The sequence below is a fragment of the Harpegnathos saltator genome, unplaced genomic scaffold, assembly GCF_003227715.2.
Source record: "Harpegnathos saltator strain DR-91 unplaced genomic scaffold, Hsal_v8.6 scaffold41, whole genome shotgun sequence".
Lineage (NCBI taxonomy): Eukaryota > Metazoa > Arthropoda > Insecta > Hymenoptera > Formicidae > Harpegnathos > Harpegnathos saltator.
The window spans coordinates 1202782-1263729 of record NW_020230217.1 but is presented as its reverse complement, the minus strand read 5'-3'; the positions used below and the strand labels follow the sequence as shown (position 1 = coordinate 1263729).

At 44.8% G+C, this 60948-nt stretch overlaps 2 protein-coding genes and 1 long non-coding RNA gene across 12 annotated transcripts; 1 reads left to right on the top strand and 2 right to left on the bottom strand.

Annotated features, from left to right (window-relative positions):
• Positions 1 to 279: 279 nt before the first annotated feature.
• Positions 280 to 6323, top strand: NUCB1 (Nucleobindin 1). 5 transcript variants are annotated; one of them, XM_011147452.3, is made up of 11 exons: positions 281 to 484; positions 2633 to 2765; positions 2851 to 2958; positions 3214 to 3435; positions 3532 to 3628; positions 3778 to 3854; positions 3930 to 4032; positions 4128 to 4308; positions 4419 to 4575; positions 5042 to 5089; positions 5209 to 6323. In XM_011147452.3, exons 2-11 carry the CDS (start codon positions 2637 to 2639, stop codon positions 5725 to 5727), a joined length of 1641 nt encoding a protein of 546 aa, XP_011145754.1. In that variant the 5' UTR covers positions 281 to 484; positions 2633 to 2636; the 3' UTR covers positions 5728 to 6323. The 5 variants fall into 5 exon arrangements, with proteins under 5 accessions (XP_025157085.1, XP_011145754.1, XP_011145751.1 ...); XM_011147449.3 differs by having other exon boundaries at positions 3532 to 3637; XM_011147450.3 differs by having other exon boundaries at positions 285 to 657; positions 3532 to 3637.
• Positions 6324 to 6777: 454 nt separating this feature from the next.
• LOC109504178 (uncharacterized) lies at positions 6778 to 8564 on the bottom strand. 4 transcript variants are annotated; one of them, XR_003113317.1, is made up of 6 exons: positions 8499 to 8564; positions 8309 to 8430; positions 7725 to 8238; positions 7492 to 7649; positions 7243 to 7401; positions 6778 to 6883 (listed from the first exon to the last, which is right to left on the bottom strand). It is a non-coding gene; the product is annotated as an uncharacterized LOC109504178 (long non-coding RNA). The 4 variants fall into 4 exon arrangements; XR_003113320.1 differs by having other exon boundaries at positions 7339 to 7401; XR_003113318.1 differs by having other exon boundaries at positions 8309 to 8447; positions 8499 to 8519.
• Positions 8565 to 21386: 12822 nt separating this feature from the next.
• On the bottom strand, positions 21387 to 40503 carry LOC105186925 (protein bric-a-brac 1). Of its 3 annotated transcripts, none has more exons than XM_025301297.1 (5): positions 40398 to 40503; positions 27504 to 27684; positions 25218 to 25309; positions 22945 to 23184; positions 21387 to 22008 (listed from the first exon to the last, which is right to left on the bottom strand). In XM_025301297.1, exons 1-5 carry the CDS (start codon positions 40486 to 40488, stop codon positions 21485 to 21487), a joined length of 1128 nt encoding a protein of 375 aa, XP_025157082.1. In that variant the 5' UTR covers positions 40489 to 40503; the 3' UTR covers positions 21387 to 21484. The 3 variants fall into 3 exon arrangements, with proteins under 3 accessions (XP_025157082.1, XP_025157084.1, XP_025157083.1); XM_025301299.1 differs by having other exon boundaries at positions 25224 to 25309; XM_025301298.1 differs by having other exon boundaries at positions 27504 to 27681.
• Positions 40504 to 60948: the final 20445 nt, after the last annotated feature.

Here is a 60948-nt window from a genome sequence, read left to right as displayed (position 1 = left end):
CCTTTTATTCGGCACGTGCTGCAAGAGTGATCGGTGCCGTGTAGTAGCACTCCGTGCGCCGCGCGACCAATCACGTCCCACCGAGAACTGTCATTTCGATGGATGGGGTATCTGGCGTCATCTAGCGTGCGCGCGACGTGCGTCTCCATTCTCTCGCGCCGCCGGCATTCATTCATTTGCTCTCTTTAATCATATACGTGTCCATTCAGGTTGAAGGAGCGCGGAATAAACGTGGTCGTCGTTCACTGGAGGGCGCTACGTGCCACACACACGCTCTCTTCTCTCCGTTTCACCGATCACACTGTCCATCTGCGGGTCTCATTTGGTCGCGTCTACGCTTAGGTCGTGTGTGTCGTTTGTCTGTGTCGTCAGCGTCTGCGTCAACAGCAGATCAGTCTTATCGCTCCGATGTGCAACCGGTTATTCCACGGCCACGACATCGTTTTTTAAATACTGGATTCGCGACGTCCGATAGTGTTTCGACGTAAGTTCTTAACTTTTGAGTTTATCACGACTACCGCTACTTTCTTCGCGAAAATCTCAGCAAAGAGTGTGTCTTCTGTCACGAGAGAACGGTATCGCGATTCCGGGCAAACCGCGAGGATAAGAAAGTGAAAGATTAAACGTTGTATTAATAATAGCGGTATAAGATATAAGGTACGTATTTGACTCGAAAATGTCGAGTTTCAAAAATGTCGAGGACACATTCGGATAGCTGAGTGTGCGAGTCTGCCACGCAAGCTCGGTATCCTCGGGAATTCCCAGTCTGCTCCGAAATTCATTTGCTCGTCGATTAATCTGAGCCGAGCTGCTCTCACGCGGAGCTTTCACTTTCTCACTTTTCCACTCTGCTCGTCACACGACCTTGACTTTTTTTTGCATGCTTTTACTGTCTTCGCATTTCCATTTCTTGTCGTGTTGTCAATTCCGTTTGAGTGCTGCATAAGATCGTGGCGTTACTCTCTTTTGGATACGTATACATTAACAATGCGGGTGTCGCAATGAAGTTCCGTTTGTCGTATAAGTAGAATAAAAAATGAATATGGAGTAGCACTTGTTCGATAAGATATAATTTACACTCTGATCTATTATATATGTAAATATAGCCAAACGCGATCTGGAACATATATTATATAACAATTAGTCAAATACTGTTGTATAGATAATAAAAATATCACATATGGTTTTGTTCTGTTGTTACTTTGTATTTGCAAGACCACTTTTATTCGCATACTGCATTATGTAAACGCTATATTGCATACATTGCATGAAACAGATGTTTTTATTGTAAGAAGTTAACAAAGGTATGTGGAGGTAACTTAATGATTCGTAATTCTTCTTAAGCATCACTACCTAAATAGTACAAAATAGAATCATCCAGAAAATACAGCTCCAAGAATATTTTAAAAAATGTTTTAGAATGTCATGACCCAATAAGAAATATACTAACGATATATTCATAAATTGTTCAGATCCATAATTTTCAGCTTCTATATTAAACTTATAATTTATCAACAGAGTCTGCTGATAGAAACTGACAATGGATTGAGAGCAGAGTATGAGCAAAAAGAATCAGATTTAAATACATTTAAATAATTATAGAACAAATCTTGTTTGGTTACTGTTGTCAGTTTACCATTGTACTTTGTTAATAAATTTATATTATATTTCTATTGGCAAGCTATTGTCAAAAATTCATAGCAGATATTGCATAAAATTTGTTTCTGTTTGTTTAACTGTCTGAAATGGTACGTACAGTATGATATTGCACCCTGTGCTATTTAGGTACATTTTACAATATTATGTTGATATTGTTATGAGGAACTTATTAAATATTTACTTGATAGAAAAGAATTGTTAACATAGCATTATCAAAGTGTTACGATACAAGTTATAGTGTTCATTATACTTTTTATTACTCTTGTTCCTGAAATGTACTTATGTTTATCATGTTTTTGCTGTTGAGCTTAACAGTCAGTTCTTTTATTCTTTTATTCAGTCATCATTTGTTCAGCTCATTCAGTCGTTCGTTTATTCAGTTCGTTCCTGCTCACCTGTTTTGACAATTGCATCTGGATAAAATTATACATATGTCATAGTTTTGTAGAATTATTATTTATGATCGGACATAAGTTGACAGTTATTTGCGTGTCATTTGTAGTGTCTTGCAGTTTTTTACTGTCGGATGCAATTAGTTTGTGGCCTTCTCGGTGTAACATGTATCGGCGTAATTGCATGACGCCATTCATGCACATTCATATGTGGTTGAATTCCGTTTGGTTACTTGAAGGATATAAATAGATAACGTCGAACGTTCTAATCTTTAGCCAACGCTTTGATAACGACACGTCAGTAAGACGTTAGTAAGTCAGAAGACATCTTAACGATCTTGTGATAATTTTATATATGATTATAATGCTCAGTCCAGATACTTAATTGAGTAAAATATTTTACGATAATAGTCGGAACAAAGATGACATATATTTAAACAAAGGTAAATAATATCACTATATACATATATACACGTGACACGTATACGACGTTTTGCTTCCGTTTTACATCGACAAATCTCTCCCAAGAATTCTTTATTATTTTTCTCATCGCTCACGATTTTTTTTCTTTTCGATTGCAGGAAGATGCAGCACCTTCTACCGTTGCTTTTGGTGATTCTAATAATACAAACGTCGTTCGCACCACCCGTTTCACAGAACAAGAATGAAGATCACAAGGACAAGGAAAATAAGGTTGATGACTCGGATGATATGGTAAGATATTTTTAGATAGACTATATCTTTATATGAATATATATTTCCCTGTTGTATTGTAGTTAAAACTCGTTTTTATTTGTAGGCGAAAATCATGGAATATCACAGGTACCTGAAGGAAGTGATTCAAACTCTGGAGAGTGATGTGGAATTTCGCGAAAAGTTGGAGAAAGCTGATGAAGCTGATATACGCGTAAGTATAGTTTTAAAAGTAGTTTTTATTTATAAATGCCTTGAGATAACACCGGATGTGTTCAAAACGTCTTAACACTCCGTAAAACATTTTGGATATATCCGGAGTGATTCTGAGACATTTTGTATTATCTGGAATACAACGTATTTGTAAGACACTTCTCTTTGTAGCAACATTTTTAAATATTATAAAATCGAGTATCTATTCTGGACTTGAGCGTAATCTGCAATTTTCAGTAGATATTTTCATACGCAGACAGGCAAGATAGCGCACGAGTTGCAGTTTGTGAATCACAAAATCAGAACAAAGTTAGATGAATTAAAACGAGAGGAATTGGAAAGACTGAGACATCTCGCCACTAAGGAACATAATCTGATGAACGGCCTGGATCTCAATCATTTGAAGATAGCAGAGCATTTGGACCACTCCAACACGCACACGTTTGAAATAGACGATCTGAAGAAACTGATTGCAAAGGTAGGACACTCGGGCGTTTAGAAATGCTTAAAAGATTTTGCATCGGCGGCTCTGTTTAGCAGATATATATTTTAAGTTCTCATGAAAATGTTGCAGACCACACAAGACTTGGCAGAAGCTGATAAACGAAGACGCGAAGAGTTTAAGGAGTATGAGATGAAGAAGAAATTCGAGGAAGAGCAAAAGATGAAGGGTAATACTGGTAACAGAACGTGATACTTCTAGGCTTGCTTACTTATTAATGGTGGTGGTGAGGTGACATTTATCATATAAAGTGAATAATTCAAATGTTTACGTTAATCGCTGGTTCTCGGTTTTTAAGTTGAGTTTTACTCTTGGAAGGTATGAAGGAGGAGGAAAGGAAGAAATATGAGGAGCAGTTGGTAGCGATGAAGAAAAAGCACATGGAACATCAACCTGTAAGTTCGTAGATGGATGTGCAAAGATAATTTTTTTCTTTACTTTACCTCGCAACAAATAATATGTGTTTACAGCTACATCACCCCGGTAGTAAGCAACAACTGGAAGAGGTATGGGAGAAGCAAGATCACATGGAGAATCAAGAATTTAATCCCAAGACATTCTTTTACCTCCATGGTACGTGAAAAGTCGTTATTATTACTATCTTTATTATATTATATTATTATTGTAAAAGTTGATTTTCCATACGCATGCAATTTGAATTGTTCCAGATCTGGATGGCAATGGGTTCTGGGATCAAGATGAGGTAAAAGCTCTGTTCTTAAAGGAATTAGACAAAATTTACAGTGAAGGCTCCCCTGAAGATGATATCTATGAAAGGCGCGAAGAAATGGAAAGAATGAGGGAACATGTGTTTAACGAAGCTGATCTCAATCACGACGGTCTTATCAGGTATATGCTTCAACAAATTGCTAGAATTTCCATTCAGTATTTATGTTCATCGATCCCTAACATTGCGTGCAAGAAAAAAGTATATTATTAATATTTTATTCTTATTGCAGTTATCAAGAGTTTCTAGAACAGACGAAGAAACCTGATTTCCAACGAGATGAAGGATGGCGAGCATTGGAAGAACAAGAGATTTACTCTCAGCAAGAATACGAGGCTTACGAGAGACGCAGGCAAGAGGAGGTGCAGAAAATGATCGCTAAAGGAATGGTGAGTACTTGTGATCATGTATTATAGGTGTACTTATAGACGAGTAGATAAGTCATAAATGTAGTTGTATGTCTCAGTAAATAGTCACAACATTAAATTCCTGCATATTTATATAACGAGTGATTTAATTTTGTACGTTACTACTTATAGTATCGACTTGTACTCGAACGATTTTACTTTTTGCTTTCGTACATATTCATTCGACAGCATGCTCGAGATGAATTTAGAATGAATGTCCCATCTTATTCTTTTTCTTTTCAGTCAAAAGTCGACTGTTTTATCTCAATATATATCTCAATATGTGCCCGACTGTAATTGCGTACAACATACATACGCCTCTTAACGAGAAGACTCTATAGTTGCGTTATTGCTCTCACTATTGCTATCGGTCGTTTAAGGCGAACGACATGTTCGTAGTGATTAGGATGATTAACATAGCTTGTGCACTTTTTGTTGTTGTTGTTAGTTACCACCACTCCCTGACAATGCACATCTACCCGTTCAGCATGAACAGGTGAGTAAAGGCAAATTTCTAAAGCCGCAAGTTATGTATTTTGAGAAAAATTTGAGTTTTCTATCGAATCCACGATTTCACCTATTCTTGACGCTCTAATTTAATCGCTTTTTTCACAGTTCCCACCGCAATACCAGCAGTATCCGGGAGCGGCGCAACCACCGATAGGTCACGCACCACCGCCGCAATACCAGGGTCAAGTTCCACCCTATCAGGCTCAGATTCCGCAACAACAACATTATCAGGGTCAAGTTCCGCAGCAACAATCACAGTATCAACAAGCACAGCTGCCTCAGTATCAAGCGCAAATGCCACATCAACAACAATTCCAAGCTCAACAGGCTCAACAACAGTACCACCAGGCCCAACCTCAGCAAATTCCACAACAATACCAGGGTCAGCCTCATCAGGTACAAGCGCAACATCAACAACAACAGGCGCAACATGAACAACAAACGCAACAACAGCAACAACAGATGCAGAACAAAATAGCGCAGAACATTCAGGATAACGTCTTGTCGAACAATCCAGGAGTTGCAGCAGGTAGCCAACAACAGAATCTACAGAGCGCATCGAGTTCCCCTCAGCAACAGCAACAACTAAACCCAAATAGTATACCGAATGTACAGAAAGTGTAGAAATATGCTACCAGATCAATGGTAAAAATATCTTTTAATTCACTTCTTTGTGAAGTGTGTTTCGATCCTGATCTGAGATCGAACCGATAAGTTCGATGGCTCAATTTAAGGAAGTTAAATTATTTCCTTAGAAACTTAAATTTGGATTTCAGATTTTTTGTTTGATTCGAAATTCATATTTAAATTTTACATTTGAGAAATATATGCATCTATATGCTATTATTTTCAATATAAAATATACGAAATATATATATATATATCAAACGCTTTTGTAACATATTTGATTGTTCTTGAAATGAGCTATCGAGTTCACTTTACCAATTTGTTCCTAACGTCAATAGGGATGAAGTCTAACGACGATAAATTAGTATTTGATTCCGTCAAGTTAGATAATCTATTATACTCCCATATTTTCAAATTTTATTAAATTCTATGACAATTCTTTATTTGATGTTATCAAATTGCAATGCCACAATGCCAACTACGTAAAATAAAATGACGGAATAACAGATTAGCTATGATTATTTATGATAAAAGAATAGTGATCATTACTTTTATTACAATAAACTTTATTGAGCATATGGCTCTTGTGTTTACATACCTTATTAAAATTATTTTAAGATTTCATACATATTTTAAAATATCCTGCTCGCACCTTTGCAATAGTACACTGGGGTGCATCATATCGTGCCGCGTCAGAGGAAATACTTCTCCGGCGGTCCTCACTTACTGCCTACTTTCTCCGCGCTTCTTTCTCTAGGGAATCCGCTAGAGAAGGAAGCGCGGAGAAAGTGGGCAATAAATGAGGACCACTGGAGGAGAAGTATTTCCTCTGACGCGGCATGATATGATGCACCTCAGTGTATATATGTTTTTAAAAAAATTGAAGAGCGATCTCCCTAGACGAGTCAATAAGCACCTCTCTCTCACTCTCTCTCGCTCTCTTGCTCACTTGCTCGCATTCGCTGCTATGTGCTTCTTCAGCGTTCTCGTAGCGATGCACGCATAGCCTCACTCCTTTGCGTCCGACGTTTCTTTCTTATCTTATTAAGTGACTGAGTCGAAATTTTCCTTTGTTAATATATCGGGTCATGATTAGGGGCAGGAGTTGAATATGTACTCTCGAATCTCAATAAACTCAGTAATTATCATCACACTAAAATTAAATAATATCTTATCGATCATTATAAGTTCGCGTTTCACATAATTGTGAAAAATTCATTACGATCAAATGTACAACAAAGTAAATATCAAATGGTATCAAGGCGAAATATAGTTGGAACTTTTTGAGATATATTCAAATCGATGTTATTTGAAATCATTTTATTTATCCACAACATGTACACGTATATTTTTACTTAGATATTTTTATGTTTCGAGATGTCCATAAAAAACTTGAACATATTTCAAAAAATTCTTTTACCTACATGTGCAAAAAGTCTCTATTACTACAATTTTACAAAATTGGGCAGACAAATGAAAATGTAAAATTTAATTAAAAATAGAGAGGCATACAAGTCTGGCAGTGTTTATTTCCTTTCTAATATTTCAGCTGTATGTATTTGCTTGATGCACCATTTATACGTGTAAAAGTCCATATAATATATATACATATAGAGAAACTCCATTTCTCGCTCGATACCGACGAATTTTAATTGTTCCGTTGGTCTATATCTGAAAATTATCGCATGATTTTAATTGTTTGCAATTAATAAATTAAACAAAACATTACAGCGACATATCTATAGTCAAAAAATAATTCACCAGGTTGAATTCTTCACCAGGTTGAATCGCTCTCTTAACAAAAATACCTATTCTATGATCACCGTTCACCATCATCACTTTCGCATAACAATTTGGATTTATCAAGTGATTAGCGAACTTTATTTTATTCCCTTTCCGTGTCGCGTCTACAATAAAATCTGAAACCGACCAAAAACTTTTAATTTTTATTATTTTTCAACATTTAATTAACCACTATATCTATCTCTACTTACCATTGTTAAGATTAAAAAAGAAACTACACATATATTTATCATATACTTTTCCCCTCCTTCCCCAGCTTTGTCTTGACTGATAATTTCGCCACAATATTCTGAGATGAATTCATTCTTCGTTGCTGATTTTTCAAATTATATAAAGTATATTTCAAATTAAAAATTCTACTCATTGAGATTATACTGATTTTCACTCTAATGAATTAAATTTTTCGAAACTTATGAAGACCACGTTGCACGCTGACATTTTTGCAAGATTTAGAATTGATTTGGAAATTATCTGCACCATATGTTTGGCAAAGATCCGGATCACATTCCCTGACAGCCAGATAACAAGGACACTGCTTTGTATTGCATTGCGCCTTGCACCTACACTCAGGAAATCTGTTCTGGCATTCGTTGCTGCACTGATAAAACTTCTCGCAGAAGTTTTGTGCTTGTATACATGGGCATGAATTATCACACTGACGGCCAGGATGATCACAAGGTGCAAAATTGTGCACGTGATTAGCACCTATTCATTCAAATGAAACGTACGAATTAGAGGCAAATAAAATGAGCGGATAGTATAAAATTTAACATACCCGAATCCTTCTTAAGTTGTATTTTCCGGCAATGCATAGACCACAACCGATGCTTTTTTCTTTTTTCGCGGCGGTGTGAAGTCCTTGAGATTTTTTATAGCAGGAATGTCCGAAGCTTCTTTCTGCGCAAATTCGTAAACTTCCTTGCATGTTTTTGTTAATAATCATTTTTGTTAATAATCATACTTACTTCTTAATTAATCAATGATGTTTAATCAAAAAAATCCTAATCAATCACTAATTATCCACTGATGATACATACACGATTTCTACTTAATGTATGTATATTTAATCAATCAATGATGTTTAATCAAAAAAATCCTAATCAATCACTAATGTATATCCCACTGATGACGATGCACCGATGTTGCTTACTTAACCCACCATTTCTTTCCAATGTTGCGTATACGCAACACGAAATTTAACTTCACAAAACGCAGTCAAAATGAACCTATTTCACAATTAGTCTAACACTTCGTGAAAAAAAATAATTACTGACGTCAGTAATTAATTATATAAACTTCGTGTTACGTATACGCAACATTGAGAAGAAATAGGTTAATGTGTGTATACTAGGTTATAAAAAAAATTGAAAAGCAATCTCCCTAGACACAGTCAGGTCAGTTCTTTTCCTCTGCACCGCTGCACTAGTGCAGTAAGTTCGAGTGAGACAAGTATATATTTGTCTCACTTTAACTTATTGCACCAGTGCAGCGGTGCAGAAGAAAGAACAGACCGAAAGAGTCAATAAGCATCTCTCTCTCACTCTCTCTCGCTTGCTCGCTTGCTCGCATTCGCTGCTGTCTGCTCTTCAGCGCTCTCGTAGCGCCCCAGCAGTACCGCGATTTTGTAACTCGTTATTGGAGTTAACGACAGTTTCGTTATTGTTGCGCATCTTTTCTACCGTAGACAAAAGCTGCGCAACGATAACGAAAGTGTCGTTAACTCCAATAACGAGTTACAGAATCGCGGTACAGGTGTCGAGAAAGTAATGTGCACGTTTTGCCCCACTCCGTCGCGTCCGACGTTTCTTAAGCCAGCGGCACACGGTGCTTGTTTTCGTGCTGAGTTGCTTGCTGGATGAAAATACTGCGTTCTGATTGGTACTTTTCCGAAGATGGATGGAAATGCACCAATCAGAACGCAGTATTTTCATCCAGCAAGCAATCCAGCACGAAAACAAGCATCGTGTGCCGCTGGCTTTACTGATGAATCGAAATTTTCCGTGATTCAGAATTTATCTTAATATATCTCCACTTAGACAAGACACTTAGAGACAACGTACACAAAAAGCACAAGAACACTTTTCTTCCTATTTTTGAAGACCGAATCGATTGGGACTAAAAAAACCTCGATCGGTTTAGCCATTGCTGAGATATGAAAATCTCACCTCGTTTCAACTCGTTTTGCGTATAATAGGCACGGTGTGCCTCTTGATTTATCCTTAGATAAAAATAGATTTCTTGAATTTTGAATTTTATAAATTAAAGGTTTCAATTTCTCGATCATAAAAAATACATATAAATATATTCTAACGTACACCAAAGTAATGTTAATAAAATAATTTGAAAAGTATCTTATACATCTTTTCGATATAAAAGCTTAATTGAAAAATAAGGATAAAAATTGGAGGATTGTTCCTTAATTAATTTTACATATCTTTGCAACAAATAACGGCAATTTTAATATATTTACTAGAGATTTTAAGCTCTAAAATATTTGTCGAATCATAATTCTTATTAGAATTATACTTCATTGAAGTTTACTTCTTTGTCACGATCAAGAAGTGATTATTTCTTCGGCTGCTCTCTTTTAATTTATTTATTAATTTAATTTAATATGCAGTATAGAAATTGCATTTGAATTGACGTTGAATACCACAATTGGTAAATAATAAGATCTTTTATTTTATTGTTTAGTCCAACAACTTGAAAATAAAAAGACATCAGACTAACTATTGAATTGCTCTACTCGAGAGATAAGAATACGTTTGATTTGTCATTGAGTTGTTGTACCATCTTGATATCAATATCTTGTTGAAGATAGTGCTGGTTCATAACAGGAACTTTTGCAACTAACGAAATTTAAGACTCAAACATTTTTAGTCGAAACTCAAACCATTTAGCTGAGATTCATACCTTACCGAGTCCTAAAGAAATTAATTATACTACCACTAGAGGACGCCAGGTAGGCCATGAGTAAATTCTGACTTGCTTTAGCAGTTTCTGTTAGTTCCAAAGATTCCGTTATGAGCCACCACTATCTGCGAAGAAGATTCGAGATTCGAGGTTGTAGTACGATTCGGCGACAAAAGGTAAACGTATTTTTCATTGTAAGTTTTATAATTCGACAGCAAGTTAGAAGAGTTTTTTATTTCTGAATGGTATGAATTAACAGCATGTCAAATAGCTCTTATTTTTAAGTTGGATTGAATGATATAACAAGTTAGATTTTATTCTCAAGTTGAATGATTCAACTGTGAAACGGAAGATATTACTCTCAACAATAGGTTAGATGTATTTGTATATTTTCACGTTAAGTTATTATATGTGACTAAGTTAAATTGACAGAATGAAAGATCAGATCTCCATTATAAAAAATAGACAACTTCAGCTTCAAGATAATGAGATAATTTGGAAAGCATTTTAAAATCTGAAGTTTTTAGTTTTCAAATGTATTAGGGGTCATAAAGCTGTCGCTCTTCGCAAAGATATATCGAATCAAATAAAAAACTGCGATCGTACCGAATTTTCATTCTGAGTTCCCAATTGAGTTTTTACATCGGAAATTTATTTTTATGAAGGTGATTGATGAATTTTTTAAAATGAACACTTTCAACTTTCTTTTTTCATTCATTGTGTAACAACGTATACCGATTTGTTCATTCTGTATGAATGATTAAAGTCAGAAGAATTTTCTTTCTTGAACGTTGAATAATTCAACGAAGAAAAATCATACGACAACCTGTTGTATGCAAATTGAAATTCACGCTTTGAAGCGATGCAAATGCTATTTTGATACGCAATTTAATGTTTACGCGATATAACTTTACAAGTTTCTATAAGTTTTAACATTCGATAAATATTGAATTATACCTGTAGTGTTAAAAAAAAATACTCTGCGCTGTAAAATACTACTTGAATCATTTCATTATAATGGTTTCTGCCGAAATTATAGTCCATTAAATTTTAAATCTGAATAAAGTAAAATCTATTTAAAGTTAATAAATAAAAGTTAATAAAATTAAAAAAAAACATTTTGTCCATTTATGATCGAGAAAATTGAGTTTTAGTTACGTTTTAGTTATATGTGATTATACATTAATTTGTTTATTATACCACCGTTTTCATTAATATATAAGATTAACTATTGTTATTGTTTATACTATTTATCGTCAGGTCAAAATATTTTTCCTTCTTTACGTAATATAACCTAATGTTAGTCCTAATAGCACAGATGTCCAGAGGACGTCCAGAGTACGTCTTGAGGACGTTTCCTGGGGATGGGGTTTCTTCATCCTCAGGACGTCCTTAAAACGTCCCCAGGAGAACATGTGCTATCAGGGAGGTCAGATAATCTTTATTTTCAAACGTTATGATTTCTCGGTCCATTTTTATTTTTCATTATCATTTATCCCATCGATTTGACATAAGAAATCTAGGTTTTTTCTTTCATTAGATATCCGATAATACAATTATATGTTTTTCAAAAATATTCAGTGTGTTAAGAAGATACGTTCGCCGAGAACAATTGTCGATTCAACGAGTCTTCGTGATTGTGAAAGCGGCACACTAACCCAATCAGTGTCTAGTTGAAGATAAAATTCTCTTCTTACGTGTGAGTATAATATTTCTCAATCTTGTCGATTTATTTCTCATCATAAAATGAGGCATTAAGATGCCTCCTTGCAAAAAGATTATACAGTTTGAAAATATCCAATTCTTAACATCTGTTTGCGATTTTGCCAAAGAGATATGTCAGATCATTAAGAACGTTTTCGCGAGCAAAGGTAGAGCATGAATAAACAAAGTAGTCTCAGCTGAAATTCCTCTTCAGATCTTCTCGAAGAAGATCGTACATAATTTAACGAGAGTTTAACATTGTACAATATTTTCTTTCGTCACTTATCGTGAAACTTACATTTCTCTCGAGTTATGCGCATTCTTCTTGCAAGATGCGACATCCCGAGTCGTCGAGGTCAAGAGACTTGTGGAAATGGATGGAAGGGTTGAAAAGACAGGAGACACAAAAAGAGACTCTCCCCTTCGTTTCTCATATTTATTTGTTATTGCATACTGTTTATGTTAGTATATTACTTAGGTATACGTGCCAAGTAGCAACTTAAATGTATGATTGCGTGTTTCTTCTGTTTGTTCCACCCGTCAAGCGCGGATAGGTAGGTAGGTAGGTAGGTAATGTAACTTGCTTACTCCACTATATATAGGGTGTATTTATAAGTATAGCATACCTCGGTAGAACGTCATCTTACGAGCTAATCGGTAATAAATAAAAGTGAGGCTCGTGGCCGGGGGGTTTCTTTTGAATGGGGGAATGGAGGAAGGAGGCGGGTTTTTGGGTTAAGAGGACGAATGGAATCCGGGGGAATAGGAGCCAGGTTAATTTACGGGGACAGAGAGGTGGGCGGATGGCTGGGTGGATGGTTGTGCGGGTGGGAAACGCGTTTTATTTAAATGGGTGAACGATTTCTCTCTGCGTTTGCGTCTGTGACTAAAGCAAACCGCGCGCGCGCGGAGGCATATATCATCCACCACACACGTTCTCTGCCGCGCTCATCAAGTAAAATCGGGGAACGAACGTCGTTTCACGAGTCGTCACGGCTACATCGTCCGCGCGCGCTTTTTATCGCGCGATATACAACTATATCGGGTACGGGCGACTTATCCAAACAACAAATTGGGCTACCTACACTGAAAAAAAAAAGAAATACTTGCCTCTCTCTCTCTCTCTCTCTCTCTCTCTCTCTCTCTCTCTCTCTCTCTCTCTCTCTCTCTCTCTCTCTCTCTCTCTCTCTCTCTCTCCCCCTCTGTGTGTGTGTGTGTGTGTTATTTTTTTCTTGTTTTGTGGCTTGCTCTTTTTTTTCTTTCTCGGCTCTCCTGCTCTCTCGAAAAGGCGCGGGAATATATAATAAAAACGATAGTAACTATAAAATATTGCCGTTTCTCGCCGCCGAGCACGTACGACGAGCGCGCTGCTTGCGATCGCGACGATTCCGCCCGGCCGGCCGCGCGCACCGTCTCGACACGCGACATCCCGCCGTCCGTCGAAGAACCGTCTCCTCGTCGACATTCACGCGCGCGCGCGCGCGCGCGCGCACGCACAATTCGCACGAGCGGAGAAAACAATTCCCCGAATCGTTAACGCAACAACAACGATCGTTCGCTGCGGAACTACGCCGCTGCCCTGATAAACTTCTAAATTGCGTAATCGATCGACGAGACGATCCGTTAGAAGTTCGTCAGTCCGAGTAAATTTCTAAACTATAATTATCGATATATTTATATATCGCGGTTCTCTCTCGCCGTGCGCGTGGACTCCCGTCGTCTCTAAATATAAATCTGTAAACCGTAATCGTAAATGCTCGCTTAAATACCTTAAACTTTTAAATAGCGTACGGGGTTTCTCTCTTGTATTTATCTCGTGCGGATAATGGAGACGGCGGTCGCGGATTGAGAGCAACGTTTGCCGAAACACGCGACGCTGACGACGTGCGCGACGACGACGCGGGAAAAACGCAGTCTCGTTCGGAAGAAAATTGGCGGAAATCGACCTCACGAACGCGTCGACCGAATCTCGTACGACGCTCGAGCAATTCTTTCATTCTTAATCGTCAACAAAATGAATTCCCGCCACTCGCGGACGTCGCGTGTCTCACCCTCGCGGTCGATCGAGACGATGTCAAGGCGGAGGCCTCAGGGCTCACCGGCGACTCGCACACGGCGTGAAAACACTTTCGGAAAGAGAAACGAATCTCTCTCTCTCTCTCTCTCTCTCTCTCTCTTTCTCTCTTTCCCTTCTGAAAGATGCCTCTCCCTCTCTATCTCTCTTTCTCTTCTCTCTCGGCGGATCTTGCCCTGCGCCTTTGACCGACAGGGCGGAAAGATCGAAACAAAATCCGGCTCTTAGGCTACTTAAACGGAATCTCAACGAGAACTCCTCGAAATAAATATGTTACATGTTACAGTGATAACGATGAATCTTGCCGTACATGCTGCTCCTTCCTATTTACAGTAAAGACAAACAATCTCGTGTGTCCCCACGTTCTCTCGACTTCTCCGAGTGTAAATGTATGACGTATGTGGCGAGTAAGTGTGGCTGTATCGTCTGTGTGTGTGTGTGTGTGTGTTTCTCGTTTCCATGTGTGCGTGTACACATGTGTCAGAGTACGAGTGTATGTGTGTGATTTTTTACTCGGGTTCGTGTGCGATTAAATAACCGGGCTCTGAAAAGTGTGCGGTCCTATTGCACGACTAATAGTCTTCGCAAATGAAAGATGCCACATCTAAACTGTCCCTTAAACATTAACTATCGTAGAGAAAACGGAAACGCGGCGTGTATCGTCGCGCGGCCGCGCGCGATGCGCGCGCTAACCGCGAGGGAGGAACGAAGTCTCGCGCGGAAGCGATCGGGGTGTGTCCACCCTCGCGGGGAGCGCGCGTCGTCGTCGTCGTCAGCACGCGTTCTGTAAACTAGTCGTAAATCGTGTGGTACGGAGACTACTATGCTTCTGTTATAGTCGGCTGTCGTTCGCTGTGCAACTCGCTCGCTCGCTCGTTCGTTCGTTCGTTCGTACGCTCGTTCGTTCGTTCGTTCGTTCGTTCGTTCGTTCGTTCGTTCGCTCACTCGCTCGCTCGTTCATTCTCGCTCATTCTCTCTTTCTTTTCTCTCTCTCTCTCTCTCTCTCTCTCTCTCTCTCTCTCTCTCGCGTTCTCTCTCATTCTCTTTCGCTCCCTATTTCTCCTATTCCCGCTTTAATTTTACTTTTCTTTTCCAACATTCACCGCGGCAATGACGATATTAATCAAAAGAAAGATTTCTCACGTGTGTGAAAACGAAAGCGATGGATCTCTGTATGTTTGTGATCGGAACTCCTGGACGAGCGGTCCCGTATATCGACGGTCCATCCGTCGCCTCTCGCGGCCCGTTGAGTCGAAAATGTCGCGCTGTTCGCGAACAACGTTTCCCGGACGATATTTTCCGTACGTGGCTGGGATCAACCCGCGCGATTAATTTGTATCTCAACGAGTCGGGCGTTGCGTCGTGTGTTTCGGGAATAAAACATATTACACGAAACTCGCGAAACTTTGGTGTATCGCGGCCGATGATATCGCGATTTCATGATTTTATAACAAGGGAGAAGAGGGATGTATCGTCCCGTGGAGGGTGCGTGATGTCGATAAACGGAACGCGCGCGTCCGCGAGTAGAACTGAATTGGCTCTCTTTTATCTTTCTCTCTCCTTCTCTTTCCTTCTTTCTAAGCTAACGCTAGAATCACGCACATTCCGTCTTGTCGGCCCGATAAAAACCCTACGAGCTACTTTGTCTTTCTCGATTTTAAAGTCTCCAGCGTCGCTTACAGCGCAAAACTCTCATCGTGAACTTTTGTTTCGTCCTCGACGACGTTCGGAAAAGAACCGCGGTCTCTCTTTCTCTCTCTCTCTCTCTCTCTCTCTCTCTCTCTCTCTCGCTTTCTCTCTTTCATTCTCGCTTTCTTTCTCTTACGTTCTCACTCGCTCATACTCTCTTTCTAATGCAATTAAACGCACTCAGCCAGTATAACCCTACAGCATCAATATATCAATTTTTTATATTTATATATATATATTTATATTTATATATATATATAATATACTTTTTTCTCATATATATATTCACTTTGTGTTCTATATCAATAATAGCGTATTAGATGCTTTTTTGTTCACTTACGTCTTAGGTATGTAATATAGGTATTTCTTTTTTTTATCATCTGTTCACAGATACATATATGTATATATCAAAACGTGGAAACGAAAAGGTCCTCTCGAAATAGCCGTTCTCCTGTGTCGGTCAGCTGTGTTCCTCTTTCATCTTTTTATTTTCTTTTTTCTTATTCTCCTACGCGCGTTCTCTCTCTCTCTCTCTCTCTCTCTCTCTCCCTCTCGTTCGCTCGCTCGTTCGCTCACTCGCTCTTTTTCTCTTTCTCTCGTTCTCTGTCTCTCCCTCACTTTCTCTCCTCATATCTACTAGTTCGTCGACTCTGTTTGCTCTGCCGGGAAATCAAGAAGGAAAACATCTCGAGAATATGCCATTCAGGGTATTACCTGTGTGGATTGATCCAAAACACAAATTTTGTCGGGTAGTTTGTTGCTTCGGACACTCTCACTCAGACACGCACACAGACAGTTCGTAGACACATTGCGTATTCGACACTCGTAGGGGAGAGTTCGTCGGGTTAATCGAATATTTCACTCGTCGCGCGCGGTAGTCTCTTCTTTTTCTCGCTCTCTTGTGTTTTTCCTTCTTTTTTCTTTCTTTTAGTGAAACGATTGGACAATTGGAGAATCTCGGGAAGGGAATCCTTCCCGGGAATGATTTGGAAACAATCGAGAAGATACCCATTCAAAAATTACGATCGCGAATTCGAATACCGAATTTCGATCTTCCAGGATGAAACAAATATTTCGCGCAACATTTATATCGTATCGCGCGTAATTAAAAGTTAAGCGCGCTCTGGCGAATGCGCGACTCGAATGAAAATTAACGAAGAATCCGAATCGCAGAAATATATGAGGAGAAGTTTCCTTCTCCAAAAGTCATCAATTCAAATTTGTTCACATCGGACGTTTAATCGAGAAAAGCCGGACGTTTATCGCGAGTGCGTCGTAGGGATCGCCGAAGATATCGAGAGGGAAGGAACGACATGTCGATTTTACGCAACGTATTTACAAACGTAATCTCACGAATAATGCATTCAGCAGAATTTCGAATGACTTCGTCGCTTAGTCAAGTGGTCACGGTCTACGGGATACTTAAATTTTTTTTTTTTTTGGAAGGCACTTACTACTTTTTTCTTTTTATACAATATTTAATTTTAAATTTCTTCCGCATTCGCTCTCTTTTCCACGCTCTCGCGACCTCGTATTCTCACGCTTTCTCTCTCTCTCTCTCTCTCTCTCTCTCTCTCTCTCTCTCTCTCTCTCTCTCTCTTTCTCTCTCTCTCTCTCTCTCTCTTTCTCTCTCTCTCTCTTTCTCACTCTCTCTCATTCTCTCTTTCTCTCTTTCTTTCTCCCTTCCTTTTTCTCTCGTAATTTTTCGCGAATCAGCTCGCACTTCTTTTGCTTCCACTAAATTTCAACCCATCCCGTACTCGCATGAAACTTCCCTCTTTCTTACCCCCTTCTTTTCTCCTTCTGCCGCCGCACGTCTCGCGCGAATTTACCTTTTTCTCCGTTGAACACATTATGCCTAAATGGTAATTAGAACTCGCGCTTTCCGATTTTCCGCCGAAATGAAAAACGTGGTCGATCGAGTTTTATATTGCAACGCGTATACTAATAAATCGCCGTCTAAGGTCGCCTCGCGACCACCGTCGCGTTTTCGCACAAAAGTCGCTTGTATCAAGAATAACGTATTATTTTTTTCTCCTTTTTTTCATTTTCTCTTTACCGTTTTTTGACTTGTCCGATATTTCGTTTTCCTAATCGCCCCGATACGTGCTACCAACGCGCGATCCACCCTTCCTTCCTTCCTTCCTTCCTTCCTCTTCTCTCCTGCTCTCTGCTATGCTGTCCTCTCTCCCATCGTTACCAGAGATGTTCTGGCTGCATGAGCGTGGCGCGAGAATCAATTTTTCCCTCCTGCGTTTTCTTGTTTCTTTTCTTTCTTGTTCTTTTTTAAACCCACTCTCCCGTAAAGTTTCCCAGACAAACGGATAACACGGATGGCTCGTTACGCAAAAGCCTCGTACGAGCAAAAGCGAAAAGCGATGATCTTTCCCTTTCACCGAAGGCCACTTCGAAAAATTTTTTTGTTTACTTTTTACACTTACAAGGAGTCTCTTTCTCTCTGTCTCTCGCACACATGCACGCACTCGTATTCTCTCCCCTCGCATTTTCTCCCGAACCCGAGCGTGCCGACGTTTGCGACGAATAAATCAAATTGGCCGATAAAATCGTCGTTTTAGCACCTACGCAAAAGGATATCCTTGCGTTACATTGAATCCGGAGATTAGTCGAAGTCAGGATCGATTACAAACGACAACGAATCTCGATGAAATTTTCCGGTGAAAATAAAATTTGTCGGTTTTGCGGGTCTTGGCGAAAATTCAACGATATTTGTTGTTTAACATCGGTCGGCACTCGGATCGTTCTTCGATTGTCGAGGACTCGGAGTCCCTTTGCGAAATCACGCGCGACGTGTAAAATTTTGAAAAATAGCACGATATTTCGAAAGAAGAACATACACGCATAAGTCTCACTCGCACGTTCATTCGTTCTTTTCATTTTCGCTCTGTAGCTTTCTCTCTCTCTCTCTCTCTCTCTCTCGCTCTCTCTCTCTCTCTCTCTCTCTCTCTCTCGCTCGCTCTCTCGCTCTCTCACACATTCATCGACATTTGCGCGCTCAAGCTCGCGTTCAGACTCACATATTCAGGCTCGTATTCAGGTTCACAGTCTCGCACCGATGCACACTTCGTGGTCGCCGAACTCACCGAAATTTCGACACGGTCTCGTGTCGCCACAGTTTCTCGTCTCCTAATCCCTAAACCTTATAATTTTTATACTTGGCATACCCCAAATATGGCAGGAAGGCAATCATTATACTTAATAACGTACAGCGATCATCTCGGCCTAGAGTGTGCTCGCTTTTATAAGCCGTTGAATTTGTTTCCACCGTCTTATACTTTGTCGTAATTTCTTTCCTCTTTCGCTCCCTTTTTCTCTGTCTCTCTATGTCTCTGTCTCTCTATGTCTCTCTCTCTCTCTCTCTCTCTCTCTCTCTCTCTCTCTCTCTCTCTCTCTCTCTCTTGCTTTCTCTCTCTTGCTCTCTCTATCTCTCTCTCTCTCTCTCTCTCTCTCTCTCTCTCTCTCTCTCTCCTTTTCTTTCTTGCTCTCGCTCTCGCTCTCTCTAATCTTCTTTTTGCTTGTTTGTTTCTTGGTAGACAGTCATAATGAATTTTGTACATCTCCCTTATTTATCGAGCTTAGATCGGTGACGTCGCTTACTGCCTCACGTTAGAAGGATCGCGCTCTTACGCAAAGTGCCGTGTGTGGAGTTGAGATTTTATACCGTGTTGGGACTGGCGGCGAAATTTACGACACTTGAAACTTATTCACCGTAAGATATGTTCGACGAGAGAAAATGGAAACGAGATATTTCTATCGTCGAAGCAACTGAAATTTGTCTCCGCGAAGCGATTTAACGAGAAAGAAAATCAGCGTGACATTTTTCAGAATAAAATTGAGAATCAAGACCATTTCTTACCAGGAACCAGAACTCATGTTCCAAGAGGTATTATGCCGGGAGATCAAAATTATCTTGCGACGTGCAGAAATTTCGCAAGCACTCTCGTAACCACCAACGAAGAAGAAAGGAAAAATGTTTCTTACCTGGTTTAGAGCGAGTCCCCGTGACGTCCGAAAATTGGGACATGTGACGAAGCGATTCATACGGCACGTTGCGTAAGGACTCGAAAGCACGGGCGAATAGCTTTGCTCGTGGCGGGCCTTGCTTTTTCGTCAGCGCCCGTTCCGAGTAATCGATCGCTAGTCGGCAGTAGGCGACCCCTTACGAGTTATTATACATTTGGCATTAAAAGTACAGTTATCGTATATGCGTAGGTATAAATTTCTTTCGAGTTGTGTGTATCCTGTGTATGTGTGTATGTGTGTCCTATGTATGTATGTATGTAGCGCGCTCGTATACGCATGCATATGTGGCGTGGCTGTACGTATGACTGTATATGTGTCTTTGTATGCCCGTGTACATACGTGCGCTCGTGAGTGGCGTGTGGGTTTTACCTTTATTACATGTACATAGTCCGTACGACACGACGATGACACAACTATCTAGATTGGAAAAAGGTAGCGGCGCTCGCGAGGCGCCGGCGACCCAATAGCTATATTACGTTTGCTAGAAGAAGGTTTTACTCTTTCTCTCTCTCTCTCTCTATCTCTCTCTCTCTCTCTTTCTTATCTGCCTGTCTCCTTTCCCTTTCTTCCTTCTTCCCTACCGAAGGGTCGACCGAGCGATCTTCGTCTAAAACGATCCACGATCGCTCGCTCGAACATCCTTGAAGTTCTGAGCCAGGCGAGACGAGCTTGAAACGCTCTCGGCACTCGCTTGTCTCATCCCCATTCTCTCTTTCATTCTCTCTTTCTGTTTCTCCTCCTTCCTCTCTCTCTCTCTCTCTCTCTCTCTCTCTCTCTCTCTCTCTCTCTCTCCTCTCTCTCTCTCTCTCTCTCTCTCTCTCTCTCTCTTTCTATTTCTCCCTGCGTGTGTATGTCTCCTTTAAGTTTTTTGATTGTAAGCCTCTCTATATCTCTCTTTCTCTCCCTCTCTTTCGCGCTTTCTCTCTAACATCCCTCTTAACATACTCGTATGCACAGTACATCGCGCTCGCGTACAACGTTTGGAGTCGCGTGTATATATACTATAAACTCCCACGAGGAGGTGTCGGCGAGTGAGCGACCGGGGCTCGATACTTCTGCGGGAAGAAGCATCGAGCCGCCTCTCTATATTTCTCGCTCTCACCTTCACCTTCTCTTCTTTCTCTCTTTATATCTCTATATTTCTCCCTCTCCCCGCCTAACGACGGTCTTCGGCCGCCGACGACGACCTCGAAAAGAGGGAGGGCTTCCTCGGGGTCATCGAGCGTCGGGATGTCGACGCTCACATGTCGTCGGCCGGCGATTCTCCCACGGCGACAGCGACGCCGAAGGACGTACGGTCTTCATCGTCCTTGTTGTCGTCGTCGACGTTGTCATCGTCGTCGTCATCATTGTCATTGTTGTCGTCGTCGTCATCGTCGTCGTCGTCGTCGTCGTCGTCGTCGTCGTCGTCATCGTCGTCGTCGTCGTCGTCGTCGTCGTCGTCGTCGTCGTCGTCGTCGTCGTCGTCGTCGTCGTCGTCGTCGTCGTCATCGTCGTTTTTTCTGCACCTATCGCCACCGTGATGGCTTACTATTCGCAACGCGAGTCCGTGAGCGGCTCGAGCTTCACCGGGATCTTGTCCTTGTCCTTGAGACCGTGCGGACTCTTCACCAGGTCGGCGATGTCCTCCTGGAAGAGATTCTCTGGCCGGGGGCTGACGAAGCTCCGCGCCGGCTTGTACGTCATACCGCTCACGCCAATGCCGACCTCCACGCTGCTCGGTATGTGACCCGGGTCCATCAGCGGGCCCAGCGGGCTCGCCAGTGGGCTCTCCATCGGGCTTTCCGGTGGCCCGCCCGAACCCGGGCTCGCCAGGCCGAGATTCAATGGGGAGTTGCCGTTGTTGTTGCCGGCGCCGCCGTTGTTACTGCCGCCGATGCCGCCCGTGTTGCTGCCGCCGTTGTTATTGTTATTGTGGTGTTGGCTGGCTTGCATCGCCGCCTGCAGGTTTGACGATAGGCTGGTGGACAGGCTCGTCGACAGGTTCGTCGCCATCATGTCGTGTTGCTGCGAGTGCGCTGCCGCCACCATGCTGCACATCTGATGTCGCAGACCTGGTTGACGGGAGAATTGGTCGGTCGAGAAATTATTAGAATCTCAGAACAGGCAGAACAGGCTTAAGAGAACTTCAGCTGAGGTGGTTGCGAGAGAAACGGCTGACGGAACGGCTGAGGTACAAAGCGCACGTTTCAGAATGCGACTTTGATGCGAAGCTCGCAAAGCTTGGCACTGAAGAGGGAGAATAATAGAAAGACGCACGATATGTGATGTCGAATTGTCTGTTGGCTGTAGTGACACGTATGATGTGAACGTAACAGGTGGAGAATCGTCCATTTGAATAAAGGATATATTCCATTAATTTCATTCTCGCTCGATCGATCGATGCTCACTCGACGATTCTCCGATCATTACCTTCTCATCGCACCTATCGACGGTTAGGTGGTATTCTTCGGCTCAGACAAGTCAGGTTTCCTTCGAAATTAACGCACACTGAACTTTAATAGCTCTGAATATTTACCAAGCGGAGGCTCATTAGTCTTTCTAATCATTTTCTAATCGTGTCTGCGTAATAATATGATACGATATGATATTATACGGCGCGATATAATTTCTTGATTGAAATGATATGATGTGATATGATAGATATGAGCTGATATGATACGCTGAAATGAGGGATTAGCCGAACAATCGATAGTCGTAATGTACACGCGTACATGATACAAACGATTAGAAAGGCTGATAGTGCGTCTCGGTGTAGCGAAAATGTGTTCAAGTGTTTCTAAAAAATTTCTGCAAATTTTCTAAATCTTGCAACCACGGAGGGAATCGTTGACATTCGTGCGACGTGCGACTTGCTCGCACGTTTCTCCAACTCTTCGAGTTCCTAATCGACCAAGCCACGCGACTCCTTCCCACTGCGGGTCGGAAGCAGCCGACGTTCCGTCACTTTCTCACATCCGCCTTAGCCGAATGCAGTGCGCGTGAGTTACCTTGAGCGACCGCTGCGACCGCGGCTGCGGCCGCCGCGCCGGGACTGACCGCGCCTTCCGGGCCGTTGCAGGCCGCGTAGTTCGCCAGGCTTGGGTACATCGTGGTCGGCTCCTCCTTGACGATGTGCGGCGAGTGCCCGTCGCGGAACACCACCGCGCGAATCACGCCGCGGATGTGCTCGTCCGGCCAGACGCCTAGCAGAATCCTCTGCGGTCTTCCTCTGCCCTTCGGGCGCAGATCTACAGGTGGAACGCAGACGGCCGGTGGGAAAAGGACGAGGCGGGGAGGGAGCGGACGGGGAAGGAAAAAAAAAATTCGTTTCACTGCGAGTCGGTTCTGCGATCGTGCGTTATCGTGAAGGCCCACCGCTGCTCGTTCACCTCGCGATACTTCAACCCGCCACGGAATTGGAATTCTGCGGAGTCGCGAGTGCGCGGGCGAGATCGTCGACGAGGCTCTTTCGGGCTCGCGGGGCTTTTCGCGGACGGAAGCGTGCCTGATGCGCGACGAAGGGAGTCCGACTCTGTTCGAGATTCGAGGTAGAATTCTCTCCTTCCGCGTTTTTTTCTCTCAGCGGGGATGCTGCGTGTTTTCCGTGTTTTATCTTCGATTTTATTAGCACGCACTGCGGGAAATCTAAGAATTCCTTGCATCAACGCCTATGCGCAGCGATTTAAAGCGCGGTTTAAAGAATTTTGCAATATATACACCGAGAGAAAGAATGATTTATCTCTACAAATTATAGTCTTTCTTGGCGTCAGCCATATATGTTCTTGTTGTTCCAACAAGAGACTAATAGCAGTACGCATGTGCAGCTATTATCCATGATGCAGCAATTATAATAACGCTTAACATAAAAACAAGCGATTGTAATGATTGGATCGTGCAACGCTGGTCTTTCAATATAAATCCTCGATTAATAACACGTGAGAGAATCACATATTTATGCACACATCCCGAGCTCTATGAATCATCCACTTACGTCGCATGTCTAACGTCAAACGCGGCAGCCGCTCCTGCTAACACACATCGGTCGTATTAAATGCGATCTATTTATTAGATCACGGTACATCGCGTCGTTAATTAATCGCGTGATCAGACACGCGGCCGTATTGACCGGCGAAGATCGCGATACATCTCATCGCGGACGCGAACGCAACGGCGAAGATAGTTCTCCGGAGAGGAGAACTCGGCTCGAATCGAGTTCCCGCCAACTTGAGCGGCCGACGCCGCGCTGGGAACGTCGCGGCTGGTGCGTGTGTCGTACGGAGGGTGCGACACGCTAATGAATCCGATGGCCGGGTGGGTGAGCCGGGTCGTCGGGGTTGAAAAATCCGGTCGTAACCGCGCCGGTGTAATCGCGCGATGTAATTGCGGCTTTTACGAGCGCGACCGAGTCTTCGGATCGGTTCTTCTCGATCGTTGGCCGTAGCTCAACTATTTACAATTGGCTATACCGTCGCAGTCCGTCGGGCGAATCTTCGCGCGCGCGCGCGCGGTCAACTCGGGGTCCTGAGAGAACATCTCTCGGGGCAGAATCGAACACGCCTGCTCGGCCACGTGTTCGTGCATCGCGGTATTGGGTTCGTGTCCGAAGAGACTACTCGTCTCGTCTATGCAATATTCATCGCTTAATCAAGAGACGCGGAATAAATCGCGCTAATCAGACGGATGTTTTTCTCTCTCTCTTCTTTCTCTCGAAGATGCGCAGGTTCTCTCGGAGATGACGACGTACTCTTCCTTAGGACGAAAGAGAATTTTCTCTCGCGAAGTCGCTTCGCTCCTTTGTCGCGCCTTTGTCTAGGAGAATGATGTAAAAAAACTCCTCCTTATGTTATTAAAGAATGTATAAAATATGAGAAAATACGTTCTCTCCCGTGATCTCCCGCGTTATCGTTATTGCCTCGCAAGGAATCTTTCCTTCGTCGCGACTTTTTCTTCACGTGCCTCGATTGTACGCTACCCTTTCTCCCGTTCTTCAGCGCGCGCGTGTTTCCGCGGCGATTTCACCCTCCGAACGAACCACCACCGCGCGTATGTCGTCTATCTTTCTCTCCTTCCCCCCCCCTCTCTCTCTCTCTCATTCTCTCTCTTCATCTTTCTCTCTCCTTTTCCCTACTTCTCTCTGTCCTCGTTTCGTCGAGACCCCCTCTCGATATTTCTGGTGCTAACAACTCGCTCTCAGCCGCACGATCTCGCCGTTGTCATCGAGCAATGCGTCGTAATCGAGGAGCGGAGGCGTTCTCGGAGGATACTGAAACTGGCAACTAACACTCACCGGCCCCGCCGTCGGCGCTAGGACCCAGCATGTTGTGCACTCGATTCGCATAGAGGACGAACGTCGGGTAGGGGATGTCGTACTTCCTGAAAGGGAGAAACGGAACGTGTTAGTGAGCGATTCGCGTGTTTGCCTTCACGTAGTCCGCGTAGTCGACGTGACGCGCCACGCGGCATCCGTCTTACTTCACTTCACCCTTTGCCTTCTTCCCGCGGCTTGACTTCGGGATGCTTTTTCTGTCTCATGCGCGAGTGTGTGTGTGTGTGTGTGTGTGTGTGTGTGTGTGTGTGTGTGTGTGTGCGCGCGCGCGCGCGCGTCTTGTATTATTTTAATATATTTTAATTTATATTAATTCCGGCCTATCCCGCGCACGAATGAAAAATTTAACGAGGCACATTTGAATGCATGGTAATGGAAATTACGCAACGCGCCTCACGAAATTATGCAACTGCCCGGGGAAATACTGACGATGATGACACGGTGCGTTTAGTAAAATAACGTGGTGCGCCGTCGCGAGCAATAAGTAATGAGGCTTGCTTGCCTTATGCTTTACACTTATATAATTATTCGTTACCTTTCATCATCGTATCGCCTTCTGCTCCCCCTTCCCCCCACGCTCTACCCTTTCCCTCTTCGGCCTCTGACGAAGTTTATATCAATGTACTCAATAGGAGCGATTGAGCCATTGCGACGCGCAGCTCGAGTCGCTCGTCGTTGAGCGGAAACGTACGTCCAAAATCGCGCACACAACCTCGTATTCGTTATCGATCAGCGAATCGATTATCATAAAAAATTATCATTCGGCCGCGTCGTAAAGCCGCGCGCGTTTTAGTAGCCTCCCCTGGTGGAGAGTTCTCTCTCACTGCCGCTCGAATTGAAAGAAATTTCTTTAACGGCGAGCCGTTGTTACGCAAACGCGATACGCACATGGCTTTACGACGCGATTGCAAAATGATGTTAAAGCGGTCGCTTTGAGCAGCAGATCGGTCAATTATTTAGCGTGATTCAGGCACGACGATAAGGCACGCCTGATGCGGTGATTTTCTCGGAATTCTTCGTTGCGTAATAACCGGCGGCTCTATCATACGAGCCGCATCATAAGACATTTATATAACAATTTTAACTATTTATCCGCGTTGCATTGCGTGAGTGTGTGGTACGGTGGAGAAGAAGGGGGAGGAGGGGAGGGAGGAGGACGAGGAAGTGGAGGGGAGGAGAAGGAGGAAACACAACAGCAGCATAAACTCGCGTAAAGTATTTATCTTTTGCGTATCATTTATTAACGGTGCAAGAACAGAATGCGCCTCTGACCCTTAATGGCGCGGCGGACTCTTGGGATATATAAGCAATTGAAATAATTTAAAAATTTTTTAATTATTAGCATTTCATCACTGCTGTTTAATGTTGAATGTCGCAGGCGAGCGTGCGGAAATTTTGCATATGCCGCGCGGGGTTATTATTAATTTTATTATTGGAACCGTGCTGAATGCGCGGTGTACGGAAAATAATTGCGACTAAGTTAATTATTTTTTTAGCACGCGCCGCGGAAGCATTTCGATATACATTTTTTTAAAAGTAACGCACTCTATACAACGTTCAGTTGCACATACGCGTGCGCACGCGCGTATGTTAATATTATATATATATATATATATATATGTATATATATAATACAACGAAAAACAAGTGCAATTAAACGAAATAAATAATTTTTGTAAAAGTCAGGTCGGACGGCGAACGTGGAAATATTTTTAAAAATTGATGCATTTCATCGATTAATATTAATGTTTCACTTGACGTGCAAACTAGCCCCCCTTTTTATCAATGCGCGCGGTATTTTTTAACGGCAACTTTTTCAGCGTTTTAAACACGGTAATGTCGAAGTATTTTCGCATATCTTCCGTCTAATCAACGGCTCCGAAAATGAAGCGCTCTTACGGATCTAATCCGGCGCAACGTAGAAAGCAACGATTGCGAGATTACGACGCGCGGATTTAAAAGTAGATGTAATTAATTTAAAGACTTGTCCCCCTCCCGGCGCTGTTGGACTTGTAATGGGTCTGTCGAAAAGTTTGGTTTGATATTCGGATTAGACATGTCTTTTGCTCTCATTCAGTAGAAACGAATTCTCCAGTGATCACACAACCGCCATCGTTGTCTACGATTCTGATAGTCTCGTCTGCCCTTTTCGCAGAAAGGGAAAATCGAACCGAACCTTTCGGCTGATCCGATACATCGGATACACCGAGTAGTAGACACATGACAGTTAAGCAAACGTACCTTGCCGCTTGGCTGAGCGAAAGCCCTTCCTTGAGAACGCTGAAGATCGCCTCCGCCATGGTCTCGGGCCGCCAGGACTTGAGGGGTCCACGTTCCCGGAAGCGCAGGTTGTGCACCAGACTCTGGTTGGTGTTCCAGCACTTTTGCCACATGGACTGCAGCTGGTACTGGTAGCTGTCTGCTAGTTAACGCCCCCCGTGGAAAAGAGAAAACACAGAAAGGCAGCTATTAGTGAGGTCGTTCGATCAGATCAGGGGGAGATTCGAGGGAGATTGAAGGGTTGGGTGGATGAAGGAGGGGGGGGGGGCTGTGGTTGGGGGGAAATGAATGAACGAATGCACATCGCGTCCTCTTACTGTCGCATGACTTTTCCCTCTTTATTGATCGATCGTCCGTCGCGCGCGTCAAGCGCGCGCTCCGAGAGCGCGCGCGCGTTCTCGGGGATCTCACTGTAACGTGTCCGGCTCCGATCGATCGGTTGTTCGATCGAATTGTCGGAACGAGTAAACGGATAGTCGCACGTGCTCACGCACTTGGGTGGTTGAGCAGATTCTGCGTATCGTCCTCACGCCGATACGCGGTTTATACCTTGGGCGTAGGCGCAGTCATCTGGAAAACGGCGCTTAAGGAAGACAGGTGTCGCGTGTGTATATATAATATGTGTGTATGCATGTGTGTGCATGTAAGAGTGAACGTGTCGCGGCGAAGTAAAGTATTCTAAGGAATACGAGTGTGTAAACGCAGATATTGATTGTATTGCCGCACAACAGTCGTACAACAGTTACAGTTACAGGCCGAGCTCGCCGCTTCGTTAACGGTTAGCCTTAACGCGCTTAAACGCGCACGCGCGCACACGCTTCCGTTGTTGCCCGACGTAAACGCAAAACGCATAATTATTGCGGAGGAGGCTCTTGTCGCGAAGACAGGTTGCTCTTATCTTGAGAAATCGCGCGCAGGATCGCGCGCGCGAACGACGCGTCTCGCGACCCGCCTCAACACATTCGCACATTCCACATTCACGAGCGTAATTAGTATCGTCGGAGTGACGGGGTAACGTCGCGTCGGACGGAGTGTGCAACGTGCGGAATTGAAATCGATCGGGAAGATCGCCGATTCGAGATCCAGCGGTGGACGGTGACGCGAGACGCGGCGACGAGCGGCGCAGAAGCGTCCGGCTGTGACGTCTGCCGTGACTTCCGCACGCTCGCACGTATGGCACGGTCGGCCTCAATTCGCAACGATTATTTAATAGTTAACTTATTGGCTTTAATTAAGCCTGCTCACCAATTTGACGATTAATACAATTCATTGGAAAACGCGCGCGCGCGCGCGCGCGCACACAGCCGCTCCGTCTATTCTTAGAGTCAGCGCGCGTTCAGCGCAAAACGCGGACACGACCTCCTTCCGTCCCGCGCGTTCATCGTCCTGCAAATATTCGACGATCGCCGAGGACTGCGCGCCTTCCTCCGATCAAAGAAGCGCTCGAGAAACGCAACGAGAGGAAGGACGCGGACCTCGGAAAAGCTCACGCGACGTCACGCTTAATTCGAAAGAAGGCACTAAGTACATTTTTGCTTCGCGATTCTTCTGGTCTCTGTCTCGGCACAGCGATCGGAAGAATTATAATGAATCACAAATCTGATCGTCCCCGACGAGACAGGATTTCCCGAACGATCCCTCCCGCGGACACTCAACGGCGCAGGATCACTTTTATATGTCACACCCCTCACGACGGTTTTATCAACGCGCTACTCAGGAGCCGCTCGCGCGCGGATTCAGCGAGGCGCGGGACATTTTATACTTTGTTCAGCGAGATTATCTACGCGGTAGCACCATCATAACGCGGCCGGTTTACGGCCGCCGCGAGATATCGTCCTTACTTTCGATACTTTATCGCGGGGAATGTCGCGCGCCTATTTTAATACCGCTCATTCACACTTAATTTTCCCTCCTCGCGCGCCCTCTTTCTGTCTTTTTCTCTCTCTCTCTCTCTCTCTCTCTCTCTCTCTCTCTCTCTCTTTCTCTCTCTCTCTCTATCTATCTATCTATCTTCAAACATCTCTTTCTTTCGCTCTCACTTCCCCACTCTCTTTCTCCTTTTTTCTCACTCGTCCTCAAGCATACTTTGCTGCACTCGGCGTGTCGCACTTTTAGCGAACGCGATAACACCGGTATAATATTACATCGTTCTCGCCGGGATTCAATTAACACGCCGCTCGTAAATATGTGCTGTATAAGCCTCCGGGACGACGATCGACGATAATGTGACGCGAAGTACGCCAACGCGAAGAAGAACAAGAACAAGAAGAAAGAGGAGGAGGAGGAGAAGAAGAAGAAGAAGAAGAAGACGGAGAGTAAGAAGAATAAGAACATGATGAGAGAAGAAGAAGAAGAAGAAGAAGAAGAAGAAGAAGGCTTCGTTTTGCGCGAGCATTGAGCGATTTCGCGAGCGCGATAATAACGCAATCGCTGGATATGTACAATTTAGTTGAGCATCTTTTACCGATTCTACCGACGAATTCGACATCGAGTCGTGCTAGGAGAGAAATTGCGACGACGACGACGACGACGACGTATCAACAACGACTTTTGCGACAAGATCATCGGCTGGAATGTGCTTTATACGTCGCTGACGCCTCGTCTTTAAAAGCCGACTCGAGTCGCGTGGCAAGGGGGGACAAGACGGGGTTCGTCTTTCCCCCTCCCGCTGCGGGGAAGGCCGTCGAAACCAATCGAGAGCGAGTCTCGACGTTAATTGCCGCGTGTTGATCGATAATTGCTGGCACGTTGCTCACTCATCGCCGGCGATAATCGGCCGCCGTCGCACGTCGCACCGGATAATTGGCGCAAGAAAAAGCCCGGCCGCGCGTCTAAACGCACCCTATTAACGCACTCCGTCCTCCTCCCGCCGCACGCACGCACGCGTGTGCGTCAATCTCGAGTCGTTTTTCTCACGCGGCGCGACGGTAACATCGATCGAAGTATCAAGCGGCAAGTGCGAGTCATTTAATATCATCCGTCCTCGTAGCGATTTCCGTCGCAACGGCGGTGGTTGGGCCCGGCTATTGCCATTACGCGTCCGCCGAACGGTGCTCCCGCGCGATAACGGTGAGTGAGCTAAACGCACGAAGGGAAGGTGTGCGTTCGTTTCTCGCGCAAGGTACAGTCGGGGTTGCCTCTCGTTCCTCTCTCGGAATAATACGAATCGCGTCGGCGAGTGTTATACGCGCGCTCGCGGGGCGTAATTCGCGACTTCCAATCGCGACTTCATGCGCGAATTTTCTCGTGAGCGGAGTCGCCGAGTATGCCGCGAGTATATGTACCTGTCCCTCTTTTCTTACACCGGCACGAAACACGGGGGATAATTCGCCGTTATCAGGAGCCGACGACGCTCACGACGAGCTCACGGCGCATTCAGTCGATGTATATTTAGACGCGCGGCGTTTCGTCGTTTCGCTCCACTTTCGTTGCGTTTATTAGCGGGCGAGTCGCGCTCATGTTCACGCACACGCGCTTACACCGTCCTCGGCTTATTATTTATGCGGCTATTAAACAACCGACATCTCGCGCGTATACGCGCACGCGGTTATCTCTCCCTCTGCCTCTCTTTGTCCGCCCCCTGTCCCCTCTCTGTTCAAGTTCTAAGTAATGCGCCGCCCGCGTGATATATATAGAATATTGTTCAAGCGCCCCGCAGCTTCATTAAACATTATCGCGCCGCTAAGTCGAGAGCGTGTAATGGAAATAATAATTTACCGAACGAGAGTCAACCCGCGAGAGAGTGGCTCGCGGCATATTTACATCCTTCTCTCCTTCGTTCGCTCGCTCGCTCGCTCGCTCGCTCGCTCGTCGCATCGTATTCGTGAAACGATTTCACGAAACCCACCGCGGCGCCGTGGGCGTCTTTCCAATCGTCGGCCGTGTACATCTTGCCGAGGAGGGAATTACACGCGTCCGATTGTTGCGGATGCGAAATCGCGCATCGATCGGATTTTTGGAATGTTGAACACGCTTGGAATTCACTCGCACGTACTTTCCTGCAGAAAGTAAACGAAAATGCTCCCCCTCCCTCCGCTCCCGCCCCCCTTCTTCCTTTTCGACGTTAAAAGCTCGATCGTGCGATCACGAGGGACCGATCGCCCTCGAGCAAGTCGTATTAGTCCGCGGAAAGGAGACGCAGTTTCGCAACGCGCGTAAGGCGACATGGCAACTGTTAATAACTTAAGCATTCGCTAGTGTAACAATTAATATCCGTAGAAAAAGAAGGTATCTAATTAGGAGACGGCGCCGTCTGGTCCCGCCGAGACGATCTCTCGGCGACGTTTGGTCCCACTGACCCACCGAGACACATATACACGGTGGTCGACAAGTACATATGTACAAAACACTGTTTATATATGTATACATCTTCTCGAAGAAGAGGCGATAGCGCGCATCTCGGCCTCAAAATCGATTCTCATTAATATTATTATGGAAGACGAAAGGTGAATTGAGGAAGGGACCGAACTTACACACATTGTAGACGCGCGAGATCGCGCGTCTGATTCGCGACTTGCACGATCCCCGCACGGAAATGAGCGACACGCTCGAAGAAATCCGACGACGCATTATACGTGCACGTGTCTGCGTGCGTGTTTCTTCATTAGATATCGATACACCGATATCGAATTCTCTTATTGCCGCAAAGGGGGCTGAGTATTTCGCTCCAATTAACGCAAAGCTGCGCGAATATGCAGTGAGATCAATTAACGTCGCGTGGGCGAGTTCGTATCGCTTAGGCTGCTCGCGAATCCCGGTCGCGCAACTTGCGAAGATCTCGATAATTCGGAAAGGAGAAGAAATCGAAGAAAGCAAGAGGAACTCGACGCGTCCGTCGTGTTCTCTCGCGATGTTATCGCGCCGTTGTCTCTGTTCAATTGAATATATATTTTGTCGCATGTCCTCCTTGAAGCGCGGGTCGTGCGAAACGAGCACGAGATTGAAACAACTTGTTTCTCTCATTGCGTAACGTATCGTCGAGATTCTATTACTTCAGAAGCGTCGGACACGCGGAGGAAAAACGATCGGAAAACATTGTCACGCAGGGGGAATAACCACGCTAATCGCCGTTGATGCAATCGATCCTGATGGGATATTAAATTTAATCGAACGTAGACGTTTTTTGCCCATTAAAATCCCGCGATTTTACCGTGGTTATTTCGCGCGATTGCACGCGCAACGCGAGCGGCCGTTCGATTTTCAATTAGTAGGCAAATTCTTCCGCGATCCTGCTTGTGCAGCGATTTTCCGCGTTGAAGTCTACGGATTGCGTTCGTCGCTCGTGCGGTTCCTCGCGCATGCTCCGCACGAGTCGCGCAATATAGATACATATATATATATATATAAAAATTAAAACAAGAGAGAGAGGAAAATTGAAAAGGACGGAAAAGGAAAACGCGGGAATAGGAAAACAGTGCGAAAACAGGGGAAAAGAACAACGACCGCGGAGATGTTCGAACGTGTCGCTCTCTCGCAATAGCGCTATCATCTCGAAACGAGAATGGCCAAAGTCAGTTCATTTTTTTCGTCGTCAAGTCACAGGCTGGCTCTTTCTCGTATCGAGATATTTATTTCGAGACTCTCCTCTCAGAGTCTGCGGGTAGGCCGAGAGACTTGTAGATTCCGCCGTAAACGTCGAGTAATCCATCTCTGTAATTGCGCGAGGAGAAACACAAATTTCCAGAGCGAACAAATCGACGTTGAGAGACGGTTGTGATCCCGTTCAGAGCTTAACGCTCTTTCAACTTGAAAAGAAAAAAAAAAATATATATATATATACGTCTGTCGTTATACATGACAATAACATGTCTCACTTGCCCGAATCTTCGTAGTTACGTACGCGAGGTAATTCGCCGTCCGCAAGATGGATTATCGTGCGATTTCGACGGGAATCGCGCTGGATCTCGGCCAAATCGCGTTATCGAGCAGCGGTGGCCTGTCTCGAGAGGCGCTGGTCACCTTTAAAAGAGCGCGACGCTGCCTCGCAACGACCGAGAATGCGAGAGCGAATCTCACCCGGGAGAGAGAGCGAATAAACGTTGCACGGAAAGTCGCGCGACGCGGCGCGGCGCGGCGCGACGCGACGCGACGCGACGCGACGGCACGCCGCTCGAAGCCGGCTTATTATTCCCTTTGCCTTAATGTCGTCCCCGAACCCGTTGTCGACGGTGCGTTAAATATTCCACATTTTTCCTGCCGTCCGTGAGGCAAAGGGAGCCCCGGTCTTGCCGTCGCATTCCCGAGCGGCGATCTCCGCGGCAGTCGTCGCGAATTCGGCGGAGAGACATGGCGGCGGTATCTCCGTTCGTGGATTTTTCCAATGCGCGAGGGTATGGATTTCACGATCGATCGGGAGAAAGAAAATCGAGCGTTCGTCGTTTGCCAATGGATCAGAACGGACCGAAAGGACATGCAGCACGCGAATTCTCGAGTATTTCAACGCACCGCTGATCGGTCGGCAAAATTTACATTCGTGTGCCGCTGAAAATGAGAGATCGCGGTTAATTAATTAAGTCCTCGTAGTTTCGGAGGTACTCGCCGATAATAAAAGCTCCGAGACGTGTTCTTCTGAGACGCGTCGCGACCGCGCGAAAGGCTAATACGCAAGGTTTACCAACACGAATTCCGCGATAAACGTAAAATTCCGCGTAGATAAAACTTTTATTATTTATTACTTTATGTCGTACGTCGCGACACGCTGTGTATTGGCGCCGCGTGTAATTGAATTGCGATCCACTTTGTCTGCCAATTTACATGCAAGCGCAAACACACCATGTCGCGACAGTCAGTCGCGCTCTCATCCCAAGCCACGTCTCTCCGTCCGACAAATCGAAAGATCCGAGGAACCAGCGCTAAGAGCCGGCCCCGGGCCTGGCTTCGACCTTAACCGGTCGGTCATTCGTTCTCGTTCTCGTCATTGAAGTAGAGCGAGACTATCGAGTGCTTCTTGCAGAAGGCCCACCACCAGCGGAAGCCCGACAAACCGCCGAACATGAAGCTGGGATCGCGCTTTTGCCTAAGCTGCTCGACAAAGTTCAATATCGCGTTTAGGGACTTCTTGGTGCGCCGATTGTACGGACTGACGCTGATGTCGCAGCAAAACTCGAGCACCGCTGTCTCCTCGCCCGGGTCGAGACCGGCCTCCTCCAGGATCATCATCCTCTTGGATTTGCCGAGGATGTTGTCGTAGAGTGTGCCCTTCGGAATCCCGTACTTGGTCGAGGCCTGGGTGAAGCGCATCTTCTGGGTCACCACGGCCTCGATCGCCTCCTGGAGATCGTGCCGCGTCCACGTGGGTGCCTTCAGCTTCAGCAGGGACGTATAGTCAGCTAGAAAATAGTCAGCGATTTCTTTTCGACTTTCTCTTTCCCCTCTCAACGTCTCTCGTTCTTATCTCCGCCGGATTTCGTCGCGTGGAAAAAACGCGCCGAAGAACCACGGCGAGAGAGCCGCATCCCAGGGAGAGAAGATGGACCACGCGAGAATCGCGCTTTCGCACGCCGTTCCAAAGGGCGCTCTTTCCTCCTGTTTCTCTCTCTCTCTCTCTCTCTCTCTCTCTCTCTCTCTCTCTCTCTCTCTCTCTTTCCCTCTCTCTCTCTCTCTCTCTCTTTCCCTCTCTGTTTTCCTTCGCCTCTGTCTCGCTTTTTCTTCTCGATTTTGCGTTGTTCGTTCGGGTTCGGTCGCTAGCACCGAACACCCGGTAGATAGCGAGGAGAGAAATTCGCGCTTGCGTAAGCTGTGAGAAGTTATCAGGATGTGACGAGAGTTTTGAGAATATGTTGAGAGTCCTCCGAAGAGGACAACAGAGATCTGTCGTGGAGTTAATAAAGTAAAACAGTCGGAATCGTATGCCCCAAATAAAAGTGGGCAGATCGGAGAAGACAAATATCAAAAAAGTCTCGGGAAGACACGATTGAAGGGAAGCGTCGAGAGAAAATCTTGGCACCTCGTGGAGTGTCAGTAATTGGTCTAATTACGGAAAAGAGGATTAATATCGAGAAATATATTGCTACGACCTATATACGATCGGACAAGCAATTAACACTGTTTGAAAAAGCTAATGAAAAAGAATACCGTATATCGTAGGAGGTGGCAACGTCGAGCTGAACATATGAAATCGAACGAGAGCTGAACGAAATAAATTACCAGCAATGCAAATCAACCTCTCCTAATTCTTTTTCAGATATTTTGATCATTAGTAAACAGAAATGTCACCGATCGGTGATTAGGCGATGACATTTCTGTTTAAGGCGTTGAGTAAGCAGCAGCGAATAAGAAAGAGAGTCTTCGAGGAAGATCGAAGCGATCGTTTTTCTCTCTTTTTATTTAGTCGATTCCTGCGAATTTATACGATCTAATCAACGAACCTCGCGAACAGACCTCGCGATCGGTCGAGCCGATTGAAAGACCAACCTCGATTTTTTAACATGTCATTTTGTATCGGCGATATTGAGCGTAGTTACCGGCCTGTTATAATTATCCTGTAATTATCCCTTTAGTCGCGTAACTCGAAGCGAAAGGGCCGAGAAGACGAAGGAAGGGTGAAAGGGAAGTCAGCGGCGCGGCGAGTGCGGCGGAGCGACGGCCACTGTGTGGTCCACAGAGCGCGTCACACCCACGCGTGTTAGCAGCAGTTAACGTCACTCACGTCGGCCATGCGATTTATGCGGTGTCGCGGCACCGCGCCGATTTCTGGCTCGCGAATTGCGCGTAATTATTCAGGAAGGAATTAATTCCGAAATTGAAGAGTACGACTCCGAGGTTCGCGCGCACAAGCACGCTCGCGAACATTTCGATTCCGGTAGACACTCGTGCTCGTCTCTCTCTGTCCCCTTCTCTCTCTCTCTCTCTCTCTCTCTCTCTCTCTCTTTTCCATTCGTTCCTTCGAAACATGCGAGTATATATTTTTATATAAGAAGCGTGTGTCTGTGTGTGTGTGTATGTGTGTGTGTGTGTGTGTGTGTGTGTGTGTGTGTGTGTGTGTGTGTGTGTGTGTGTGTGTGTGTGGTGTGCGTGTGTGTGTGTGTGTGTGGTGTGGTGTGTGGTGTGTGCGTGTGCGTGTGTGTGTGTGTGTGTGTGTGTGTGTGTGTGTGTGTACGCGCCAAAATTAACAGACAAATAGACAACGGTAGTCTCCGCGAGAAGTCGAATCTATTTCTGTTAATGAAAATACTGAAGTCGCGGTGGAAATAATTTTTCGACTGTGAATTATCTTCTTCCCTGCTCTCATCTCGTCTCATTTTCGTGAAGATTTCTTCTTTCGAAATGAAGCTACAGTTTAAAAAATGAGTTACGATATATATATGGCGGTTAATCTAGAGCGATCTCTATTTCGTGACGGAATCCCAATTCGGAGCTCAATTACCAAAATAATTTGTGCTAAGAAAAAATCGACCTCAAATTTCGTTTTCTTTTATTCGACCACAATTCATCTCGTATAAGCACCAACACTTGGCAGGCAACATAAAAAAAAAAGTCGAAATAATGGAACCCGACCTCCTTTTTGCATAACAAATCGATTGCGTTGAAATATGAATAATCTCGTTCCGCGCATGCACGAATCGATCCTCCTACGACCGTCGAGAACGATCGGCGGTGAACTAAAAAAAAAGATAAAAAAGAGCATTGTGCGCAATGGCGTCACCGGCTATATCCGGACTGGAATAATCGTGTCGAATAATATTATCATACAATGGCGTTTCGTCGCGCGTACAACCTGCAGTTTTGCGAGAGGGCATTCTCTCTCTTTTCCTCTCTCTCTCGGATTTGCAAATCGTCGCGCGCGGACAATCGCGCTTGAGCAATCGCGGCCTCAAAAGGTGCGCACGCGAATTAGTTATTAAACTGATTGCCGGTTCGCCTCATTGGCAAACGGTGATCCAGTCATTTCGATGTGCAGAGACGAGATTCTCGGTCTACGCACTTTGATTCTTCGCAGAGCGACGTCAGTCAGCCGTCTCTCCTCTCGTTGGAAAGCGCGAAGCTCTTTATCTCGGAGGGAAAATACCGACGCAGGAAACCATCCCTCGTCGGAAACTTGGCAATATCTATACACGGCAAGAGAGGGAGTATCGCTTTTAATAGCTTTGTCTCGATTACAGATTCTCGGCCGACTACGAAGTCGATTTTACGATAACGAGAATTTTATCGGAGCGCAACTTTCTCTCTCTCTCTCTCTCTCTCTCTCTCTCTCTCTCTCTCTCTCTCTCTCTCTCTCTCTCTCTCTCTCTCTCTCTCTCCTTTCTCGATAAACTTTCGGAAGATTTTGAATTTCTAATTTTCGTTGCGCGCGAATAAATCCGGCGGAGGCCCTTCGACGTTCAATTCGAGAAACGGAACGCTCTCGCGTACGAGAAAAGAACGAGAAAATAAATAGCGCGATCGTTAAAGAGAAGCAAACAGCCGGCGGCCGCGTCTCATGGGAAGTCAAGGAGCAATCGAAGAAAATGATTTAAGCGAGCCGAGAGGGGATACACACGCTCGCGCATTTAGCGCACGTGTGAACGCACGCACATATACGCGCACGTACGTACTCACGCGTGTACGCACGCACGGCCACGGCACCGGGGATCAATTCGAGACGCGTATTGCGGCGTTTATGCGCGTTTATGCGCGTTTACGCCGTCGACCGAGCGTACCACGGCAAATCAGGGGCGAATGCAAAAGCAACCGAGGAAATTGTTCGACCAACTTTTCCCGATCGATCCGAGCTCCCCCGGTAATGAAAATTTCCCCTTGCCGGAGGAATTTTCGCGAGCTCCATAACAATACACGCGCGGTCGATTCTATCCGCTACTTTTGATCGCGAATATCCCCCGTGTCGCGAGTGTCACGAGCTGGAACAAATGTGTGTGTGCAATTATTATGCGGTTAGGTATGTTCTTCCTCCCTTAGAAATAGATAATTCCTCGATCTCCTCGAGCTCGTATGTGCACGAGCGCATTTCAAAGTGATCGTATGTAAAAATCTGAATATCGAATCGCCCGACGTTTCAACGAACAGAACACTGCATTTTGAATTTTAGAACAACGTTCGTGCTCCGTCGAGATTCGCGCTTCACGCGACACGCGACACGTTACACAAGAGGAGGGGAAAAATCAAACAAAATAGCGAAAAAAATTGAAAAGTCACGATGAAGCTGTCGGGACTCGATGAAATTTGAAAAACATGGAACGGATCACACAGCTCTTTGCACACACAGCGCGCCTAAAGTCTAAAGTTCGCGGGGGGGGGGGGGGGACGTCGCTCCCACGTGCGGCGGAGCGTGGAATGGTGCGCGAGGTGTGCGAAACCGCCCTCACCGCCGCGCCGCCGTCGACGCGTCTCGGTTAGTAGTAATAGTTACAGCTAACACGTAAGTTACAAAGCGAAGCACGGTGCGGGCATTGCGAATCGCGGGCGTGTTATCGGCGCTATTAACCGGCGGCCACTTGGCCGTCGTCTATCTAAATTGCTTTCTATATTAAAGCAAAACGCATTCCTTGCCGCTTTATTATTGCCGCTTTATTATTGCCGTCGTCGTAATGACGTGGGCGAGCAACCCCCTTCCTTCCCTACCCCTTTTCCTTCCTTCCTCCGTCGTTTATTGCCTGGCTCGACCGTCGCCACCTCCTCTTCCTTCTCGCGTTGCCACCTCCTGCGGTCGTCAACGAGGTCGTCGTTGACGACGACCGCCGTGTTGCGGTGCCGCATTGTTCCGCGAGGTAACACCTAGGATCACGGACGGGGGTGAAACCCCCGCCAGCAAGATATCGACCTCCGAGAGGATCGCATCCAAGGACCGGAGATGGTCGTTCGCGAAGCGAAGCGAGTCCTCGCGAACGGGCGAACCTCGCCTTTCTAGGACGGGGCTCGTCACGTCGCCCGCAGAGTCGCGGCGATTCGAGCGGGACAGCGTGACCGTGAACTTGGCGCGATCCGCGGATCGGCGACGAGCCCCGAGGGAGGGAATTTCCTCTCGAACGGAAGGGATGATCGGTTGTTGCGCCGCTACTTACGGAAACCCGATCGAGCATCGCGCGACAGATGCACACACGGCGGCGGATCATGCGAGAGATATTGCAGGAGAGGAATGTGAAGTCTTTAAACATGTCGCGAAATCGACTATACGGGGTGTCCCCGTTCGATCGTACTCTCCTTTAATGATAGACGCTGTATGATCGGAGTGAAAATCGATGGGTTTGAGGGTATGAGGAAACGCGACAATCTCGCGATGTAACAATTGAAAGAGGGCAATCATTTCCGGCTGCTTTCTCTCTCTCTCTCTCTCTCTCTCTCTCTCTCTCTCTCTCTCTCTCTCTCTCTCATCGACGTAGGTAGATCTGCTTTATACATATTTCTCTCGTGGAGAATCATTTGCCTGCCCTAACTTTGTCGACTCCCACTGATACTTATAGACATAAATATTAGATTGAATCTTCGACTAATAGGATAGAGGACTCAACCGAACTAAATCAATAATAGAAATGAGAAGAAACGAAAAGTATTGGAACATCGTCACTCTCTTCACCGTGAACAGTGAAGCCGTGACATTACACGACGTAAAGCGATTAATCTCAATTCTCAGTGATTCCAAGAGCCGCCATATCTCTCTGCCTCTTGTCCGAGACGCGATTCATCTCGGCTACTCACGTAGCGTCTATACGTAAAAGAAAGTGCGCGGCTGCTACAAGGGAGACACCCTGTGCATAGAAACAGGCGATCAGACGCTGAACGTGTGTGCGCATTGCCTAACGTAGAGGCTTGCACGTCCGGCCCGGCCCGGCCCGGCCCGGCCCGGAGGGCCGTCGAGAGGCGATTATCTCCTGAAACGTATCGAAACGAGACGAAGAGGAGAAAAACGATGTCGGGACTCACCTGCTATACTGGAGGTGGAGGCGCCGAGCCAAGCGTGGGACGACTCCAACAACTTGGCCTGAAACAGAACAGAAAAGTTCGGGTCAGACATCGGTAGCGTGCCGGTGCGATTAGCGGCCGAATTGAACGGCCGCGAGCGGGAAAATGGCTTAATCCTACGGATCCCGGGCTCGGTCTCTCTCCTCAAACGACGGCGAGAAAAAGGAAAGAAGCCAGCCGCGCGAGAGACGGAGTGATTATTTAATCGGAAATCGCCGGCGAGAGAAATTGAAGGTAGCCCGATCGTCGTCCGGCGTCGCGAGAGAAACGGCAAGTATTATATAATACGCGCTTACGAGTTTTACATAACGCAAAGAGAGCACTCGAATCTCCATTTAAAAATCCGTTTCGCTTCCTGCGAAGAGGAAAAAAGAAGAAGGAAGAAAGAGGAAAAAAGGAGACGCTTCAATTATCGAATCGCTCGGGGCTCGGTTAATTACCGTTTTCCTTTCGGCCGGTGAAAAATCTCGCGAAAGAGGCACGATCCGGGAAAGGGACGGAGAGGATCGGAGGAACGGAAGTCGAGAACAAATAGGCGGGGGAGATGCGTATGTGTGTGTGTGTGTGTGTGTGCGCGCGCGCGCGCGTTGTAACAGTGCGATTTCCTCTTTTTCCAGCTAGCGGCAGGCGGAAACGTTGCGACGCACGCGATTCGCGCCGGCCGATGCGGTTCCACGCCGGGCGACGCGCCCGGATAACGCGATTTCCCGAAAATTTCTCTAGGACACACACTTGGGCCAGGGGAAGGGCGGGGGCGGGGACGGGGGCGGGGGAGGAGGGAAAAATCGCGCGCACCGGGAAGCGCGGGGGTAATCGGTGCTGTTCATCTCCGCCGACAACTTTGCTAATATGCGAGGCTTCCCGGCGTCCGCGAAAGGGGTTTGCGAGACGCGGGCACCGAAAGCGCAAGACACACGCAAAGTTGGCTCATTTGAAAAGTTTCGTCCTCCCCCAACCCTATACCTCTACCTACCTACCTACCACCCTCCCTCACTCCCGTCCGTTTCACCCGCTTTCGGATTTCGCGATTTCCGCAATATCGCGGGGAGAGCGGCGCGTGTGTGCCGCCCGCTGTGCTTCTCGTATACGCTGCAGCACTTCCGGGCTCTCTCTCTCGCCTGACTTTTCAAATTAATTTTTAAGGGTCGCTCGATGCGCCCCGATCAAACCCTTCCGCGCCGCATTTCTTCCACCTTTTTTTTCGCTCGCTCTTTCTCCCGACGCGACGCGCCCGTGTTCCGTCCGCGCTGCGCGGAAACTTTTCCGTCGAGCCGAATGCCGCCTTCGTTTGAAGGATGCTCGCGCGGAAAAGCCCCTGAGGCAATGAATCCTTTTTCTGAGTCGCGTCAACAGCGGGGAGAACAATAATAAGTGACCATCTGTAGCATCAAGATAGAACAATATAGCCTGTCATGTGCCTCGAGCTTCTTCATTTGTCCTTTAAATCTGACGGGAATTTCAAGTCAGAGCCTTGCTCGGTCTCGTCGCTCGTCAGTGCGGCAGTTATGACGTAAATCGCTTTTCGGTGGGGTTCCTTGCGGTCATCGGGGGACCCGGTGGATAGGGTGCTTCTTCCCACGAGGAGGCGGAAGGCGGAGGTGGAGGCGGAGGCGGAGGCGGCGGTGCAGCGAAATAACGATGTCTCCGCCGCCGTGACACGAGGGGGATGGCACCGAGCTGGCAATTTCGCGAAATAGCCCCGCGTCAATACACGTGCACGCATCTCGGCTAAACCACACAAAGAATTATTGAGCAGCTCGCTGTTTCCGAGCGGGCCTCGCGAGCCGGAGGAGGACGCGCAAGTGAGACCGCGGAAGAGAGAAAGAGGGAGGGAGGGAGGGAGGGGGAGAGAGAGCGAGCGCGGAGGAAAGAGAAGAAGGGTAGAGAAAGAGAGGCTAGAAGGGTAGAACGACAAGAGGGAAGGAGGGCGGGAGGGAGAGACACCGAGCCTGCTGCAGTTGTAACTTGGACGCGCAAGTAGTATATCGTGGCGCGTGCATTTTTCATTGTCTCGTGTCCCCGCGCTGCGGTGCAGCTCGCAGAATACGCCGCAGAGTGCATATACACGACGTGCCGGTTGACGTGTGCATTGACGAGAAAATTGCGAGCGTCCCTATATATCGCGGTCGCCCACCCTCGCCTGCGCTCGGCGTCTTTCTCTCTCTCTCTCTCTCTCTCTCTCTCTCTCTCTCTCTCTCTCTCTCTCTCTCTCTCTCTCTCTCTCTCTCTCTCTCTCCCCCTCTCTCTCCCCTCTTTCTCCCCCCCTCTCTCTCTCTCTCTCTCTCCCTCCCTCTCTTCTTCTCTCGTCTGCCGGTCTGCACATTTTTCTGCGTATCTCCTTCTCTCTCTTTCTCTAACTTCTATTTTCAAGCCGTACCGTCATTCTTATGTTGCACTCTGAACGCTTATGCGACTGTCCTCCCCTTCCCTCTTTCTTCCTTCTTCCCATCCTTTTTCTCGCGACAATCCCGCGCCACGGATTTTCGTAGCGACGCGACGCTCGGGAGCGGCGGAGGGACTCGAATTTCGCGATAAAAGAATCGCGTATCGAATTAAGAGCAGAGTGTCTCGTGGCGCGCTTTCTCTTGTCCAACTCCCTCGCGCCGATCCCAGGGTTCCCGAGTCTCGGCGAACGAGGAGGAAATCTCGTCCAGAGCGACGCGTGGGATAAGGTTAAGCGACTGCAACGGTCGCAAGACTGCGTCTCGACGCGCTCAGAGACGCACAGCGTCGGCGTCCGCGTCATTCAGCAGTCTGTATCTCAATTTGTTTCGACGTGCAGCAGCAGCCCCGTGTATAGTCCGGCCAGTTTCTGTATGATGCATGCCGCTAATGGAAATGAGGCCTCGCGCTCTCTCTCTCTCTCTCCCTCTCTCTCTCTCTCTCTCTCATTTCTCCTTCGCCCCTTCCCTTCATCCTCTACTCGCCCCTCTACTCTTCTCTTCCTCACCACCCGTTCCGACAGGGCGTGCATCCGTCTTCGTCATCCTCTTCGTCTTCCCCTTTCGCTCTCCCCCTCCGACGGGAAGACAGCAGCCACCCTGGCCGCGGCACCGGAGAGGGTTCGTGAATTAAATATGCCCGCGCTCGTGCGCGATTTTACCCCGCTTGTGAATCTCCGTTTCTCTCGCTCTCGCCCTCTCTCTCTCTCTTTCTCTCTCTCTCTCTCTCTCTCTCTCTCTCTCTCTCTCTCTCTCTCACACATACACACACACACTTTCTCCTTCTCTTTCTCCCTCTCTCCCTTCTCTCTCGCTCTGCTCGAGCTCGTGTTCCGTTGCTCGTCTCTTCAGCATCGTATGCACCCGCTATTAACCGCCTTCAAATTACCGGGCTGACCGCCTTGAATTTTTCACGACCGCCGTCGCGGTTCCGAGCTCTCCTTGATCGCGTTGCGATGCGGTCGGAAGTCCCGGAAGCTGTTAACAGGCTGAGCTCCGAATGGCAGGACGCAAGTTGTAAATATCGATGTGTCTAATATCGCGAGAGATCCTTCGCGGTTGCATAGGCGCGGTGTTTGATTCTCTCTTGTTTATGCATCCGTTTCTACCAACTGTAGTTAATTTAACCGGCTGGTTTTTTCATCGGAATGGGCCAATCTCGTTTGTCAATTCTAACTAAAGACAAGTGCGATTGGTCAATTTTGTTGGAATAACTAGCTAGTTAAACTAACCAAGGTTGGTAAAAAACGGGCATGAGCGTCGTCGATTTATGTCATAAATCAGAATCACAATTTTGGTTCAGCATTAACTCTGTAAATGTCATTGAACTTGTAGTACCGATGGCGAATCTCAAAGTACAGAATTATTATCTCTTGATCTTAGGACCGATTATTTACCAAAGTTTTGTCGAGGATTAGAAAAAAGAATTTAATTATTTAATATTCGACTATTTCCTCAATAATCTGTTTACATTTTTATTTTGAATTTTTTATTTTTATTATTAATGTCAATAGGTAGTATGTATTAATTATATAATTTACTCAATCGCGTGCTAGAACATACGCGATAAACAAATATTTAATGATGAATATTAGCAGATTATCCTAATGAATAGAATTAATGGGTAAATATCTTACAACTCTCTATTCCTTTTTCCTTTACAATTTTTCCTTTAAAATATAACCTTTCGTAATAAGTACAGGTAGAATATTAAATAATTGGAATAATAAATAATTGGGAGTATTAAATAGGATTATAACGAAAGGTGGTTATAACAAAAGCGAATGCGAAAGGGAAAGAAAAAAAATTTTTCCCGAAAGCGAAACATCTTGATCCTTTCTACTGAATGATGCAAATGAGTAAATTAGTAACTTCCCAGACAATACAATGACCAAAATCGGGACATAAGACGTCTTTAAGTCGTCTTAAAGATGTTTCATACTATGACATATTAAATTCCATTTTTACTTCATACGTGTGCGAAGTTGGCCCCGCACTTTTCGAATTTTATATTTTTTCGAATTGTGCTGCATTGTGCTACGTTTGTGCAATATTGTGCCGCAATCCGCAACTCTATAACTTAAAGCGTACTCAAGAAAATTAAGAAAAACTAAACTTTTGCTAGCCCCGCACTTTTCGAGTTTTGAGTCTTTTCTTTATTGTGTCGTATTGTGCTATATGTTTGTGCTGATTTGTGCCGCAAACGCGAGACCGATAAGTTTAATAACATTTGAGAAAAAAAGTAAAAATGAAAATTTGCCAGCCCCGCACTTTTGTCCGAATGAACCCAACTTTTGTTTGTGAATTCCTACTAATTTGTGCCGCGTTGTGCCGTTTAAAGAAACTGGTTATCTTTTTTCGTTCAGTAGAAAAAAAAATGTTTAAGTTAAAATACAAATTAACAAATAACTTTTTCTACAATGCATTTATCGCAAGTCTGCAAGTCGTGCTGAATTGTATTAATCGAGTACAATAAGAAACCACTTAGAGATGTAACGAAAACTATTCAGATTGCAAAAGAAATTTGCAAAAATTGGGGACGCAAAAAAATTTTTCATATTTTCGAAATTTCGAAAGTTGTGCCAGGTTGTGCTCAGTTAAGCTCAACAACTTTTTTTAATAGCAAAATTACGTCAGATCATCATAGTCCACAGTACAGCCAAAAAAACATCTCAGTTTTGCCGCGCTAATCTGTATCTCTGTTGCTTTCTTTGGATGCTCGTACTGCGAAAACCAGTCATCTGAGGACATTTTATCATTGAAAAAAGTTCTTAGGCTTAACTAGCACAATCCGGCACAACTTTCGAAATTTCGGAAATGTAAAAAAAAATTTTTTGGCCTACTACTTTTTGCCAATTTTTTTGTAAGCTGTGCAATTTCAACTTGAGAACTTGTGGCTTCGCCAGTCATTCTCTATACTCATTTTTATTCATTGACGGGAAAAATATTAAAATAATGATTGTCTTGTGGTAGCACACGGCCATATTAAATATAGCGCACTTTGTAGATTAAGCTCTCTTGAATATTTAACATAAATTACATCAAAGTGTTATAAAGCGGTAAGAAGAATTCACAAGAGCGGCGGACGCAAACCTCAATGCAATTTCCGCGTGAGATAAAAATGATTCACAGATAGATAACGACGTGTCAATAAAACGATTAACTGTCGCGAAGCAACGTTCGCGAAAATCCGCCGTCGCAGTAAATCCGCCTGATGACTCTCCGCGGCCGACTCGCGAGATCAGACGGCGACAACGACAACGACGACATCACGACACCTCGGCGTCGAGAATAAAATATCTGGGCTCTCGGGATATCGTCGCCGTGAAAACTTGGGCTATTTTCCAGCGAAACAAGTTGCCGGAAAGTTTCGGCCGCCGCCGAACGAAAGTTCTGTCTCTCGGACTCGAAAGAGATTCGCTTGCTCGTCTCTCTCTCTGTCTTCTCCCCCCCCCCGCTCTATCTCTCTCTCTCTCTCTCTCTCTCTCTCTCTTTCTCTGCTGTTTGAAAGCCGGCGACACACCGTGATCCTCAGCAGGGCGTCACGACGCCTCGCCTACGGTATTGGGGCGAGTAAACGCGGTACACGGGAAATTACACGTTACATTGAAGTTTCACAGGCGTGCGGGAAGATGGAAGCGCAGAAACTCGATCTGAAAACGGGAAACTTTCTCGGGCAAGAAAAATACGAGCTTTATTACCCGGCCATTGTAATTTTTATCGTTACTATTAACCTTCCCTAGCGAATCTCGCTCGAAACCGCGAAAGTCACGTGTCCTACCGTGATTTCATTCCGCGATTTGCGCAATCTCCGTATGGGCACGATGCCGAGAATATCTCTTTAACCTTTCCTCGTGCACAACAGTTGGAAGAGACCAGAGATCAAGTTGGTCGAAGAATCATGTTGATCATTTATTTAATTTATAATGATAACGATAACTTTATTAGATGTAACAATAATTATCATATGTGAACATGGAGTTACAATTAATTAACATTGGTTAACGATGGCAACCAAGACAGGCAACAGCTTCGAAGTTGATATTATCGTCTTACTTGAACATAAATCTTCAGGTACTTTTCCTTCTAAAATGTTCTAAAAGGGAAATTTTGCGATTTCTTTGTCACTTTTTCTCTCGCATTAAATATACCAGGTCTGTAAATATGAAACCGGAATTTGCCCATAGATGGCCCTAGCTGTCAATGTAGTTATCGTCATTGGCGCCATTTCCATTTGTTGACATCTGACAAAGATTTTCAACTCACAACGATACAGTTTCATACAACAGCATAGTTTGTAACAGCGTTGAACATGTCGAATTTTGTGCCTGGAAGCTACGATTTGCGGACAGCATTGATTTTCTGTTACCATTTGAAGAAAACTGCTGCAGAATCGCATCGAATGCTTGTCGAAGCTTACGGTGAGCATGCTCTTGGTAAATTCACAGTGCTTTGAGTGGTTTAAAAAATTCAAACGTGGCGATTTTCACGTGAGAAACGTGGAAGACCACCGAAAAAGGTTGAAGACAGCGAATTGCAGGCATTGTTGGATGAGGATGACGCTCAAACGCAACAATTCGCGGATCAATTAAATGTGACACGAGAAGCCGTCTCCATACGTTTGAAAGCCATGGGAAAGATCCAGAATATGGGAAAATGGGTTCCACATGAACTGAATGAAAGACAGCAGGAAAACCGAAAAACCACTTGCGAAATGCTGCTCGCCAGGTACAAAAGAAAGTCATTTCTCCATCGAATTGTGACTGGCGATGAATAGTGGATATATTTTGAGAATCCTAAGCGTAAAAGATCATGGGTAACTCCAGACGAACCATCGACATCGACTGCAAGGCCAAATCGCTATGGATGGAAGACAATGCTCTGTTTTGGTGGGATCAGAAGGGTGTGCTGCTATTATGAGCTGCTAAAACCTGGCGAAACCGTTCATACTGAACGCTACCGACAACAAATGATCGATTTGAATCAAGCTTTGCATGATTCAACGACCAGAATATCAAAAAAGGCAACACAAAGTGATTTTGCTTCATGATAATGCACCATCACACACAGCAAAACTGGTCAAGGAAACGATCGAGGCGTTTAGTTGGGAAATACTTTCGCATGCGGCTTACTCACCAGACTTGGCTCCGTCCGATTACTACTTATTTGCATCGATGGGACGCGCATTTGCTGAGCAGCGCTTCACTTCTTACGAAAATGTACGGAAATGGTTCGATGACTGGTTTGCCGCAAAAGAGCAACAGCTTTTTTGGCGTGGCATCCACAAATTGTCAGACAGGTGGAAAAAATGTATAGCTAGCGATGGACAATACTTCGAATAAAATATTTTTTATCATTTTCATACAATAAACGTGTGTTTTCTGTACAAAAATTCCGGTTTCATATTTACATACCTGGTATAAACGATATGACCGTTGAAAGTCACTTCCTCAAAGAAAAGCGGAATCGTGCAGACGTCCGTCTCTCTTTCGACATATTAATTAGCGCACACGGACACAACGGATGCGACGTAATTTGTGATACGATCGCTAAAGAGAGCCCGCGATGGAATTATCGCTGTATTATTACGATATAACATGTGCGGCGCGCTGCGATTTCGGAGAAGACAAAACTGCGCGCGATCGATCCGAGCCCTTCACCATCCCTTGCTTGACTCGGTTTGTTTCTTCTAATATCGTTGGCGTAATACGTCATATCTCTGATGGATATGAGCGCGATCGATAATTCGGAATTAAACGCATATCTCATTTGGACATAACTTTTGATCTCGTTTTGATGAGGCGCACAGGCAGGAATGCCGCATGCACAAAGAAATATCCGGCCGGCATTTATTAACGTTAGTATTAAATGGTTTATTATCACTTCGTTATTTTCGACAAAAAATAATTACCCCGGCGCACCGTCGCGCGCTGAACTCCCTATTCGCGCATTGATTCGATACTTTATTACATTTCCGCTTCTTTCGCGAGACCCGTCGCCCACGCCTCCCTCTCTCTGTCGCGCTTCCTGAAAATACGCGGATAAACATTGATGCAGCCGATTTACCTAATTTGAACGAAACTAAATGACAAGCTCCCCAAATGATGCGCCCGGATATGGCAATCAGCCACTTCATATTCAAGAAACGAGGTACCGATAGATTTTATTGCAATAAATTACCGAGCGCTATATATCGAAGTGCTCCATCGAAAAGCCAAAAAGAAAAAAAAAACGGGGAAATAAAATCACTATTATAAATGAGAATTCTCGAGTCCAATAAAAACTCCAGAATATGCGCTAATTAAGGTATCGCGCGGCATTTCCGAGGGCGGCATCCCATCGTCCGAGATTCGACGACCGCTCGGCGGATCTGCGCGTCGACAACGAGCCGCTTCCGTCGGCGCAATTAACGATCGCGACGGACGCGGCCGCGAGTCAACGGGAAGAAACGGTGGCGTAGGAAAGGACATGTCCTCGTCGAGGATTTACCGCCTGATAGGAGCCGCGGGGGAGAGGAGTGGGGGTGCACGCGGGCGGCGAAAGGGGGAGAGGTAGTCGTAGTTACCCGGGGACTAATTCCTGCAAATATTTGCCGGGCAAGGATATAGGCGCGGACGAGACGACAAGGGGGAAAGGGTGGCGGAAGGAGACGTGGGTGCGGGGGAGAAATATAGGCACAGGATTTCAGTCAACACGACAGGACGAGGACGAGTCACTACCGACGACGACGTCGACGACAACGACGACGATGACGACGTCGACGACGACGAGAACGACGCTACCAACGTCGGTCGCCGCGGCGGAATGTGGCGCCACGGCAAATTTCTAATCAGATTAGCGTGGATTAGCAAAGTTCGTTTGTTCTAATGAAATTCGTCTAAATTAACGTCGAGCAGAGGAGAGGGGGGGAGAGAGAGAGAGAGAGAGAGAGAGAGAGAGAGAGAGAGAGAGAGAGAGGGGGGGGGGAAAGAGAGACAAGGAAGAAGGGAGGATGGAACCGAGGGTGGTCGTCGAGTGCGCCTCCCCGTGCGCCTGCACCCATAGGCGGCGAACTTCCGAAATTTCGCGGGAACTTTAGCAGTGTCGATGGCGACGACATGCGCGCGGACGCAATAAAGCGCACGAGTAATAATAATAATTATTTGTATTGTTATTCTTTGTGCGCTTCGTGATTACGGTATGTTTATTATATCACTTAGAGCGGCGCAGTCGGCGCCGGGAATGGAATTTTACACGGATGAGTATTGACGAATTTCGCGAGACAAGAGACGCAATGAAATCACGTGATTCTTTTTTTTATTACATGCATGCGCGTCGCGGATATTTATTAACGTCACATGGAAGGGATGAAATGAGAATAAATCAGATTAGTGAGCGGAGAGAAAATAGTGGATAAAAGTGAATTTCGTTTTCAAAACGCGACGAGGGAAATTGCGCGCGGAAAAATTGAGAAGGTGCGTAGATGCAGAGTAAATGGCTCTGGCATTACTTAGAATGTAGTTTCATACGCGCCATATATGGTACACACGGTGCAAGGCCCCGATAGCGATTTCTTTTTTTGAGACAACGTGTGTGTTATGGCGACTGAATAATCTTTTTACATTTTACGTAATTCACACATACATACATTATCTCATAATGGTGCTCAGCACCCTTGTCTCTCCACTTGCCCTTCTTTACCTCTTTCCTTGCGTTTCTCTCTCTCTCTCTCTCTCTCTCACACACACACACACACATCTGTGTTTCCGTGCATCCCTTCTCTTCTCCCTTTCGCCAGTGAGGAGCTTTTAGCCGTGTGTCACCGCCGAATTACGGACTCCGGTTGATCCTTTTTGCGCGAGTCCTCGCGGCGAGTCCGATAAACTGAGCGGGACAGCGAAGGGAGGCGGAACGAGCGCTTTCTTTGATTTCACGATAATCATATTTGTCCGGCCGACCTCGACGTCATTGTACTAACTAATTCGATGTCTTTCATGTTCGGTTTAAAAAATAAAATAAAGAGGACGGAAAGGAAAAAGAAATAATGATAACGAGCTACGCCGGGAATAAAGTAATAAATCGCGCAGATACATTATCCGCCGCCGGGAATTCCCGGCCGATCTCGCTATCATTGTATTATACTAACTAATTCAATGCTCTCGTCCGCCCTACCTCCTGCCCTTCTCTCCGGAAAATAATAATCGATTACGTCAGAAATAAAGAAATAAACTGCGCACACGAGCGCGCGCGTTTATATTTATATTGTGCGTCGCGCAAAATATGTTCTACCGATCGCGCTTGTGTGTATTAATTAATTTTTCGCGCTTTCGACTTCGTTAAAAAAAAAAAAGTAAAAATATTTTACACGTGGCGCGTTGAGGATATGCTCATATTAATTCCGCGCAATTCGTTCCTGCATCCACAATCGCAATTCATATTTATATTCACATGGAAATAGTTATGCGCTAACGCGTCGAACATAAAGAGAGAAAAACAAGAGAAAGCGTTCTCGCACTTGAGAGATAGGAGGAAAAGGAGGAGGAGCGATTCGCGCGTTTTTCGCTCGACAGAGCAACCTCGACGAAGGCTGCGACGAAATTGCGCGAAAACGGAAAAAAAGCAGAAGACTTCCGGCGGCGGACTCGTCGGATCGATACGCGTGTGTAATTCTCCATTAAGAAAGCATGCGTGCTCATTATCGCTTCTTCTTCCGTCTCGAAGCGAACCGTCGACCCTTTCTTAGTAACGCGGGTTGTCGTCGCGCGGGTTAACGGTTCGATTGTTGTCAACGGAAAATTCAATACCGCGAAACAAGCATAAATATAATTTCGACGTTATGAGATAGAAAACACGTTAAGTGGAGCGAGTAAACGATGTGTGTTTATGTATTGCCGAGCGCGTCTCGTCAGCTCAAGGACGCGTAACCTCTAAAGATGTTATATACAAGTACGCAAGGATCGGGCGATCTTAACGATCTTCGACGCCAGTAAGTACACATCGCGAGATGTCGTGCGTGATTTTCGTATTTTGTTTAGTTGCGGGGAGCGTGCGTGAGACGCGTCGCGTTTATACCGTGATAGATTCGACGCCGCGACGCAGTCGTTGTGTTGGCATCGTCTCGGGTAATGGCAGTATTTGATTTTCGAGGCAGTATCTAATCTTCAAGGTAACTATCGTTTTAATATCTTCATTAATTTGCAGCGTACACACAGTGACCCGTAAATTATTCTCCATATGTCGACATTTCGTTCATGTAATAGTTAACCAAGAATCTTGCTTTCTGTTTCAGATCTGTTAGAAGTTGCAGCCACGTGCAGCGGGTGCGATTCCTGGGGGTGCGGTTTGCGGTTGCTTGGTGGACACAGGTGCCGGAGTAGGACGGAGGAGCCAGTTCGGACTGAGCAGGATCGGCTCGAAGGTAGGTTCACGACGAATACGCTTACGCTTCTTTGTTTGATCATCTGCGATCGAAAGTTTAGGCGCTCAATGCGGTAGATCAATGCGAAGTATGATCGCAAATGGTTCACCACATTGATACTTACATTTGTTCATTGGACAGAATTCGCGAGTCTAATCGCAAAATGATATTCTTTTGTTTCAGATCTTGGTAGCGGAATGTAGCCGATCCTGACTTCGAAGCGGTGAGTGAAACAAATGGAAAAAGATTGAAAATTACAGGGTGCGGCGGCAAAATCCGGACAAATTAAACATTTTTTTGAAACATAATTTTTATTGCAAAAATGGAGAAGTTTAATAATTATTTTTTTTACTCAATTGTTTGTTAGGTCATAAAGAACACATTTACTCAATATAACCCCCTTCTGCTTGAATGACCGCCTCCATTCTCGGTCTGAAGCGTTTGCAGGCCCGTTTTAATGAGTCACGGTCCATATCGGCGGATGCCGCTTCAATAGCGACTCTCAATGATGCGACGTTTGGATGTCTGGACTTGTTAGTGACCCTTTCAGCCACGCTCCATACATAGAAGCCCAAAGGATTTAAATCTGGGCTGTTGGGAGGCCAAAATTCTTTGGACCAAAACATGTCGACGTTGTCCGACAACCAATTTTGCACCAAATGACTTGTGTGCGCGGGCGCACCGTCCTGCTGGAAAACATACGGCTTTCCAGACGATACAGTTTTCATCCACGGCTTCACCACATTTATCAGAACATGCAAATAAACTTCTTTTGTGATATTTTCCCCTTTGTTAAAGAAATGCGGTGGCATCACCCTCACTGGACACAACACTTGGCACGTGAACATTCGCCGGAAATTTCGTTCTGGAAACAATGGGGACATCTTCAGGATCATGGGCGAGCCAGCGATTGATTTTCGCATCGACAGTAAACATTTTTTCGTCAGAAAAAAACCTGAGGCGTCCGGCAGCATTGTTTCGTAAAGAACACAAAAGCAGGTTACAGCGCTCAACTCGCTTTGTCCTGGCAGCTTCGGAAAGCATCTGTCTCACTTTAATTGTATAAGACTTGTAGCGGAGGTCCTCCTCGACGATTCGACGCATAGTTTTTTCACTCACACCGACAACCGACGACAATTTTCGAATCGACTGCCCTGGATCCTCAAAAATCAGCTACTGAGCCCGTTGAATGATTTCGGGCGTCCTGACAACGCGCTCCTTCGAGTGAGTTTTCCTTGTCGGTGTTGCAAAACCTTCGTTGGACTTCTCCGACTCGTTATACTTCGCGACGACATCATACACAGTCGATCTTGGGTACCCGAAGAATCGAATGATTTCTGTCGCTGAGCGCCCAGCGCGAACACTTTCGATAATCGCGGCTCTCTTCGATTATAGTCCGCACTTGGTTTCAACATTGCGACTGTTTCGAGGTTGTGAATGTTTAGTACGTGCGTCAAGCTATTTGGACGCCAATGGCGACCTCTCGAAGTGGTATAGAACGGCGGGAAATTCAACTTGAATTTTGTCCGAATTTTGGCGCCGCACCCTGTATATTACTTAAGTATATAACTTCAGGTGGTGGGATCGACTACGCGATTTTATTAACCTTTTCACTGCGGCGCACTTTCGGAGCGAACCATCAATACGGACGGCGCGATATTCACATGTTAGTCTCTGCGACTGATTGTCCACTGACTACTGACCAAAACAGTATCTGGAGATTTGATACTATTCTTAGGGGTTGAAAAAATAAATAATTGCAAATAAATTAAAAATATCCAGTATTTGATCTATTTTAAATGATTTTCTAACCTATTTTTAATTTACTTAATTTGCACATTCCTTTAATAATAATTCGTGAAAAAAATGCAAAATTGATAATGAGGAACAAATTTATTTTGACAATTTTAACACAATGAGAGCAAAGATAATATAAACAAATAAAGATAGTAGAAACAATTTAATAATTAATGAGAACAAAGATAATATGAACAAATAAAGATAGTAGAAACAATTTAATAATTAATTTGTGTGAGATATATTCTGAAGCATGGATCAACGCATAAACCTACGTCGCATTCTTTGCATTGATATCTACTTTCCCGTCGGATTTTATGTTTACTACATACCACATACTTTCGCGCTTGACTTTTTCTTTTCGCAGACGGATTAAAATATTTAACTGGAAAATGCCTCTCAATAAGACGTAATGGATCGTCAGTATTTCTTTTCCCTTGATATATATTATTTTATAAATTCCATGTTGAAGCAATTGGTAAAACAGTTAAAGTGTTACAGTAAGAAAAACGTAGATGGCATATATTTACGGCTTTCATATATATTGATAGACTTGTGAGAGCGTATAGATACGCCTTTCGTGTATATGGACCGACTTGTGAGGGCGTACATATACGCTTTTAGCAGTGAAAGGGTTAAAATCAATGCGATTTATCTTGTTAGATTTTGCATGTGGATTTTTCTTTACATATCTGCGAATATGAGTTGCCAAATGAAGCGGTATAAATCTGGTTTTTTTGTTTGAAGAAACTAAAAAGCTTGCAAGAATATTTGATGTTATAAGTTATTCGTCACAATTTGATAAATAAAGTTAAAGATACGATTATTACAGAGTCCATCATTATTTCATATTGACTTGAAGAGACGAAAAAATTTGCGGAAATATCTGATGTCATAAACTCTAGTTATAATTTGATTAATTAAATTAAAAATACGATTATATTATGGAATTTATTATTTAGTATTATTTAGTATAAAGAAAAACAAGAGAACTTGCGAGAATATTTGAAAATTTTCATTACAATTTAATATAAGTGAAATTAGATGTGTATGAAGATTATAGTTTATTATTATTTCGTTGACCGTGTAAACAAAGACTCGCTAGTTCTTACCGTACAACTAAAGTGTTGTTACTCATAAAAACGAGCTCGATATGTACCGCTACTTCATTCAACGGCTCAACTTTTATTATGATCGCCCAATCATTATAATGCCGATGAAAATTTGGCTCTTGAGCTTTGCTCGATATATGGCGAAGTGATTATACGCGTTAAAAAAGCGCCACACGTTATCATTTGTGTTAATAAAATTAAAACTTCCGTCACTAATCATTAGCGATTTATCAGATTTGACTCGTAGAGAGCAATTTTACGGCAGTCCTGATCATTTCGCTCGCGCACGTATTAATAAATTTCGCTGCAAATTTTAATTTACGATTTTACACACGTATATTCTCCCACGTTGCGATATTGCGTTACACGGGTGACAATTTAGAATCTATCATTCTGAATTTTGAATCCGCCATTCCAAGTTTTGCAAATGCAGATTTCTGTCTTTAATAACGTTTCTCAGAACATAAGTCTTTCTTGGAATCCGCTAACATTTTTTTTCTTCTGCATCTGCGTGTGATAACATTTTTCGTTTTGTGTCAAATGCAAATTTAAATTTCTATTGATGTTTTATCTCACGTGTCTACCTTTATTTTCACGATTCATTCCTTCTCATTTTTCTTGGGTCACCAAATCCTATAGAAATTTCCAACAACTGACCAAACAAAATATAGAGATGAGAAAGGAAAGTTGTTCTATTTTTCTATTAATTCATTAACCTTTATTAAATTATTTAATATTTGTCGATCATATGTATTCTATTTGCATTTAAATAGAGTATAAATGCAAGTAGATTATTGAGATAATGGAACATTAAATAATTCCGAAGCATCAATAGATAAGATAACAATAAGTTTAATCGAAACAACAAGATGTACCAAAAGTGCAGAAACAGAATTTGGATTCGGGTAATTTTCTGAATTTCTCATGAGTTTGACGAGATTATAACATCGTTTCAGTCGAGATTGGCGCACAATACAATTTCTATATTTATCGTTTCTTTCTCTCGGGAGGGAAGACTCTCCCGAAACAAGAACCTCATTTTTGACAGAATAAGATCTTCCTCGAAACGAGGTATATTTCCTATTCCCTCGATCGAATGCAAAGTACCGTCATTTTCAGTTCATGATTGTTTACACGTGATTCGCGATTCGCAGGTGTAACTTTTGACGCGTTGACGTTTGTCGCGTATACTTCGTTAAATTTCGTCCCGCCAAACATTAAAATTATCGCGATTGTGAGTGCAATGAAGTGAAGTGAAGATGAAATGACTGTGAAATGAGCATCACTCTGATAACGAACAATCGCCGTGATAATGAAGAACGCTGAGGAGAAGACTGGATACTGGACGGATAACGACCGACTCAATCTAGACCTCGTCGACGGACTTGGGCTGTTGAACGTCGCTGGACATCGACATCGAATAGTGAGCGTACAATCCAAACGCTCCAAAAGCTTTATTTTTTACGTAATGTATGCTTCAATTCAAATCGCATTGATTTGTATCGAGGACAAAGTCACTCTGTGGAAGTTGTGTGTGTATGTGTGTTCGTAAATTGACAATTTGAGATCGTTTAAGGGGTTACACATACACCTAACAGGGTTAAGAAAAAAAATTTTTTACATCTTCTTAAAGCTTCAAGTTTCGAGAATATATCCTGAAAATTTCATGTCGATATCTGCAAAAATGGCGAAGTTACAGAGAGTTGAGTGAAACGGGATCGAGCGTTTGAGCGCTCACGAACGCGGCATTACATGGTTCTTTTGTTTCAAATGGATCGTTTAGACAAGAGAGTGTCCACCGCAAAACACGTTTTTCTCAACCTCGATGTACCGGCGCCCATCTTTTTCTTCCGTTGCAATTTTCTAATGATATATATATATATTTTTATATTGTCAAAACATAAGTCTATAATTATAAAAAATTTCATGTAATTTCCACAACCCGTTTAGCAGAAATAAAATGTCAAAGTTTGGCCTGTTTTTCGACCTTCTAGGTTAAAGAAGAAGAAATAGATGAGGTAATGACACAAAAGACTGATATCGATTGAGAAAATATGATATATTAAACAAGACGAGTGTAAGACATTGATCTCGATTTTCGAAACGGCGATCTCGATTTTTATCTTCAAGTTGCCTTTCCTCTCCGATCTAATTCGAAACGCGTCGTTCGGTACCGCGGGCACGCCGAGGCCTCGTCGACAATCCGCGCTGATATTTTATTCAGCGATCTGATGTTTAAACTATCGCACTGACACCGCGCGCGTGCATACTGGTATACGCGCGTGTGAATACGCGCCGGTACATACGGCACACACACATGCGCGCATACAGCTGTCGCGGGTGCAAAGCGACGGGCACGAACCCTTCCTCTCGCGCCCGAATAAATAGATTTATTTATTTACGATAAATTGATGCCGACCACTCTCGCATCGAGAGAGACAGATTCAACGAAAGATAAAGAGAGGTTGGTAGGCAGGCAGGCAGGTACAACCGAGTGCGAGAGAGAAATATTTATTTAGCGAAGGAGGAGAGACGCGCTAGCGATGGCATTGATACCCTCGCGCGTGTCGCATCGAATATTCGTGTCACGTGTTTCGATATTACGTAACTTATCGTCGCCAAGAAGTCGCGATGGAAGTAAGGATTGTCCGTCGGATCAGATCCGATAGGACGAAAATCAGCGAAGTCTTAAGAGAGCGACCGAGTCTTCGGGAAAAAATAACTTTTGAATCTCCCATCCTCCTCCGCACGTTTCCCGAGTTTGTGTGATAATTTTGGTGAAATTTATAAATGAAATATCCACTTGCTAAAATATGCAACGTTGAAAATTGAGAAAATTGAAAAGCGTTCATACCAGGAAATCGACTAAAATTCGACTCTAGGTTAAACATTGAGAAATAAATTGTGAAAGCGCGATCTAGAAGTTTCGAGTTTTACAGACAAAGGAAGCTTTGCGTTTGAAAAGCAGCGCGTTGGGTCGTCCGGGGACAACATATTCGTGGCGTCTTTCGTCCGAACAAGCGTTCACGTTCGAAGCGAGAATTGTCGATGCGCACCTTCGGGGGGAGACGGACGACGCGCGGCTTGTTCGAAAATCGCAGGCAGGTGTTGCTCCGCGGGCCCGTCACTGGAATCGTAATTCGCGCGCGCGAATCGGATTGTTTCGCATTTACATAGCCGGAGTCTGTTGACGCGTTCCGTTATTGGCTCGTCATTATCGCTTAACGAATCGTCCGGCGCGGCGGACGACGCTTTTCGGCATCCGGCTTTATTTGCGCTCGTTGCGTCTGCATCCAAAGCGCAGTTAGGGCCGCTCGCGATACCGCGATGTTATCCCGCGCGTGAGCGCGCAGCATATCGCTGATATTATGCAGGAACGTCGAGAGTATCGCCACTGGGCATTTATAAAGCACTTGATTAAGCATCACGTTCGGACTTCGCATTATCTTTAATTGCGATACTTTCCCAAGTGCGGATAACATTTTTCCCTCGGATACAAAATCTCCCACATATTTCGCGTTTCTCCAGAATGAAGAAGTTTTCCAAGTCGCAAGGATTTCGTTGTGGAGAAGTCACGCGTCGGAAGGTATACAGATTCGGAATTCACACTGTGGAGGAAATGTCCTGGGGGTATTTGCTGTTGTCACAATTGTAGTCACTGATAATAGAGAATTAATTATAGTCGCGCACGCGTGGAAGCCGTTTTTGTAGCAAGCGAAGTTGTAACAAGTCAACGATGATAATCTTATATGCGCGTTACTGCTGTTACTTCTTTTTTTTTGTGTTGAAACAACGAAAAATATATCGTTAACACCGGAAATAACTGATGTTAACGAGAACAATCCTTCTTTTCACAATATACATTCTAGAGTATATTTTACATCTTAGCCAAGACGCGTATTTCTCTCGCGTTCGCGTCTTTAAAAGCTTCTTCCTAGGACGACGATAAATACTGCTCGTTCTCTCCTTCTCTCTTTTTCTCCCACCCGGATTTTACCGGCGCGCGTTTTTCGGTCTCGTTGCACTTTTCCCGATGCCACAGGTAGTCACGTAGCTATAGAAACGTGTACGGCGGATGCGTGCGTGCGCGCGCGCGCGTGTGTGCGTGCATACGTCGGCTTGCAACGGCGTTATTATCGAAACGCCGAATTATGCGCTAATACAATAATAATAACGCTATTAATAGTAATGGCCAACTAATGGAGGAGAAAAGAGTTCGACGAAAAAGTGCTGTTTTATTGAGTAAAGCCGTAACGGAGTGTTAATTTCTCGCGCAACATCGAGCGTGTAAATTTTATAACACGTTCCTCTTTTTTTTTCCCCTCTTTTTTGCGAACTCGCGGAACAATCGCGACGACGTGTATCCCCCTTAAATATTAATAGATCATTGAATTGCAATCGCACGGCCGGCGCGTTTGCCGCAACAATGTGGAAATTATGAGAACATGACGACGCGGTGAATCATCATTATAATCGAGCGTTGTAAAATAATTAGAACAAATTAGATCTGCCACATTCTTCATTGCGCTCTGACGGAAGCCTAAATATTAATGCGAGCAATTAGAATTAGTACCTCGCATCGCGCGACGCGCGTTGATAACAATCTGATGTATTTCGTTATCTCTCACACGTTAAATTGCTTAATATTAAATATATTAAATATATTATCGACGACGGATCGTGAGTACGTTTCGCTCGACGTAAAGTGCGAATTACGCGAACAGTAACGCTGTCGAATAATTAACAGGCGAGGAGAACGGACGCGAGATTCTTTGTCGTGCCGACAAAAGTCTGAAGGGAGCCCATAATAACAATAATAATACCATTAAGTTTTTTGCTACGGCACCGTATTTTTCTCACTGTAGTGTAACATATTATTTGATATTATTAACTGGAAGCATAATTACATATCTTATACGCACATGAGCGCGTAAATTCCGCGTAGTGTGCGTCTCGCTGAATTAGTTAAGAAACGAAAAAAGAAAGAGCGTGAATCAGCTTCCGTTCCTCATGTTTGACTAGACATCGTCGAATTCACGTGTTATCAGCCGTATCGTTCGCGCTACTGATAACGCATCGTGATTTCTCACGATGCCGCACAAAAGAATTATCTCGATCGCGCCTTGGGAGAAAAGAGACTTTCTACAAATCGAGTTTGCAAAACAAAAAATTAGCGCGTTATCCATGAGCCGGCGAGCGAGCGAACGACCGGCTGCCGTTCGCGCTCGCTCTTCCGGACATAATGAATTTTTTATTCGATGCGATATCAATCGCGGGCGCGAAAGGGTTGTCATTACTGACGGAGCGTGTGAGAGCCTAAATAGTTTACGAGCGATGCGCGCCGATTAGCGTTTCCTTCCGTCGCGCTATCTCGCGACTGATAATAATGGCGCCGCCGCGTGTGCACAATTCGCGATACGTGTGAGAACTGACGAGCAAAACAACCCTCGCCGTTATTGCCAGGGGCGAATCTAAATGCGTTCGTCCGATGTTTCATTATGCGCGCGAATACTTCAATCTCGCGGGAAATACATTAAAATCATGCGTATCGAATTTCGAGAGAGAGAGAGAGAGAGAGAGAGAGAGAGAGAGAGAGAGAGAGAGAGAGAGAGAGAGAGAGAGAGAGGACGAGATTCCCGCGCGAAAATCGAGTGAATTTTTTCACTGTCGAAGTCGAAGAAGCCGAAGTCTGTCACTCGCGGTCGAGACGCGCCGAAGTCATCTGTGCGCGTTCGAGGGGGATGAAGTTCTCCAACTCTCGACGT

Excerpts from the sequence above, each read along its gene's own strand:
- NUCB1 (XM_011147449.3), top strand. The coding sequence starts at position 2,637 with ATGCAGCACCTTCTACCGTTGCTTTTGGTGATTCTAATAATACAAACG. Across the intron at positions 2,959-3,213 it reads CTGATGAAGCTGATATACGC|ACAGGCAAGATAGCGCACGA; the intron begins GTAAGTATAGTT and ends TTTCATACGCAG. Across the intron at positions 4,309-4,418 it reads AATCACGACGGTCTTATCAG|TTATCAAGAGTTTCTAGAAC; the intron begins GTATATGCTTCA and ends TTCTTATTGCAG.
- LOC105186925 (XM_025301297.1), bottom strand. The coding sequence starts at position 40,488 with ATGTCTGACCCGAACTTTTCTGTTCTGTTTCAGGCCAAGTTGTTGGAG. Across the intron at positions 25,310-27,503 it reads TCGCTCAGCCAAGCGGCAAG|GAAGTACGACATCCCCTACC; the intron begins GTACGTTTGCTT and ends TCTCCCTTTCAG. Across the intron at positions 23,185-25,217 it reads CGACGGCGGGGCCGGTGAGT|ATCTGCGCCCGAAGGGCAGA; the intron begins GTTAGTTGCCAG and ends TTCCACCTGTAG.